This window comes from Notothenia rossii (genome assembly GCF_949606895.1).
Source record: "Notothenia rossii genome assembly, chromosome: 6".
Taxonomy (NCBI): domain Eukaryota; kingdom Metazoa; phylum Chordata; class Actinopteri; order Perciformes; family Nototheniidae; genus Notothenia; species Notothenia rossii.
In genome coordinates this window covers 49379526-49451076 of record NC_136909.1, presented here as the reverse complement: position 1 = coordinate 49451076, position 71551 = coordinate 49379526, and the positions used below count along the sequence as shown (strand labels likewise).

The 71551-nt window shown below is 42.2% G+C and overlaps 4 protein-coding genes across 15 annotated transcripts; 2 read left to right on the top strand and 2 right to left on the bottom strand.

Annotated features, from left to right (window-relative positions):
- The first annotated feature begins 14072 nt into the window (after positions 1-14072).
- LOC307042583 (uncharacterized protein) lies at positions 14073-21268 on the top strand. Of its 9 annotated transcripts, XR_013809172.1 has the most exons (18): positions 14073-14210; positions 14925-15006; positions 15114-15259; positions 15555-15617; positions 15716-16095; positions 16238-16339; positions 16435-16667; positions 16795-16973; positions 17302-17391; positions 17820-17946; positions 18106-18263; positions 18411-18528; positions 18617-18708; positions 18957-19074; positions 19248-19352; positions 19435-19620; positions 19708-20289; positions 20488-21268. XR_013809172.1 is itself a non-coding variant. In XM_079686552.1 (17 exons), exons 10-17 carry the CDS (start codon positions 17835-17837, stop codon positions 19782-19784), a joined length of 966 nt encoding a protein of 321 aa, XP_079542678.1. In that variant the 5' UTR covers positions 14073-14210; positions 14925-15006; positions 15114-15259; positions 15555-15617; positions 16051-16095; positions 16238-16339; positions 16435-16667; positions 16795-16973; positions 17302-17391; positions 17820-17834; the 3' UTR covers positions 19785-21268. The 9 variants fall into 9 exon arrangements, 8 of the variants coding, with proteins under 8 accessions (XP_079542678.1, XP_079542674.1, XP_079542680.1 ...); XM_079686552.1 differs by having other exon boundaries at positions 16051-16095; positions 19708-21268; XM_079686548.1 differs by having other exon boundaries at positions 17827-17946; positions 19708-21268.
- Positions 21269-30872: 9604 nt separating this feature from the next.
- LOC307044094 (uncharacterized protein) lies at positions 30873-32265 on the bottom strand. The gene is made up of 3 exons (XM_079689134.1): positions 32194-32265; positions 31976-32062; positions 30873-31847 (listed from the first exon to the last, which is right to left on the bottom strand). Exons 1-3 carry the CDS (start codon positions 32239-32241, stop codon positions 30990-30992), a joined length of 993 nt encoding a protein of 330 aa, XP_079545260.1. The 5' UTR covers positions 32242-32265; the 3' UTR covers positions 30873-30989.
- Positions 32266-38738: 6473 nt separating this feature from the next.
- On the top strand, positions 38739-49136 carry LOC307043981 (uncharacterized protein). Of its 2 annotated transcripts, none has more exons than XM_079688955.1 (5): positions 38739-38804; positions 44877-45884; positions 46081-46236; positions 47442-47534; positions 47918-49136. In XM_079688955.1, the coding sequence occupies exons 2-5, from the start codon at positions 44883-44885 to the stop codon at positions 48239-48241; spliced, it is 1575 nt and encodes a 524-aa protein (XP_079545081.1). In that variant the 5' UTR covers positions 38739-38804; positions 44877-44882; the 3' UTR covers positions 48242-49136. The 2 variants fall into 2 exon arrangements, with proteins under 2 accessions (XP_079545081.1, XP_079545080.1); XM_079688954.1 differs by lacking the exon at positions 38739-38804 and adding an exon at positions 42178-44663.
- A 13307-nt stretch (positions 49137-62443) lies between these two features.
- Positions 62444-66417, bottom strand: LOC307044528 (uncharacterized protein). Of its 3 annotated transcripts, none has more exons than XM_079689836.1 (4): positions 65070-66417; positions 63802-64021; positions 63589-63648; positions 62444-63055 (listed from the first exon to the last, which is right to left on the bottom strand). In XM_079689836.1, exons 1-4 carry the CDS (start codon positions 65239-65241, stop codon positions 62554-62556), a joined length of 954 nt encoding a protein of 317 aa, XP_079545962.1. In that variant the 5' UTR covers positions 65242-66417; the 3' UTR covers positions 62444-62553. The 3 variants fall into 3 exon arrangements, with proteins under 3 accessions (XP_079545962.1, XP_079545964.1, XP_079545963.1); XM_079689838.1 differs by having other exon boundaries at positions 66066-66417; XM_079689837.1 differs by lacking the exon at positions 63589-63648.
- Between the last annotated feature and the right edge of the window lie 5134 nt (positions 66418-71551).

The following is a 71551-nucleotide window of genomic DNA, read 5'->3' as shown; positions in this document are numbered from 1 at the left end:
TCATACATCATACGGTATTTTTGAACGCCTTGTGGGTACACGGAGAAGTTGTATTTATTTAATGCAACGTTATGGGTTTTGCATGTCCTGTTCAGAATAGGGTAATCATTGCAATATTAATTGAGCATTTTATGCTCAAAGAAGGGAGTGTCATGATTATACAGATATGTTGATTCGGTGACGTTGTAGTTAATAAATAATAAAATGTAGTCAACAATAGGTCTCATAACAACAAGAGGTATGCCGAAGCTTGGGCCTTCTCCAAGGAGGGAGTGGTCCAGTTTTAGATATTAGACAAATAGAAGTGGATGAATATGTCAGAACTCTGAGTAATATTATGCAAGTTTTGTCTACACAGCAGGCTAGGAAAACTACAGAGATACCAGACGAGACACCAGAAGAGACTCCTGTTCGGCCAGGTGATTGGGTGAGGGTGAAAGTTCACAAAAGACAGTGGGCTCATCCCCGGTGGACGGAAGCGTGAAAAGTTGTAACAAACTTCACACGCGCTCCGGTTTAAAGGTAAAGAAAAAGGAGCAAATTGACACCACCTCACACATTGTCACCCTTCACTGGCAACTTCCAGAACATGATTGGGAGTTAGGACTGATTTGGCAGAGCTGGAACAAAACAATAAATAGAAATAAGATAAAGATAGAAACAGCTCAAAAGACAAATTGTCTATAGATTTGTATTGATTGTACATTAATGTGAAAACCTATTTTTTTGTTTTACATCTGAAAAAGAGTCCAATTTTTTGTATGTCATTTTTGGACTCATTGTTTAAATTCTGTAACGGACACAACCAGGGATAACATAGAGATGATGACGAGAACAAAGCCAAACCAATTGTGGGGTCCCCTAGGCATAATAGTCAGAATAGCATTGTTGATTGTGCTCATTACACTTGGCACCTTGTTGGTTGGATGGGGAGTACAATATCAAGTAAAACATGGAACCATTAGTTCACTCATAGAGAATGCCCACATCACTAACAAGACTCCAGCTGTGTTTCACAGACTTACACTTATCCCCAGAGCCAAAAGATCAGCTGAGCAAAAAGAGGAGGAGTTAGAAATACTCGGTCCCAAACAAGAGGCGGTTATAATCAAGATGATTCACCCCCCCTATATGCAGTTCTTGTATCAAATGATGAGATGGGTTTAAGTGATCGGGATATGTAAGTGATGGGGATTTACAGATTAGGGGAATCTCTAAATACACTGGATCCATGTTTTAGTCTGTACCAGAAACACCCCCTGTGAAGTTTATGAACAACCGACCGGTGACCTGAGTAGAATTATTGAAAATGATTACAGTTGAAACAGGCTACTAACCCAAAAGTACAGCTTTGTACGTACAAATTCTATGAACAAAATTTCCCAGCAGATAGTGGCGACATTGCAGATATGTCCAGTCACCAAAGTTACTTATGTTCTAAATAACAGTGAGATTTAAAGTGATGGAGAAAATATGGAGACGTTCCTTTATAGTGTGTGAAATATGTGGTGCTTGAAACATCTAGGTATTTAAATTTATGGAAGAAAGTGGTTTCCTTTAAGAGTTAATTGGAGTAAACATGTTACAGTGGGTGAAAACAATGTTTAGGGATATGGTACAATTATTAGAAAACATAAACTGGGCTTAGATGACATTTAACATCAAAGAAAGATAGTATGGTTAGGAAAATGGAGTGGGAAAGATTGGATTTATTTTACCTCAGTGTGTTAGAATTAACTATAGATAATGCGTCCCGAGATTTCGCTCCCTCTATCTCTCCGCCTGTCAGAACGCTACGACCCCAACTTCCAAGCAGACAAAAGACCTCACCACGGAAGATTCCTCCTCCTCCATCGAACAAACAGAGAAGCATAGCTGAACCAACAATGACAAGACTTTATCCAGAACCATCTCCACCTGAGGAATCCAGAACTACAGGTGACATAAAAAGGCACACTCTCATCGGTCCCCCACAGGACATGAAGTTCCAAGCTGAGCCACAAGATTTGGACACAAGAGCAGAGTGTGGGACATGAGAGCAGAATACGCCCTCCATGCAACAAAGTAGAGACTGTAAAGGAGGAGATGAAAAGGAAAGCAGTTGGGCCACTGAAGAGAGTTACAGTGGAAGGATCCAAGAGCGGATGGACTGAGGAGAAGGTGGACGGAGAAGAGGACAGGACGGAGGAGTTGGCATGGTCCGGCAGAACGTGAGGGGGTCGTGGCTTGACAACCAGAGGGGGAGAGAAGGAAAACGGGAGTGAGTGAGTTTACACATAAACACACTTATTCACCAACGAGAAATACGTAAAGAAAAAGGTTTATTAGCCATGAATTAATCAATTGGTTAATTTATAAAGAAAGAAAGAGGAAACTATTAAATAACCCTAAAAACAGACTGAGGGTAGAACATATTATTCAATCTTTTCATCATATGAACAAATTATTCTTTGAGAGTTTTTTTTATTCATGTGTGAATTTGGGTAAGATTTAATTTGTTACAGTATAGACCTACAGTTTAAAGGGATGGTTTTAGCAACCAATCTATAAAAGGAGACAAATCTTTATTTGTATGGAAAATGTTAAAGGTAGAGCTAGTACCAAGCCAAAGATAGTATTCCAATCTAGAGTATTGATTTCTCCATTGTAGCATGGTTATTACCTCAAGAGGGAAGATTAAGGTGGAAATAACATTTTGTTTTTCGTCCAAGATGTAGAGTTTTAAAAAGACAAAAGAGAGATTGCACATTTTAATTTAAAAAAACTAATATAATTGGGAGTAATACATGCGGGGCCTTGGATCACTCATTGTGATGGTGCATATTTTACAACAAATATCGTTCAGGGAGAAGGGGTCGCTCGACCCACCCTGCAGACGTTTTAAATTGTACTTGCAGCTTCAGAGGGAGCGCACGGCACCAGAGTATGAGTTTTAGAAGACAAGCGCCACCAGCTCCTAATGGTCATCCATTCAATCAGTGATGACCTGACATTTAGAGATGTTATTTAAAGGAGAAACATATCTGCCATTAATGTAAATTCCTGAATGGAACTGCAAACCATTAATGAAATGACTTCTGTTTTAAAGTCCTTGTTAAAGGAGGGAGTAATTATCACATGCTCGGGCACCCAAGGTTCCACACACTGTTAAAGGGGTTAGCATAGCTATTTAAGTAGACAAGAATTGAAAATAAATTAGTATAATGAGTTATTGATATTCCACTGGTTCTCACACCATTTCAGGGACTTTATCACTGCATTAGAACAGACCACCCAAAGGTAATGAGTAGGAACTTTTAAGTGATGAAACTCTACAACTGTTGTCACTGACCAAAATCTTCTCCCAGAAATGACTGTCTAGAATGCCGTACCCCAGAGTAGAACGTACCGATTGATCACGACGGCCCCTTCTAGAGAACATATTACTTTCATACCTTAAATGGTATGAAAGGAGGGAGGGTAAATTTCTCATGAGGAGACGATTACAAATGCTAGCAGAACAAGACGACCAACCCCCGTATACAGATGTTGATGACAATGATGAGTTAGTTTAAATGATATGGATGTTCGGAGATGAGATTGATCAATGAATGTCCAGCTGATGTGATTCTTTACATTAAGAAATCATGTGAAGAAGTGAGCAAAATAAAATGCTAAAATGGAGTGAATCCATTTCAATTTACTTTACACTATTCCAAGATAGTTTATTTTTATTTTTCAATTTACTTTGCCAATCCAAGATATTTATTTTATTCTTTATACTATTCTAATATGGTGGATCTCATGTTGTAAAAATCATTGCTATTCTAAAATGGTTTGTTTCTTTTCACTTTGTAAAAACAAGTGCCTTAACACTGAGCGTGGTATGAGAACGGTTTCTGTGAAAGGAGGGACGAAGAAATGTTCTGATACCAAGCCATTGCTGCTATTTTGAAGAATGATATTGAATGTAAACACTAGAAGTTATGCACAAGGGAAAACTTTTATGTTTGAACACAGACAATAATTTATTTTGTATTTTTGTAAAGCCGGCTGTAAAACCATTCCATTAGATTGTATGTTTGTTAATATGAGATATGTAATATGCAAAGTTCAGATGAAGAGCTCATTGATTTCAGTATTATACACACCTTTTAGGTGTGTAAGGAGGGACTGTTAGAAATTAAAATCAATGTTTTAATGGGGAAATGTAGTTTAAACATGCCGTCAGTTTTAATGCTCTTTTATACTGAAAAAACAGAAATTCTTGTGCACAAGCAGTTAAGCTTTTATTCTGAAAATCCTTCATCTACGGTTAGCATTTAGCATGTGGCTAATATACGATTTCCTAAAGAGGTGAATTTAGAAGCGAAATGATATGGAGTGGTGCAAACCGAAGCCTACTAATTCAACACTACAACTATAGATGTCGAGATACTACCATGCTGATGAGAAAGGCATGCGCAATCTCACTGTCACACTGGACTGGACACAAGCTGCAGAAGCTGCGTTCATTTCTCTCAAACAATCCATGTCCCAGGTCACCTCTCTCGCCTCTGCATCCTATGCATTGCCATTTTTCCTTGATGTTTCTGAAAATGAAAACACAGTAAATGGTGTTCTATTTCAGAAAAAAGGGGGGTTATAGGTCAATACTGATGTACATTAGTGTCACACTGGACAGAGTGGAGAACAGGGAACCTCCATGCACAAGACATGCAGCAGGTACAGCACGTATCTTAAACAAAATTTCCCACATTGTGATGAGACACCCTTTGACAGTACTGACAACACATAGCATTGTCTCTTTTGTGAACTCAAGTGCATTCACAATGACTTCCACAAGACAGACCAGGTTAGAGAAAACTCTGACGCAAGCACACATCACCTACACACATGAAGGAGTTAACAGCGCAGACACCATTGGCAGCGGAGAACCCCATAGGTGTGAGGAAAGAATCATCCAGGATGTGAAGCTAAGAATAGATCTCAGAGACGAGCCTATGCCACATGCAGAAAACCTGTTCACAGACGGCTGTTGTTTTAGACACCCCACCAAAGGGCTCCAAGCGGCCTACGCAGTCGTGAGTCAAACAGCTGAGGGAGAGTTTGAGGAAAGATCAACAGGAGAAGTAACAGGGAAAGTCTCAGCACAGTTGGCAGACGTAATGGGAGTCATTGCAGCATTAGAGCTATCAAAGGGAAAATATGTAAACATCTATACAGATTCAGCATATGTTCATGGTGTCATACATGTGGAAATGCGCCAATGGATGCGAGCAGGATTTGTAACATCCACCAATACTCCCATCAAACACGAAAAAGAGATCAAAAGGCTTGCAGAAGCAGTAATGTTACCCAACAAACTAGCTTTACTTAAATGTAAAGGTCACAGCACGGTAGACAACTATTTGGCTTGGGGTAACAATGCAGCAGACAAGGCAGCCAAAGCCAAAGCAGGGTATATGCCCCAGTTTCAAATGCTGGTCTCAAAATCTGCTGACTTACTGCCCGCAGTAACAGATGATACTCTTAAAGAAGCTCAAGCAACAGGGTCTCCTCAAGACAAGACAGTATGGTTAGACAGAGGAGCTACCAACAAAGACGGGATATGGTACTCCCCAGATGGGAGACCAGTGATACCCCCCGGGTGGGTAAGATCAATGCTTAAAGAAGCACACGGTCCAACACATTGCGGCAAAACTCAAATGAACAGACACCTGACTCACTGGTGGCACCCTTACCTACCCGACATGATAGCTAATTACCTAGAGGAATGTGTAATTTGCTTAACCCATAACATCAGAGCCACTGTAAAACCACACCAGGGAAAGTTCCCTTTACCTAAGATGGCAGGAGAAGAAATCATAATTGACTACACTGACATGATTGACAAAGTAAGAGGGTTCAGATACTTACTAGTTGTAGTCGATGGATACACAGGTTAGCCAGAAGCTATGCCATGCAGGAGAGAAGATGCAGACTCAGTGATCAAGTTATTAGTCACTCATTACATTCCACGACATGGGTTTCCTAGGAAAGTGAGGTCAGACAATGGCAGCCATTTCAAGAACCAAGACCTACGCACAGTAGAACAGTCTTTAGGACTAAGACACAGTTTTGGAGCTGTCTATCACCCCCAATCTCAGGGAAAGGTAGAAAGGATGAACCAGAACATCAAACAGAAACTCAGCAAATCATGTGAGGAGACAGGCATGAAATGGTTAGAGGCCTTGCCTCTGGCTCTCATGTCAATTAGGAGCTCTATAAACAAAGGGACAGGCTTCTCCCCATTTGAGCTGACACATGGCCATCAGTTTCCTGGCCCAGGAGCCTTGAGTGTAGGAAAGGAAGTAGAGGTCCTGAGTCCGAAACCTTATTTCCAGCAGCTTAAGGGATTGGTGTCAGGATTTTCCACACAGGTTGCTGATGCCAAAGGGGGACCCGAAAAACACGAGGCCAACACAGCGGAGTTCGTCTGGCTGAAGGTCATCCGGCCCAAGTGGCTCAACCCCAGGTTCACCGGCCCCTACAGAGTGACCCAGCGGACATCCCATGCTGTCCGCCTAGAAGGAAAGGGGGACATCTGGTACCACTGAAGCCAGTGTGCAGCGGGGAAATCACCTGGAAGGACCCTCGACGACATCCGGACGGACTTGGCTATCATCAACGCGGACATCCCTACAGCAGACGACTCGGAAGCTGGCATCAGCGGACTGGAGGAGAAGGACCTCGCGGACATCCCTACAGCAGACGACTCGGAAGCTGGCATCAGCGGACTGGAGGAGAAGGACCTCGCGGACATCCCTACAGCAGACGACTCGGAAGCTGGCATCAGCGGACTGGTAGAGAAAGACAACGAGGAAATCCCTACAACAGACGGCCCAGAAGTCGCCGTCAGCAGGCCGGAGCACGAAGACACAGGACTTCACGGGAAGACGGAGGAACCTACTCCCCTCTGATCAGGTTGCTATAAGCTACACATGGCACCTCATTTACTAACCCATTTTTTGAGGGAAGTGGTATCTTAACCCACAGTTTAAAGTTCTTTTAATAACTCATTTTTTGAGGGAAGTGGTATCTTAATCCACAGGTTAAAGTCATTTATTAACCTATAAGAAGACCCCATTTATAAACCCAAATTTAGGGATTTGTTTTCTAAAAAACCCATATTTAAGGGATTTTTCTTTCTTTTTACCTTATGTAATACTGACACAGGGACCAAAACATTTCAGAGAAGAATAGAAAATGTCTGAAGGAGCCCTGAATTTCCTGATAACCTGTTGGTCGCTACTAGTGTTAGGAGTAATAACCTACTTGTTCGCCCTGCTGGATGTACATTGTAACCTTTAAAATCATGGTTGAGTTACCCAGTGGTCCACAGCATTTTTAATAACTTGGGTTTTAACACCAGACGTTAGCATAGACGTATACTGACACTAGAAGGGTTGGAGCTAACACTATAACTATGTATGGTAACTGGAAATGTTTAGCAGGATTAGCCCTGGTTTCTACTTTGATTGTTGCCATTATTTTAATCTTATGTGATTCCATTGACCACCCAGACTCCACTCCCCCGCCAAATGAATCCGTAACTAGAGTCAAACAGGGCCATTATGAGACAGTAGTTACCCCGATGTCTCCTAGACAAACCTTCACTCTCCATGCAGGTAGTGATGGAATAATACAACTCGACCTGTGCAAAATTGCCCCCTGCAGAAACCTCGACAGTACCTATTCCTACCTAGCCAAATATGTCTGCTTAGCCCCTGCGGTATGTAACAGAATCACCACGGATACGGTTAAAAATGCTCCTTACATTTACAGAGGCAGTACATACAGGACCAAAGGCGACCCTTATGTGTCCGTCACATACACATACGGTTGCACCTGCGAGCCCTGGTCCGGTGTCCTAGCAAATGCGGGTCCTGATGACTGGGGATACACGCCACCTTACCGATCGGCGGAAATTGTTAGATCCCTCAAACATAGAATGAAAGTGATTAGGGGAAACCCAAACGTCCCTTGCTTTGTCAGGTTTTGTAATCCAGTACGCTGGACTTTATGTCCTCGCGGTACATGCAGGGGGGGGTTCGCCACAAGGCCTCTTCGAAATTAAAGTTAAACCAAAGGTAGAGCGAAACCTTCCTCATGCAGCATCTAATATTAAATACCTGTCTAAAATCACATGTACGGATAAATGCACAGGGGATTATAGCCAACTTCAACCTCTAGACGACATCCAAATGGCCACAGGATACACAGATAACAATCTATGGTTAAAATGGGTTGCCCGAACAGCCCAAGAACAAATGGCAGGGGATTGCCTAGCCTGTGCTACGGCCCACCCGCAATTAGTCACTGACCCTGCGCCCCTGTTTCCCACAGATACCTGGGGGTACAACTGTATGTTACAACTGACTAGGATGGCCAGCCCTCCTAACTGTGCCACCCTAGCCAAAGTTTTCCCTCCAATTGATAATGACACTAGGACAGGCCCATTTACGCCTGACAAAGGCGCCGGTGGGTACACATGTTTTTCCATGGTCCAAAAATCTCCATGTTTTGACCTAGGAAATGTCTCTACGGATTGGTGTAACCTCACCATGTCTAGCACTAATATAGGACATTGGGCCAGAGCTGGGCTCTACTATTATTGTGGGGGCCACCGCCTGTTCACCCATATCCCCGAACTATCTGTAGGATTGTGTGCTATGGTGCGCTTCCAGGCACCCCTAATGTTATTAGGCAAAAAACTGGGGCCCACGGACCCTAAAGCCACCCTTAACACCAACCTAATCACTCGACGTAGGAGACACGCGGTGTCCAAACGCCACGCCCCGGGCTCCTTCGATTTGTCTGTCGACTCTCCCACCTACATCGATTCCATCGGAATCCCACGAGGGGTCCCTAACGAATACAAAATAGCTGACCAAATAGCTGCAGGGTTTGAAAGTTTGCCAATTATCTCTGCCTTCTTCCCTGTGACCCCTATCAAAAATATAGAAAGGATCAACTATGTACATTACAACATACTCCGATTGGCCAATCTCAGTAGGGACGCGGTAGAAGGCCTGGCTGAACAATTGGGTCCAACGTCCCTTATGGCTGTGCAGAATAGGATGACGTTGGATATGCTTCTTGCAGGGTGGAGTTTGTGCAATGTTTGGGGAGATGTGCTGCACATTTATTCCCAACAACACGGCTCCTCACGGTTCCGTCACAAGGGCTTTAGAAGGCCTTCGCACCCTATCTAAAACTATGCATGAACAATCGGGGGTACACAATTTCTTAGAGTGGTTTGTGTCACGGTTTGTGAAACAAGCAGGACCCAAATGCAGATTTAAACTGAAACTTCCTTTATTTCAAGGCTATGATATATATATATATATATATATATGTACAATGACAAACAGAACACTCACCGCAGAACTAGTCAGGGAACAAGACGAACCGACCAAGACAGACAGACAACCCAGAACTTAAATACACACAAGACTCAATCACACAACAAGACACAGGTGAGGAGGGAGGAGAAAACACAGGGGCCCAGGTGTACATAATCAGACCATTAGACACACCAGGGAAACTAATGACAAGAGGAAAACACAGGGAAAAGGACCAGACAATAAACCCAAAGGAAAACATGACATGGAAAACAGCAAAAACACCCAAACCTACAAAACTATAAATGTGACATAACATGAGAATCGTGACATAACCCCCCCCTTAAGGGACGGATTCCAGACGTCCCAAAAAAACAAAAATCCAGCAGGGTGGGTGGAGGGGGTCTGGAGGACGGGTCTCGGGCGAACGGCCCGGGGGCAAGGCAGAGTTCAAAAAAGGGGAATTCGGGCGGACGGCCCGGGGGCAAGGCAGAGTTCAAAAAGGGGAATTCGGGCAGACGACCCGGGGGCAAGGCAGAGTCCATGGAGGGAATCTCGGGCGGACGGCCAGGGGGCAAGGCAGAGTCCGAGGAGGGGTGAAGACCCGACAGCTCCGGAGGCCGGTCAGGAGCCGGTGTCGGCAAGATCCCCCATGGAAGAGGACACAGGACCGGCAGGATCCCCGGCAGGAGAGCAGTCGGCGGAATCCCCAGCGCGACAGGACATGGAGTTGGCAGGACCCCCAGCAGAAGAGTAGTCGGCGGGAACTCCAACGTGGCAAGGCATGGAGTTGGCAGGACCCCCGGCAGAAGGGCAGTCTGCGGGACCTCCAACAGCTCAGGACATGGGGTTGGCAGGACCCCCGGCAGAAGAGTAGTCTGCGGGACCTCCAACGGGACACGACATGGAGTTGGCAGGACCCCCGGCAGAAGAGCAGTCTGCGGGACCTCCAACGGCTCAGAACATGGGGTTGGCAGGACCCCCGGCAGAAGAGTAGTCTGCGGGACCTCCAACGGGACACGACATGGAGTTGGCAGGCCTCCCGGCAGAAGAGTAGTCTGCGGGACCTCCAACAGCACAGGACATGGGGTTGGCAGGACCCCCGGCAGAAGAGCAGTCTGCGGGACCTCCAACGGCGCAGGACATGGGGTTTGCAGGACCTCCGGCAGAAGAGTAGTCTGCGGGACCTCCAACGGGACCAGACATGGAGTTGGCAGGACCCCCGGCAGAACAGTAGTTTGCGGGACCTCCAACGTGACAAGACATGGAGTTGGCGTCGGGCGGACAGCCATCAGGACACGGGGAGCTGGCGTCGGACAGACAGCCATCAGGACACGGGGAGCTGGCGTCGGACGGACAGCCAACCGGAGACGAGGTGCTGGAGTCGGCCGGTACACCGACAGGACTCGGGGAGCTGGCGTCGGACGGACATCCAACCGGAGACGAGGTGCTGGAGTCGGCCGGTACGCCGACAGGACTCGGGGAGCTGGCGTCGGACAGACAGCCAACCGGAGAAGAGGTGCTGGAGTCGGCCGGCACGCCGACAGGACTCGAGGAGCTGGCGTCGGCCGATGAGTCAGCAGGTGACGAGGGGCCGGAGTCGGGAACATGGTTACTGGAGCCGGCACTGAAGCCGGGAACATGGCTGTAAGGTCCGGTTCTGGAGCCGGAACCCTGGCTGCTGGGCGCGGAGCAGAAGCCTGGACCCTGGCTGTGTAAGCCAGCTAATGGAGTATGGAGGGAAAGCTGCATGGGCCGGCACTGGAGCACGGAGCCACGGCTGCTGGGTCTGGCGCTGGAGCCGGAACCATGGCTGTTGGGCGCGGAACCCTGGCCTTGCGTCTCTTAGGAGTTTTTTGGAGGCTTCGTGGACCCCCAAACTCCAGACCAGACCCCAAGAAAGGGTCAGAAAATGAGGACTGGCTCTCAGGGCTACGTGAAAAAATCCTAAGCCACTCGGGCAACAAGCTCCAGAGCCAAGGCTTGCAAGCAACCTCCTGACGTGCCTCCTTCAATGCAGCCTCTCTACCCCGTCTAGATGAGGCGCCTTTCCACGTATAAAAAATATACTCCAGAGAACATCCAAGACTTTCCGCCTGTAGCTTCAAAAGATCTGCTGGGTCCATTTTAAGGTCGGTTCGTACTGTCACGGTGCGTGAAACAAGCAGGACCCAAATGCAGATATAAACTGAAACTTCCTTTATTTCAAGGCTATGATCTATATAGACAATGACAAAACAGAACACTCACCGCAGAACTAGTCAGGGAACAAGACGAACCGACCAAGACAGACAGACAACTCAGAACTTAAATACACACAAGACTCAATCACACAACAAGACACAGGTGAGGAGGGAGGAGAAAACACAGGGGCCCAGGTGAACATAATCAGACCATTAGACACACCAGGGAAACTAATGACAAGAGGAAAACACAGGGAAAAGGACCAGACAATAAACCCAAAGGAAAACATGACATGGAAAACAGCAAAAACACCCAAACCTACTAAACTATAAACGTGACATAACATGAGAATCGTGACAGTTTGCTAACATGTTTGGTCAATGGAAAGGTTTAATAATGTCTCTTTTTATTTCTGTAGCTACTTTTATGGCAGCCGCATAGCTCCTCCTGGGGTTTTTGGATATAAGCCTATGTTTTCTTTAGACCAGTCTCTTCTTTTCTTCAAACTGACCAGATCCGTAAGATTGGAGGAAGAGTAGGAAGTACTTCCTTTGTATTTGTATTGTTACTTTTTATCATTAAAACAAGATTATTGTTTAACTTGCATTCTGGTGTTTCTTAATCCCTTCCTTTTTATGAATTTACCCAGTTTACCAAACGACACGCGGAGACGAGGTTGGTTTTAAACATCCTCCTAATCTCCAACATATTTGTAACAAAAAAGCAATGGAAAAAACCCACAGCAACACAGAAAAGATGGTCTTAACATGACCCAGCGGTCTAGTAGTTCATAAAAAACTATAATATCAAAACAAAATATTACGACTAACTTTATTGTGAAATTCAAACTGAACGGTAAAAGAATAGTTTCCGGTTTATTCTGAGCCCGATCTCTGTTTAGATAAATAAAAATAAAGAACTACGACAGATGTGTAATATATTTAATGCAGCTGAACCATTTATTACAATGCATTCATGTGATGACTTTCAAAGAATAAAGCAAGCACTGCTGAATAAAGTATGATTTTATCTTTTACGAAACGTTTTTTTTCATTTGGAATGCAGTTGGAGGTCAACCAATCACAGAGCTTGAGAACTAATCACGGGGTTTGTCAAACAGAGCATATGGTGTAGTCCTAAACTGGGGATTCTGGGTAGTGTAGTGTCTTCTGTCATCCTTTACACCGAAAAACGCTCACATTGCCTTTAAGGGTAGCCGACACAAACGAATGCCGTGCTTCCATGAGCGTCAAATTCCGCCGCAAATGGGAATACATTGCAATCAGTTGAAAACTATTTGCGTCCCTTTATGAAGCTGAAGGAGCCTAGGAGCGTCACAACTGCACGCCACGGGTGTGTTGCTCAGGAAGCTTCGCTGTCGCCATCGCTGTTTATTCTGAGACTCTGTCGCTGACGAAGAGAAGCCTGCTCATGCCGCCAACGCTCAGGGCCACTACCGAGCGCTGGCTCCTCCGTTTCCCGGAGGCTTGTAGGGAGCGACACACTTCTTCGCGCTGGCCCCGAACCGCTGTGTCTCCACGCAACACATCCTCACTCCCAGGTCGGCCTATGTTGACGTTATGTCAAGTCCCCTGTGTCGGCTTTTTCCAACGCAAGGGGCCCTTAGCGTACATTTTCAACTTTCCGGGATGTCCATAGGCTTCTATATAGCTCCCTAAACGTATGTTGTAGACGACTTGAGATCGCGAGCGAATGCTACCCGCAGATCCATTCTCACAGCGTTTATCAACCTTTTTCTAACTCAATATCAAGACACACTTATTGTTTTTACTTCTTTATTTTAATTGAATCATGTAGGACTTTTGTTGCTGTCAGGTATGGGGAGAGTAGGGGCTCAGAATACTGAAATCTGTATTGTTTCTTCGTTTTTTCCTTCTAATTTTGTATTCTTTTCTAAACCACACACTGTTATTTCAACCCACTCTCTTCAGTCTGCATACAAATGACACGACTTTACACATTGGAAAATGCGTGCAATAGATACGCTAAAGTCCGATTCTGCGTGCCTATCATGCGCCAACTATTCCCATTGAGTTCTCAGTCCGAGTTTTGCGTGCATATGAGACGCAAATGGATACGGTCGTGTCTGAGAAGAACGGAAGCTTTGTGGTCCATAAAAACATGTTATTACTCAATATCAAGCCACGATTATTGATTTTATTTGTAATCGTATAATGTCGGACTTTTTGCCGTCCGTGAGGAAAATAAATGGGGCTCAGAGCCTCAAAATACTGAAATCTGTATTGTTTTTAATCTTTTTTTCCTTCGAATTTGTTATCTTTTTCAAAATAACACACTGTTATTTACTCAACAATAACACACTATTATCCTTGTTTTTATTTATTTGTTTAATTATATAATATTGGGCTTTTTAGCCATCCTTCAGGAACTGATTTTCAAAATAGAGTCACCGGAAACAGACGTAGGCCCGGTTCAAGCTCGATGATGTTGTAGCCGCAATGCACCCTGGGATATGGTGTTTCCCACATAGCACGTTTCGTTAAAGGTCCACTGGACGCAGCGCAGTCCAATTCGAGAAGGCGATTCGCCATTAAAAGAAGAAGAAGAAGAAGAAGAAGAAGAAGAAGAAGAAGAAGAAGAAGACGACATTGAACCCTCCTTGACACAAAGTTCCTCGAGGTAAACCCGTTTTCTATAATGTAATAAAGACATTTACAGTGTTTTTTAAAATGATTTCAGCTTTTGCATCACTTTACAGAGCACCATGTGTCGACATACAAGCTTACGCTTGCAAATTATTTGCTAGTTAAACCGTGAACTGCTCAGTTAGCATCATTGAGTTAGCCTTAGCTAACTTCTGTCGTTTTACGGAGCTGTTGCAGTTTAAAATCAATCGATAGTAACATAGTTGATCATGTTGTAAATAGAATGGGGCTTCTTCAGTTTTTTTACAGTGTTTTGGGTTTTAAAGCTTAAATTCACTCTTCGAGCCGATCTGAGATCTGCTCAGATATTTGTCCCGTTGATATTTAAACAGACATTACTAGCTGCTAGCCGATACATAATCCAGTATATTCTGTGCATTAGCCAAAAATAAACGCATTAGAGGGTACAGGTTACCAAAAAATATGCATCTGAAGATGATATGTTATACATTAGGAATTCATAATAACTGAATTATTGTTAAAGCCAGGGGTGGGGTTTCAAAGGAGATCTACATACTCTTGTTCCTCCATTGCTAATAGAATAACATCAATGCCCTATACCAAAACATTTTAATCATACCTTTCCCTCATAATGCTGATGTTGGTCTAAACTTTAATTCACTTAATATTAGGCTAGTTTAAATTACATTTACACCTATGATCTAAATAACACCTTTTTTTGTTTCAGCACAATGTTGAAATTAACTGAAAAAACAAACAAACTAGAAGCTCTTCTTCTGCTTGGGGATGCATATGTTGAGGACACAAAGGCAAGTTTCTTGTTTTTTTTATACCCAAAGTGTCATTATTTAAATCCAGTTAGTTAATGCCCATTTTTTTCTCCCTCTCTGTTTCATTACATTCCATGTCCATAAAGAAACTCAACGAGGAGACTCAACAAGGAGACTCAACAAGGAGATGCAAAAAGAAGACGAACCACGACCGAAGTGACCTGGTGGAAGAGAGACCAAGATGGGCAACGTGTGGCCAGCAGCAAACGAAGGAAAAAAAGTTATTCTAATGGTTAGTCTACATTTGATGAATTTAATCAAAGTCATTATATGTGATTTAAAGTAGCCACTGGTTTAATAATGCTGTTGATACTTCATATATCTATATATTTGCACATCGGTTTTGTCAGAGGACTAAGGACTAAAACCAATAAGCGGATGTAAATGACATGATAATGCAAAAATACATTGAGCTTTGATATTTTTCATGTTTGCTGAAGGTTGGTGTTTTTGTAACAGTTCTTTGTATCTGTCAATTAGCTAAAATAATCAGTTTAATGGGTTTGAATAATTTTCCCCCCAAACAGATGGTAGTCATCCATGCAGTAGTTCCACCATAACCACACCATGTCTAAGCTACCAAGATCCTGGTAAGAAAAAAGCTACTTTTGAAGACTTTTTCTAGATAAGGTATGTTTCATATAAAATGTTTTCCTCATGGTATGTATTTATATTTCTGTATTTAAAGATTTTAATATGCAGAGACTTGAAGACCTTCTATGGGACTCTGAGACCATTAAGGCGATGTGCCACCATTGTCATCTTGGACTCAAAGGCAAAAAGAGTTTCAACAGTGTTGGCAACAGGCGAGGCCACAGAACGTTGACAACTTATTAATAACTAAGAATATCGTCAAGATGACCTGCAATCACTTTCTCCTGGATGAAGCTGTCATCCGTTGTGAGGAATTTATGCCATCAGAGTGGTTTTGTGCAGAGTGTGATATCTTGGTTCATACAAAAAAAACTCTGCACAGTAGGCAAACCACCTTTAATGGATTTTACAAGTACATTCCTCCAACAGAGTCTGTGAAACTCCAGGATGGCAAATACATCATTTCTAAACAAGGTTAGTGTCCCATTTTTTTTAATTGATCAGCCTTTTTTCCCCTCACAAAAAAACTCATTTTAATCTCAAATTGCATTCTGTTATCATAATGCTTGCTTACAACATTGTTAAATCTCATCCTGATTGTACTTTGACCTTGCAGACCGTTTGCTTCCAACATCCGTTCCTTCAAAGATATGTTCTTGTGAAGTTTTCAATGTTGCAGTCTCTGTTGGTAGACCTATCATATTGGTGTGCATAAATGGTAGGTTTTGGTGAATCTTTTTTTTTTTAAAGTATTTTTTAACTAATACATTACTCTAATTCATTGTTATTGTTTTTTTCTTTATGTGTTCTTAGGCCGTTACGATCTTAATGTTCCAGAGCTAACATGTAAACATTGCAATAATAAATGGGGTCTAGAATTCAATGACTTGGTTAGGAGTGGATGCTGGCCAGTTACCATGCAAGCACAGACCCTGTTCCACCCAGATCTGTTCCATTCCTTTGAGGCTATGAAGACGGCAGCTCCAGGAATGTCTAGACAAGCCTTTACTGCAATGTTGGACCAGAGAACAAAGCAGTCTGGAAGAGTAAGTACAAATGTGAAGCTGAAAGACAAATACATGTATTTTCATAATAAATATATTTATGGCCAAATATGGATGAGCGAGATATGATACAAAATATGATAACATATATAAAGTATTTTTATTTCAGACTGGCAAGGTGAATGCAGATGCTTTTCAGAGAAGCTTTCTGCAGTATGTGTACTGCACATTTGAAGAGAATAAACTTCTGGGTAAAGAGCCATTTGTCTGTCCAGCCTGTAGCCCTGAAATGGTGGCTGTTTCAGTCGATGGCAATAGGAAACTTTACAGGTTCCATAAAACAAACCAGTAAGTGTTTTACATTGACACAGCACTTGTCCTTACTCCTTGTATTTTAATTTGACATTGGGATTGCTATTTTTATTTATTTTTTACATTACATGTAATTTGTTAGACGCTTTTATCCAAAGTGACAGTACAGTGGACAATCCCCACAGGAGCAGTTAGTAGCTTTAGTTATTTCCTGTTATATAGCTGTTAAAACTACAGCTGTTGAATCTAAAATATTTCTGTTAGCCTTGTTTTGAAAGATGTGCTTTAAATATAATTATTATTATTATTATTACTATGTTCAATTTGTAACTAGAGTGGTTATCTATAATTCCTTTTCTTATAGGAGTGAAGAGCCAGGCTTTTTTGAGTGTTTTTAGCCCAAGACTCTGAGGTTTCCACTTTTGTGGAGGATGTTCGAGGGGCTGTCAAAAGTGTGAGTTTTAAATTAAGCAGAGCAAAATGTATCTCACCTTTTTTAATAACTAATTGAAGTTAAAATAGTAGTAACACAGTTGCCTTCATATTTTTTTGGAGATGGGATAGAAATGTTGAGACCAGATGACAGGGTGATGAGGTTAGCAATGTGGTCAAACTGTCACAAAAATTATTGCTGTAAAACTGGATTGAAAAAACAGCTAAATTCTAATCTAGAATATATTACACATTTGGAGCCTTCCAATTATCCAAAAACGTGTTTGTTATATTCCAGGGAGTTGCATATCCAGGTGAATCTCGCAGTCGAGCACAAAACACTTGTGTGTAATAGTTTATATGTTTGATAATACCGTCAGTTGGTCCCACTATCCAGTGTTTTGAAATAACTTCTTATAATGATTCTCTAAAAACGATTTACTTTGGAAGACTGCAGGAAAAGCAATGTGTGGGGAATCTCACTGGACAGCAGCAAGGGAGACTTCTAAGCGAGCCAACAAGTTGGATGAAGAAGGTGTTGAAATTGCTGTGTGTAGGCATGGATTTCTTCTCAAAGGTTGGTAGTTGTCTTGATCATTTTCAATTAAAAATATTTGTAGATAATCTGAAGCCTTACCTTCAATCTGCTTTGTACTCACTATTTTTTTTTTTTTTTTAAAAGCTTTAAATATGTATAGATGAGAAATCTTTGCCTATCCGATGTTTCTCCAAAAAGAGTTCAAGAGTGCCTCATTTTTGGCAATGGACGTGACGTGTCGGTATGTACCATATCTTGACAAAGTGTCAGAAGCCTTGCCTCATCTTCAGCCCCTAAAGGAAATGAGACATTGCTTGTCTGTGTTGCATGCCAAAGCCCACAACACCAAATGCGAGGTGAGGATTTGAATTACTTAAACAACAATTAATGTTAAATCTGATCATTGAGATTGACATGAGTCTGAACTGATCCAAGAGAATGTTTTTAAGTTATGAGTTGTTGACCTTGAGATTTGCATCAACATTGATTATCTCATGCTTTAGATTATTTGGAATGCACGGAACCAGGAGGGTGCCGGCACCACTCTTGGTGAAGAAGTGGAACAAGTAAACAGCTTCTTATCCAGATGTGGCCTAACAACTAAATACATGGCCAAGTCAGGTTTGTGAACTTGTTTGGGCCCTGCCTTCCTGTAAATGTATACATTTATATTGTATAACATTGTAATGAGATGTATTCTTCTTCACAGCAAGAACTGACATGCTCACAGTCCATGTTATGGGCTGGAATCATAACAAAGAGAATGGCCTCCACATTGCCATGTTCTCTAGATTCCAAAAAGTATGTTTGTGTATTGAAATGGAGATAACTATTTCAAGCTGTAAAATTTGACATTTAAGTCCACCCAATATATACAGTATACAAATGACACCCCCATATAGACATTGCAGTGGTGCAGGACTAGAGCTACGAAATTCATTAAATATGTTATTGTGTTAATTTCCTCCTATCCTTAAAATGCATACTTTTGGTTTATTTTCATTGCATTATTTTATAAAATGGCATGATTCTGTTTTGCTATTTTGCAGACAGCAGAAAAGACAGAGGGTGTAACTGAGAGCCTGAAGAAAATGCAGGACCAGTTGAATTGCTCTGATGACATGCTAGAACTGTGGGTTGATGATGTCAAACAGTGGGCCAGTAAAGGTAAGAACAATGCTGTTTTGACGTATACATAGATGGAGTCGGTTCATAAAAACTAAATAATGCTGTCCAAATTAAACTTTGTCCTTTAGTGTGCCAGTTAGTGTGCGATGTGCAAATAACAGACCTTGATTGTGTTTGAAACTTGTTTTCTTCTTTTTATCTTATTCATTTAGGAAGTGCATCAGCTAGTCCTGCAGATGCTGGTTGTTTGCAGATCTCAATAGAAGCACTCTTTGTGAGCATTTGCCAGAAAAAGCACTACCTTTACAGACAAAATGGTAAGCATTTTGGGACATTTATTGGTTGGGTTGATTAAATCCCGTCAGCTCTTTTGTAATCTATGTGTTACTCTCATTACAGATCGTAACAAAAGGTGTCAAAAGATCGTCCAAAAGGTTGCCCAAGAAAAGAAAAGGTTGCTAGAGGACATCCACAAGTACAACCAGCAACCTGATGGTGACCCTATTGACACCAACATGGTTGTGGAGAAACTCTCAACCAAATCTGCAGAGAGCATGATCTGGCCTTGGCAGGAACCCAACAGAGGTGCTGTATAAAGATTTTACTTATAATCTACAAAACTGTAGTAATACAATGTGTTCATTAATGTGAAATGTTTATATTCATTCTCAGACGGTGTGGACATTCTCACTAAGAAGGGGCTGTTTGACCAAAAAATGCTTCTGTCACGAGTGACAGAAGCAAAGTAGATCTTTGTGAAGGAGATGATGCAGCACTGTCAGTGCCTCAAGGACTCTGTATCAAAGGTCCAGACACTGATGGTGTCACGATTCTCATGTTATGTCACGTTTATAGTTTATTAGGTTTGGGTGTTTTTGCTGTTTTCCATGTCATGTTTTCCTCCTGTTTATTGTCGGGTCCTTTTCCCCTGTGTTTTCCTCCTGTCATTAGTTTCCCTGGTGTGTCTAATTGTCTGATTATGTTCACCTGGGCCCCTGTGTTTTCTCCTCCCTCCTCACCTGTGTCTTGTTGTGTGATTGAGTCTTGTGTGTATTTAAGTTCTGGGTTGTCTGTCTGTCTTGGTCGGTTCGTCTTGTTCCCTGACTAGTTCTGCGGTGAGTGTTCTGTTTGTCATTGTACATATATCTCATAGCCTTGAAATAAAGGAAGTTCAGTTTATATCTGCATTTGGGTCCTGCTTGTTTCACAAACCGTGACAGATGGCCCCAGTTTCATTGATCACACAGACAGGAAGTAAGCGAACAACATGGATTTATTCACTTTAAAATACATAAGTTAATGTTTTTCAAACCAGCAAAGGCAAACACACTTTAAAGAAGATTTTATCCATCTGTTTGTTTTTATTTGAGTGACTGCATTCTAGTCTTTCTTGACCTAAATACGTTTTCTCTGAATAATTTTCACAATTTATGTTTGCTATATAACTTGGAGGCTATCCGAATGGGATCACAGAGGAGGGGTACAAGGGCCTTATGTGTCTTCGAAGGAGAAATCTGCATGACCTCAGACTCAAACAGCAGACAGTAGCAGGCGCCTACAGAGGAATTCTGGAATCCAGTCCTAGGCTGGTGGAGGAGGACGAGGACGAGGACATGGAAGAAGAAAAAGACTGGCAAAGTGACAACAGCTCAGATGATGAAGAAGGGAATTGACTTGTGGAAAGTTACTTGGTGCCCTTATGCAGTTCTATAGTTAAAGCGGGCATATTATGCTTATTTTCAGGTTCATATTGTGTCCATATATCTGCCTTTTTACTGTTCTTCATTTTCACAGCTCCCTTCAGCCATTCTGACTTAATAATCAGATTTCAGCTAGCTGACTGTTTTAAGTGAATAAAAAGGTAGTAAAGTGACACCAAACACAAAGCAGTCTAACAACTAACCCGTGGTGTTTAGTTGGCTGACGGGCACAACACTAGCACGCAATTCAACAATATTAACCACAGCTAGCTAACATGTAGATGTTTGTGTGTGGATTTGATTAAGTGTGCAGTTTTTACTTTAAAGCGGACATATTAATCTTATTTGAGTTTGAAATGAGTGCTTCTACTGTGACATGTTTCCATGCTTTAATGTTGAAAAATTATTTTTTTCTCATATTACCTGTGCTGCAGCACCTCTTTTCTTTACTTTGTCATGTGCATGATCATATATTGTAACCTGTGTTTTGCTACATATGCTCTTTTATCTTACCAAAATAGTAATAAACTTGATTTTGTACATAACTGATGTGTGTAAATATTTACTGATACTGATAGTTGTCTTCACACATCAAATAATTAGCTTGAACTGAGGTTACAGTCATACCATTTATAACAGAGATTGATATTGGATGTGTAAGATAATTCATAACTAACTATAATCTATTTTGAGGATCGGGAGAGGGACAACAGTTCTTCCAAAAAGCACTGGTAGTGTAAGGGACATCTTAAAGGGTCAGATAATAAAGACAGACATTGGCAGTGTAACGTTGTAACGTGTAAAGCCCTAACTCTGAGTAGTACATCAAAGTAACAATTCAACAATATTAACCACATAATCACCACTTGTCATAGGCTACTATCGGATATAAAGTTTAATTCAAAAATTTACCAAAAATGTACCCAATACCCATTCAAACATCCAAGTTGGATCATTATTTTAAAAAGCTTACTAATCTGAGGCCATGCATAGGAAATATCTCCAATAGTAAAAACTCATCCACCAGTGGTAAACAAATTTAAATGTATTAAATCGATGTGTGTGGTTGTGGAATACTGGACGTGACGTTGTGAGATTGCGTTGCCATGTAACAGCTTTGGTTCATGTTAATTTAAAAACTATTCAACTACAACCCTAGTTATATTTAAAACATTTTTAGAAGGCCTCGCAAAATACTTTAATGTAAATTAAAATGTGAAGGAATGTGTGTATAACAAAATACATCCGTCATAAACACAATACCGGAAACAGACAGAGGCAAGATCCTCAGCTGAATGGATGTTTTAGCCGCAAAGCATGTTGGGATATGGTGTTTATGCGATATGAAATCTGAAAACATGTTTTAAAAATAAAATAATACTTTATTCCGAGTGTGCTTGCTTTTCTCTTTGGAAGTCATCACATAAATGCATTGTAATACACGGTTTGGCTGCATTAAATATTAGACATCTGCCGTTGTTCTCTCTTTATAGAGCCCTGATGAGAAGACTTCTGGACAAACTGAAGAACTGCCGCCGAAACATACGTGACATGGATCATAAATATATCAGCAATTAAACAACATCTTCAATTTATTTTCACACAATGCGTCTCCATACAGTATCAACACTAATTCGGCTGACTTTTATATTTGATCCAATTGGTAGATAGGCTGTATTTACACCATAACGGTGCACAGCTGACAGACATGGACTTGTATTTCTTTAATTTTCTTTGAATATAAGAATGTAATTACTGAGTTGAGAGAATATTCAGGGATTTTGGGTGATGGGAGACACATCTATGGAATCAGAATTTCAATATCTTACCGTTAATAATACCTTTCTGTCTGCAAATCAGATATTAATGTGAAATATTATAGCAATATCTTATAAAATTATGTGAACACTTGAATAAAACTACACATATTCAGATGTTATACATACATACATACATGTCCTACACTAATAATACAAATTATGTTATTATGGCATCGTATGCTGTAGTTATTTCACAATAAATTTAATAGTAATATTATGTTTGATATTATGTTTTATTAACTAGACCACATTCTGATTAATGATGTGAAATATAAACAACCCTTAAATCAGACTTCAGTTACACCTGAGTAAAATTCAGGGAATGTGATTGTCAAGTGCCAACAATCAGCCGAGATATTTGATAGTTGGTGCTTGAAAAGACTAAACATTTATCTGCAGATCCATATAAAGTATATTCATTACTTGTTATTCTCTACTAATAGTGAATTAAAGACTGTATATAATGGATGTTTTGCACATCCCTTTCAGGATTTCGGTTTATTGACATACAGTATCATATACACAACTACATAAAAATCGTTATGCAATGAATGAAAAGCTTGGGTTGCAGGTTCCTCAACAATAAACTGTCACATTCTGCACATTCATTATACTATCTACCTACATCTTATAAGAGTAAAATACATATAATAGTGCCATATTAGTTTGTCTGTTTTGCACATCCTCCTATTAATATCTGTGTACATCCGGCACAAAACAGTTTTATTGTAGAGATCACTTACAGCATCTTCTTGATTTTTCAATAGTGTGCTTTAACCACTAGGTTTCATTTTCTATCTACAGTATCTAGCTGTGCACCATTATGGGGTAAATAAAGCCTATCTTCCAAATATATATCAAATATAAAATTCAGCCGAATTAGTATTTATACTGCGTGGAGACATATTTTGTGAAAATAAATGTAAGATGTTGTTTAATTGTTGATATATTTAGGATCCACGTCACGTATTCAGTTTCGGCGGCAGTTCTTCAGTTTGTCCAGAAGTCTTCTCGTCAGGGCTCTATAAAGAGAGAACAACGGCAGATGTGTAATATTTAATGGAGCCGAACCATGTATTACAATGCATTTAAGTGATTGTAATGGAAACCTCTGTAGCAATGGAGAGTGAGGACTCAGAGAAACATGAGGGGAGCAGGAACTTTGATGTCAAACACTGATGGTTTATTTAGGAGTATCGTCCGGAGAATTAACATCACAAGTCACAGCAGCCAGAGGTTCTGACTGCACGGGAGAGTTGCCACGTCAAATATGAAGAACTCAACCCCAGAGCCATGTATTTAGCTAGTTCAGAGAGAATAATCAACATTGTGAATAACAAGATAGAATCATAACACCCCTATCAGCTGACGCCAACAGGCAGGAACAGGGAGAAAGAACACTGAGAGCACAGCAGCCAAGGTTACAGGTGTGTGTGCTCAGTCAGGACAGTTTGAACTGATAAACTGGGTCAAAGTTATGGACCTTGGAAAATATTTCCCCAACAGTGATGACTTCCAAAGAGAAAAGCAAGCACACTCGGAATAAAGTATTATTTTATTTGCTTGGCACTTCTGGGTATTTCTCCACTGGTTCTCCATGTTCACAATACAGTGTAACTGTCACGTTTGAATGGACGAAATCGTGACATCTTCACGTTTCCCAGCATGGTAAATCGTCACATGTTCACGTCTTGCCCTGATACCGGATTGAATACAGCAGTGTTATGTAATCCTGACCCTCAGTGTATATTTTGGTGTATTTTGTAGTTAAAAAAGGTATAAAGCCCACATCTGAAGGCATAAAATGTTTTTATTAGGGCCGGGACTAGATTAAAAAAATTAATCTAATTAATTAGAGGTTTTGTAATTAATTAATCGAAATTAATCGCATTTTTAATCACATATAAATATTTGACCTGAGAACAGTGAGAAGATGTCAATAAAGTGTGCCGTCACACAGAGGTAATTTGAATTGCTTACCGGGGTCCAATGATCCCCAGTCAGGGCAACACATTCGGCTTTCTCCAATAAATTCTCTTTATCTTCCTTTTCATTGTCATAAAGCTGCTGGATTCTTTTTGTCACTGTCTTTCTGCATGACAGCTCATATGTTGTGCCAGACGATGCAATCTGTAGTACCTTTTGCAGCCCCTTATCTTCTACCACTCCAAGTGGTCTACAGTCGAGTGCAATCCAGTGAGCTGGTTATTTTTTCAGACGTGGACTTAGTTATCCTGGCCCTGAAACCAGTCATCTGATTGAGTGTGGGTTGGGTGTGGGTCATACTTGTCAACCCTCCCGATTTTCGCGGGAGACTCCCGATTTCATTGCCCTCTCCCGGTTTCCTCCCGGGGTCGTATTTCTCCCGCATTTCTCCCGATTTCTGACAAAATCAGATTTACACACGACTGTTTCCACCCGGACTTTAATACAGTTACACCATTGTTTGGTTTCCATGGTAACACGTCTCTTTAGTAGCGCGCGCAACTCAAAGTCTGAGAGGGTGAGGCAGATATTCACAGAAAACAGAACAAGAATCGACAACTACTCTACTCTCTGCTCACTCCTTTCCTGTAAAATGCAGGTCCAGTCCACACATGCTCCATCAAGGACGGTGCTACAGGCCACAAGGCAGTGCACTTACAACTACAATAAGCATGTTAATGTTAATCTAACAGCTCCGGCGATCCACTAGCACCCCTCCCCCCCCAATTTTGCATTTTGAAATGCTCCTGATTTCTGAGGGCAAGTATGGTGTGGGTCCTTGTACTCGGAGTCGGGCTAACGTCCACGCTAGCTTCCACGCTAGCTGCTATCTGTTTTGCATTGAGGTGATACTTGAGGCTTGATGTGCTGCGGTGATATGCAAATTCCTTTTTGCATAATTTGCATACAACCGTGCTCTTATCGACGCTTCCATCCGTCCGTTTTTTAAAACAAAATTTCCCATCCACGGGGCCAACCAAAGCGGTCTCATCAGCTTCTTCGTTCATGTTTGACTATTGTTCACTGTGGTTTGTTGTTGTCTGAAGTCATGAACGTTAGTTGGTGCTCCAGTATAATCGGTACGCCTGAAACTCATCAAGTGAGAAAAGTTCCGCAGGGCAAAAATAAGTGCGATTAAAATGCATACATTTTTTTAACGCGTTAATGTTTGTGTAATGAATTAATCTTAATTAACACGTTAAAGTCCCGGCCCTAGTTGTTATACCTTAAAGATCTCCTACCATCAAACAATCAATTATTCAAAAAACTTGAGGCTGGAGTCCCAAATGGTCTCAAGTAGTATTATTCATCCCGCTTCCATCACATTAGTATGCATAGAAAGTGACAGGTGCTGTGACAGGTCACACCTCTCCCTACTTATGCTAATGAGCTAAGTCCCGCCTCCCCTTTGTTCGAGGTGTGAGATCTCAAGTAGGTGTGATATCCCAAGTAGGTGTGAGATCCGTCGATAGGAGGGGGGTGATGTGTATTCACAGGTGTGAAAAGCCCCCACTGTTGCGCCTTATGGTGTATCATAAAAAATGTTTCAATCACATTAGTATGCATAAAAAGTGACAGGTGGGCCGGCCCCCAAGTCTATGAAAACAAAATGCTGCTTCCATCACATTAGTATGCATAAAAGTGACAGAAGGGCCCGCCCCAATTATGTGATGTCAGAAGACCAAAGGGGTGGAGTGAGATAAAAAAAAAAGAACCCTGTGCAGATAAAAAGCCAGTCATTTCCAATCATCAAGTCATCTTTCCAAAAAGAAAAATGGCCAAGAGACGCCTCGATATGGGTTTAATCAGCGAGACGCCTGTGACAACTTACCGCCATCCGTCCGGAGCGCCAATCAAGAAACGGATGCAGTATCTGTGCCGGGTTCAAACACCTCCGGTCGAAGATATTGAAGAGAAATGGCTTCTGGAAAATGAACATGTTTGGGGATACGTATTCAACTATATGGCGAATGAACTGCATTTCTACAATCTGAAGAATGGAGAAACGTATGGACCTCAACAGATTGGGCTGTGTTAACTCTGGTGTCTTCCAGAGATCTCCACGCAACCATTCTATCGGAAGAAGTAGTGCATCAAGAAAATACTGTGGAACCAGCGGTGTACAAGATATGTGCAACAAAAAGCAAAGAAACGCAAACAAAAAGCGAGATCAAAGAAGAGTTTTCACCGTTACCCCTCAATATGGAGGAAGAAGAAGGAAATATCCCCCCGCCTCCAGAAGTGAAAAGAGTCCTGACAAGCACCGTCTGGGAAACTAAAAGCGGACCATCTGGGCGATGGTATTACCGCGCAAGCCGTTTGCTGACGCAGGGGGGAGGGGTTCTCTCTAAAACACAGTCTCCTGCCATCTCTCTCTGTTTCTGCTGATGTGTAAAATATACAAAATAACGTTTTATATACTTACTCTCTTGTTAAAAGGTGATGAAGTTTGTAGCGTAAGCCAGCCATCAGTGTTCTAGTTTTAAGGATCGAAGGATCCAATGTATTTTTAAATGGAGCAGAAATAGAACTAGTCTCCCAGTGCAAGTATCTTGAACAGAGAGTGTCATATTGGACTCGCACTTGACTTTTTAAGAAACATATCCAGAAAGTATCCAATACCATTAAATTCAACTTGCAACATTTTAAACAAATTAGACCTTTTTCTTAACTGTCAATGCTGCAAAGTCATACCTCCACTGTATGATTCTATCCCACATTGAATACTGTTTTACAAACTGGTCGTTTGCTTGTGCCACACACCTGAAACCCATAGAACAGCTGTTCAAGAGAGTTATCCAGGTGTTTGACAGAAAGCCACAGTCATACCACCACTGTACCATCCTTGAAAATCACAATTTCTTGAATTTTTGACATTTGTATGTCTTTTAAAAGTATGTGTTTTTAAAAAAATATATATTTACATGGGCTGGCCCCCCTCCCCTTGGAGGGAATTCATCCACAGAAAACACACTGGACGCAGCACTAGGTCAGAAACCAGAGGAGACTGTGAAGTCCACCACAGACGGACCACCTTTGGACAAAATGTCCTCTCCATTAAAGGCAGCTCATTGTGGAATAGCCCCCCAACTGAGATACGGGATTGTCCCACTCTCAATAGTTTTAAAGGTCAACTTAAAGAATGGTAGAGCAACAAACAGACGTGTAATCACCGCTAAATAAATGCACTTTAACACAGGGGTATCTCCTCTTGCACTTTACAGATGTAGCACCTCATTTCGGACAGTTTGAAACGCTAGGGCCGTGATTGGTACGTGATCTGCCCTCGCTCAAGGGAAAACCTCCAGCTTGACTTGAGACCGGCCCCGTGATAGATAAATGTAATTATAATGAAGCAAGCTGCAATGGATCATTGATCCACCAGGAGGTGCAGTGGGGTTCCACAATGGAGCTCATGTGAAATAAAGTCAGATACAGTACGCTGGATGTACAGCGGAACTTTGTTAAGATCCATATGTCACGGATATCATACTCTGTGCTAAATAAGAGACATGTAATCATTTACAAAACATCAACATGTTATTATTTAACAAAATAATGTTGTTTAATCGAAAAAAACGAACGGGAGGAAATGCAGCCCGGCTCTCGATTTTTAATCCTAATTTAATCATCATCTTCACCACGATCATTTATGTTTATGTTCGCCGAATTTACATGAAATCACTGACACATATGAATATACTGTATTCAACTTCATTAAAACGTTATTAACGTGCCTAAACTCAGTAATTTACTAAAAATATTTATATTTTAATGGAGCCTCGTCGGCAGATCAGGATCCCAACGCGCAGCGGAGGGATCTTGAGCATGAAGGGTGTTATTTTCCCCATAAGGAACAAGTCGCTGCAAATTATCCCGCTTATTACATGGCCACATTCTCAACAAAGTAACGACATGACTCCCAATATTAATTGAAATGCTTTTATTGATTTAGAAAATGTTTTTATTGATTTAAAAAATAGTTGTAGGTACTGATTTAAATTGACATGCATCCGCTAAGAAAAATAGTCCGTTGTTACCATTTTTTAAACAGTCTGAATGAAACGGCAGCTCTCAGCTGTGTATTTACACAATTCAATTCAATTCAAAACCTTTATTTATTCAGGTGAAAACCCATTGAGATCATTGACCTCTTTTTCAATGGTGACCTGCTGCAAGTAGGTTCCAACATGAATACAAACATGACAGAAAAACAAAGAGGACATCATATGGCATATTTACATTGACTACAGTTTGTATAGCTAGTAGCATTTACAGATACCAACAGTTTCCGATTGGATAGCATCTATCCTTGCTTTAAAAACATGTAATGGAACCAAACCGCTCAACTTCCATTCCTTTTGCAGACTGTTCCAAGTTAGCGGAGCTGCGCATCTAAAAGCTGTATTCCCTAAGACAGTCCTAGCAGTTGGCATTTAATACAACCACAGTATTCGATCTCAAGCAGTAGCCATTTACAATACGCCGTGAGATCAGGGAGCAGATGTAGGATGGAAGTTTCCCTAACATTGCTTTGTGAATAATAAGATACCAGTGATTGAGCCGCCGTACAGTTAGTGAAAGCAAACCTGCCCTTGCATACAGGGTACAATGATGGGTTAATGCTTTACAGTTTGTCACAAATCTCAGTGCACTGTGATAGGCGGCTTCTAACTTGATCAGGTAATTGGCCGGTGCATTCATATAAAACAGATCACCATAGTACAGGTAAAAAGGTCACAGTGACTAGCCTTTTCCTGGCCTCAAGTGAGAAACAGGACTTGTTTCTGTAAAAGAAAACCTAGCCTAACCCTCAGTTTTTTTAGCAGGTTATTGACATGCAGTTTAAAAGAGAGACAGTCATCAAGCCAGATACCAAGGTATTTGTAACAGGTAACCACTTCAAGTTTTATTCCTTGCGTAGTTACAATATCTAAAACAGGCTCTGGTGTCTTTTTAGCTTTTGAAAAGAGCATTACCTTGGTTGTATCCACATTTCAAATAAGCTTTGGTTCAGAGAACTGAGTCTGAACAGTGTTGAAAACAGCCTGTAATTTAACAACCGCCTCCTTAATGGAGGTACCTGCACAATACATCACGGTATCATCCTCATACAAATCTAAAGTAGCTTCATCCACATTTTCACCTAACCTGTTGATATATATGGAGAATAAAAGTGGACCTAAAACAGAACCTTGTGGTACACCATTAGAAATGTTTAACCACTCAGAAGACAGCCCATCAAAGTGAACACATTGGGACCTTTCAGAGAGGTAGTTCACAAACCACACCCCTGCATGGCTGGATATGCCAATACTGAGTAGCCTCTGCTTTAAGATCGATGATCAACGATGTCAAACGCTTTGGAAAGGTCAATAAACAGAGCTGCATAACTCTGCTTATTATCTAAAATACTATTAATGTCATTCACCACTTTCATTGTCGCAGTGATGGTGCTATGTTTCTTTCTGAAGCCTGACTGATGTTTGGACAGGATATCATTTTTACATAAAAACTCCTTTACTTGCTCACTCACTCGTTCGAGCACTTTAGCCAGAACTGACAATTTAGAGATTGGCCTATAGTTATTTAAAATAGTTGCCTCCCCTCCTTTCAGTAAAGGCAAGACATAACTAATGGCCCATCAACCACAGCTCTCTCCCCCCATCCCCCCCTGATCTTTCTTCTCCAGCAGCTAAATCAACTGTAGGTTACTCTGAGTGACAAGCTTACAGTTAGTGACGTAACAACACTATAAAAGCTGGTGTGTTGAAAGCAATACGGGAGGTAAAAACAACTAGAATAATTGTGATTTATTTATTGTGGCTTTTATGTTTTAGGTATAAAATGTTATATAATTCAGGCTTATAATTATTAGGTTTTGTGCGCTGTGATGATTCGGCTGTTCCTTTAGTAATGAATATTAAATGTTGTGAGGAAATCTTTCCACCAATAATTCCAATAAGTAATCCAAAATGTATTCACTTCAGGTTTACGAAAGTAACTGTAATCAGATTAGTCGTTTTTCAAATGTAACGCGAGCTGAATACAGTTAGCCTACTTGATTTTAATATTCTGATTTATGTATTCCGTTACAACCCAACCCTGATTAGGACACATACTGGGGATTTCAGAATGGTACTGGATTTTGATTTATTGTATTGGCTTCATATCGCAATAGCCTATATTCCAGAAGTCTGAAATGCAAAAAATGTCCCACATTAGGGCAATTCACCATACAGTAGCCTACAGAAGAAATAAAAAGAGGAAACAATTGTATATGTCTACCATTTATTTTTACGAGTGTAATATTGTTAAGATATGTCACAGATAGGATCATACATTTACATAACATCTCCATGTTTTTATTTAACAAAATATTATATCGTAAAAAATCTGAATCTTATAATATATACAAACGCATAGGCTATCTGCGGCCTATCTATGCCTATCTGCGGCGGAAACCAGGGCGAGGTGTTTCTGGATCCGTTTTCCGTGGGCTCCTCAGTCTCTCGTTTACCCGGTTCCTAATTGTATGCCACTGGTCCGTGGTCAGGCCTGGGAACCGACGGGAGACACTGGACTCAAGTGTCTGCCTTACATTGAGGGGAAGGGGCATTTTCCCTTTGCTCCCGCTCCAGTTAGTTATTCTGACCATGTTCTCATATGTTTCAAATGGCAACATGGCCATGAACATATCCCCCGCAAATTTCTCAGGGCGACGCTGTCCCTTTTGGAAGCAGTCCTCGAAGAACATGTCCTCGCGATCCGAGGAAACTGCCCTGGTGATGGTGGGCGCATCAGGTGGGCGCGCATCAGATGTGGGCGCATCAGGTGTGGGCGCATCAGGTGTGGCCGACGGTCGTGTTGTTGCTGCGGACCCCGGAGTGACTGCTGGATTGGCCGCTGGCACTGTCCGTATGGGAGCGGCCGGAATTGGCACATCTGGCTGCATAGGCTGTGGGTCTGCGTCTTCCACATCGAACCCAAACAGTCGCCTGGGTTGGTAGGCGCTCGTGTTCAGCTGCTGCAGTTCCAACCTCATGGCAGCCCGCTCTGACTCTGCAGTCTTCTGTGCCAACGTAATGGCAGCCCGCTCCGACTCTGCAGTCTTCTGTGCCAACGTAATGGCAGCCCGCTCCGACTCTGGAGTCTGCTGCATAATCCTCATGGCATCCCGCTCTTGAATCAGGTCGGACACTTGTGCCTCCGTGGCGGTCAACCGGATTTTAAGTGCATGAATTTCTGCGTCACCCAATCTAGCCGTGCACGAAGCAGACGCCGGGAGCAGAGCAAGTGTGATGGCCTGATAGGAAACAGAAAAAACAATATGAATACCAGTGGTCACATGGAAATAAACAATATATTGTATAGCAGAGAAATGGTGTAAGTATTAATGATTGACAATGAGGGCCAATAGTAGGCCCTACGTACCGCTTTCTTTTTAACAAGTCTGACTTTGCTTGTTTTTTTTGGCGCAGGAGACGGCTTCACTTTTTTTGCAGCCACCAGCGGGGCGGACTATAGGAATTAGGAATAAAGAATATAACACAATTAGACATAAGCACAAGTGAAATTAACAAATAATCACACATACAGTAGGTCTAAAGGGCAGAGTATAGGTTAGGCCTATTTACAATCTGTCAGCTCACCTGTGCAAGACGTTTTCTCCGGGTCTGGTAAAAATTGCTGGAATCCATTCTGCAAAAAAAGAGGTTGTGCGTTCTTCCTTGATTCACAAAAAAGACGTTGTGCCAAAAGCAAGTTATGCACTCTATTTATCTGTGAATCATACATGGTGTTCGTGCACCTGGATTGCTATTGGTGCGTCTATAGACGCACCAATAGGATAGCTGTATACAGCCGCACCTACTTTTGTCGGCTACTAATTTGCGTAATTACATATTACTATTACAGCAAGGATGACACGCATCAACCGAGAGAGGTCCCAGGATATTTGTGTCATGCGGGCAAATGGAAAATCAACAAGAGAAATCCAAGAACTTTTTGCAAGCCTTGGCATTGAAGTTTCACAAAGCACTCTGCGAAACCACTTTCAGGAGAAACCACCCCGCCGCTCAGGTCCAAGAAAACTCCAACAGTAAGTAGCCTACCTTATTTAATAGTATAGCACGTATCGTAAACAGCTGATACTGTATGTGACAGTTCTGCATTTCCCTGATGGCTTTTGTCTTTTTCTTTTATAGCAATATCGTGACTGCGATCGAGAATGCGACAAAAGCTGACGACGAGCTCACGGCTCATGGTGTAAAGCGGAAAATTCAGGCGGACTTTGGGGTTTCGCTAGGACTGAGCAGCATACGCAAGGCCAGGAGAAAACTTGGCTGGAAATATGGCAGGACCCGTTTCACTCCAATGATCAGAGATCACAACAAAGAAGCAAGGCTGAGACAAGCCCTCCAGTGGATCGAGTCTCGGGAAACGTGGCATGATGTGCTTTTTACGGATGAATCCACAATAGCTCTGGAACACTTTGCCAAGTTCAGTTTCAACAAGAAGGACCATTCTGTTGCAAAGCCTCAACCAAAACATCCAATAAAGTTGCGTGTCTGGGGATTGATTTCGCGCCACGGTCCAGGCCCTTTGGTTATCATTGAAGGAATCATGGACAGAATCTACTTTGAAAACAGTATCATCAAGGAAGCTGCAGGTCCATACATCAGGGAACATTTTGGGTCAGATCACCGCTTCTTCCAAGACAATGACCCGAAACACAGCGCGGCTGCAGCTGGAATTGCGGCGGAGGGAATAAACTGGGTTAAAACTCCACCCGAATCTCCGGATTTGAATCCCATCGAGTTGGTCTGGCACTTGATGAAAGACTACATTCGGAAGGAGGCTAAACCAGGCTCGAAGCAGGAGCTGATGCAAGCGATAGAGGATTTTTGGAAGACAAGACTGACCCAAGACACCTGTAGTCGACTGATTACAGGCCTCAATAAAGTTCTGCCATTGGTTGTGCAAAATAAAGGTGGACATAATGGAAAGTGAAATTGTCATTGTTCAATAAAAATACAAAATAATGTATCTGTGTACGTGTTTTACTGTACTTATCTGCATGCACTTATCAAGCATTTAATTAAAGAATGGTGATATACACAGTGATAGATGTTAAGAACTAACGTTAATAATAATAAATAGTCTAGTATTTATCCATATTCATAATAATATTTATATCTTCAACTTTTACTTAAAAAGGGCTTCTACTGTACCTAATTACCTTAACACTAGAACCGCCAGAGGTTTTTGTATAGGCCTATCTAAACCCGTCAAATCCCGCTATTAGAATGCAATGTGTAACAACATAGGGTGCTACATAACACACTTTCAGCAAAAGTCACGGACTGGGAGACTTTAATATTTTATTGAAACAAAGTTACATTGGACACACAAAACACACATCACACAAATTGACACGATTGGCGGTTCTAGTTTTAAATAAACTCACTAATTAATGAAACCAGTTCAATACGCATTATTCTTATTCTTATCATTCTTTATGAGCGCAGAAATAGTCTTAAAATCAGATCTGTTTTTTAAATGAAATCTGACGCCAGGCAGTTAGCTCCTTTTCACCTATGATAAATGCACCACACCTAATCGCTGGCCATTCAGCCACAGAGCTCCCTCTATACAAATCAAACTGTAGACGGTGTGAAAGCACCTATTGTTTTAATTAATGGTCGGAATGTGACCTGTGAGCCTTCTGAATTACCGTGGGAGAGCACATTCTAAACTAAAATGTTCAATCAATAAAGTAACATCTTATCTTATCTTAATAATATCTTCATATTAATAATAATAATAAATCATACAGTATGTGTCCGAAAGGGAGAAGGAGGAAGCAAACACAAAAATATACAAAAAATATACTGCATATTAAAGCAAACGATTGTAAAGGTAAAAGTATGAGCATAACAAATAAAGAAGTGTAATGTAAACCTTTACATTATTATTATGATTATTTAATATATAAAGACTATATATTATTGAATTACAAGATTTACAAGATTAGATATACTTTAGTTGATCTAAAATATTGATGTGTTCAAATGCTCTTCAAAACACACCTGAAAGTCCATGAAACTTGTCTTTCTGTATTTGTGAATGAAGCGCCATCTCATGGTTAAAACCTGAAATTGAAAATCTGGCAACGCCCTCTTGGAAAATAGTGGGAGGGCTTAACATTCCTCTATACTGGTCTTTGGCTGGTGGTAGGCAGGAAGCTGTAAACTGGAGTCTGAAATTCAGTGCTCCATCTGTATGTAGCGCTTTTATCTTATCTTGCACTTTATATATCATAGCTGCTACATTGTACTGCCATGTGATAAATGCTTGTATGCTGCTCATGCTCTTTCTGCATATCATGTATTTTATTTTTGCTGTATATATATATATATAAATGTCATGTTCTTATATGCTGTATGTGACAGGGCTACAGATGGAAATTAGCTCAAAGCTAAAATCCGGCTCATTTACACTTGTAAGCATTATTTTTGTTTTAAAGTGTTTATCAATGTGCACTACGGTAGCCCTGAAGAAAATTAAACATTAAAATATGTTATCGATGTCCCCATTCCCAGTTTGTTTTGGGAATAATTGCGATGTTTACTATGTTTTGGTAGCTCTTAACAAAACAGAATTTTTGTAAAAGACTGCGACTCTAAAAGGCAAGTTTTGTGATTTTAACACTGTTTCGATGAAACAATACATTATACAATATTACGACTTTTTGCCATATTTTTAACACAATATACTTGTACCTTTTTTTTTGTTGTGGTTGTAGGGCTTCAAGATATTTTGCATTTCATGCATAAACACGGTGTCATCTTTTCCTTGAAACTGACGTGCTGCCCGTTTTACAAAACAAGTTATTTTTCTGCTTCTTCATCCTCTGAATTTTCCTCCCCCGTCCCTCTTCCTTCAGCCAGCACAACAAGAATCAAGGTGGATCTGTGAAATGAAACACCTCTTCCCAAAGCGTGACTTCCCTATTGAGAGCATGCGTCTAGGGCAGTAGGGTCTAAACCAATTGGCCAGATATACTAACATGCAGAACGTACGGTATGTTTGAAGACTAACCATTTATCCAGTTCAAGCTGTCTTTAAGATGTGACATTGCGCTCTGACTATTTCCCGTAAAATGGTGACAAACTATTACGTATTCCTAAATTTGACCTCTTGCTGCTTGGTTGAAAATGATAGTTGAAAAATAACTTTTTAAAAAAAAGACTCAAACAGCGAGGGACATTATACTGGTGAAAAAAACTCTCAATTCTACAGATGACTCCCCCTCCACTCAACGCAATAAGTCCCTCCCTCCACTCAGCAAAGCATCTAAAACTAAGGACCCCACTAAGACGACAGTTTGAAAACTAGCTATGGATCTGAGAAAAACCAAGTCTCCCCCCCCCCCGTGAGTTGCAGCCAGGAACAAACTCCTGGACTACCATCATCACCACCATTCTGGACACCCGAATCTTGCAGTAATACTTCTGCTTATTTTGCACCTTGGGCCAAGACGTCTCTGTTTATGGTCACAGTGAAATCAGTGTTGGTTGATATTGTGGAGGGGGTGATACATCGGTACAGAGAAGAAATATGCAACGGATGCCGAGTCAGTCACCCCGGCCAGAGGCAACACGATTGTCTGAATGACATGCCCGATTTTTTCTTCAGAAACAATTACAACGCGTTAATGAAAAGACTCTGGCTCACCGACTTCATTACTGAGATCGACCAGACTCTTATTGATAAAGACATTTTCACGGATGATTGGAGGATCCAAGGCGCTTCGGAGGCTTTTCTGCACAATCTCAAAAATTGTAGATGCCTCAAGGATAGACTTGAAAAGATCCATGCCGAGTTGGATGGAGAAGAAGAAGACTAATAACCTGCGGTTGGTTGAAGCCAGGGATTTTTTCTTTTTCGATACATTGACTTTTTCTTTGAAGTAAAATAAAAATGGGGAACTACTATGCAAAACGCTCGGTATATATTGATCAGAATGTAGTCAATACCCTTTTAATAAGTGTGGTGATGAGGACGATTGAAAACAGAGTGAATAGTGATTCGTGTAAACAGAATGGCTGAAGTTTGTAAACTTTTAGAGTCGCAGTCTTTTACAAAAATTCAGTTTTGTTAAGAGCTACCAAAACATAGTAAACATCGCAATTATTCCCAAAACAAACTGGGAATGGGGACATCGATAACATATTTTAATGTTTAATTTTCTTCAGGGCTACCGTAGTGCACATTGATGAACACTTTAAAACAAAAATAATGCTTACATTTACGTAAATGAGCCGGATTTTAGCTTTGAGTTAATTTCCATCTGTATCCCCGTCACATACAGCATATAAGAATATGACATTTAAATATATATATATACAGCAAAAATAAAATACATGATATGCAGAAAGAGCATGAGCAGCATATTCAAGGATGGTACAGTGGTGGTATGACTGTGGCTTTCTGTCAAACACCTGGATAGCTCTCTTGAACAGCTGTTCTATGGGTTTCAGGTGTGTGGCACAAGCATACGACCAGTTTGTAAAACAGTATTCAATGTGGGATAGAATCATACAGTGGAGGTATGACTTTGCAGCATTGACAGTTAAGAAAAAGGTCTAATTTGTTTAAAATGTTGCAAGTTGAATTTAATGGTATTGGATACTTTCTGGATATGTTTCTTAAAAAGTCAAGTGCGAGTCCAATATGACACTCTCTGTTCAAGATACTTGCACTGGGAGACTAGTTCTATTTCTGCTCCATTTAAAAATACATTGGATCCTTCGATCCTTAAAACTAGAACACTGATGGCTGGCTTACGCTACAAACTTCATCACCTTTTAACAAGAGAGTAAGTATATAAAACGTTATTTTGTATATTTTACACATCAGCAGAAACAGAGAGAGATGGCAGGACACTGTGTTTTAGAGAGAACCCCTCCCCCCTGCGTCAGCAAACGGCTTGCACGGTAATACCATCGCCCAGATGGTCCGCTTTTAGTTTCCCAGACGGTGCTTGTCAGGACTCTTTTCACTTCTGGAGGCGGGGGGATATTTCCTTCTTCTTCCTCCATATTGAGGGGTAACGGTGAAAACTCTTCTTTGATCTCGCTTTTTGTTTGCGTTGCTTTGCTTTTTGTTGCACATATCTTGTACACCGCTGGTTCCACAGTATTTTCTTGATGCACTACTTCTTCCGATACAATGGTTGCGTGAAGATCTCTGGAAGACACCAGAGTTAACACAGCCCAATCGGTTGAGGTCAACGTTGCTTTAACAATGTGGGGTCCATACGTTTCTCCATTCTTCAGATTGTAGAAATGCAGTTCATTCGCCATATAGTTGAATACGTATCCCCAAACATGTTCATTTTCCAGAAGCCATTTCTCTTCAAGTTCTTCGACCGGAGGTGTTTGAACCCGGCACAGATACTACATCCGTTTCTTGATTGGCGCTCCGGACGGATGGCGGTAAGTTGTCACAGGCATCTCGCTGATTAAGCCCATATCGAGGCGTCTTTTGGCCATTTTTTCTTTTTGGAAAGATGACTTGATGATTGGAAATGACTGGCTTTTTATCTGCACGGGGTTCTTTTTTTTTTATCTCACTCCACCCCTTCGGTCTTCTGACATCACATAATTGGGGCGGGCCCTTCTGTCACTTTTATGCATACTAATGTGATGGAAGCGGCATTTTGTTTTCATAGACTTGGGGGCGGGCCCACCTGTCACTTTTTATGCATACTGATGTGATTGAAACATTTTTTATGATACACCATAAGGCGCAACAGTGGGGGCTTTTCACACCTGTGAATACACATCACCCCCCTCCTATCGACGGATCTCACACCTACTTGGGATATCACACCTACTTGAGATCTCACACCTCGAACAAAGGGGAGGCGGGACTTAGCTCATTAGCATAAGTACACTCTAAAAAGTATATTTTGGAAAAGTTGAAGTAAAGCACTTTTTTGAATAAATCTGATTCAGATTTCTGCTTTAGCGACGGCACTGTACTTTTGTGTATTATATCAACTTCAAATTGTGCTTTACTACATTGACCTGCTATTCTTATGCAAATGCAAGCGCTTCAATTAGGTTTTCCTGTCTAACGTCATGACGTAGACGTTGAACGTCAACGTCTTTTCCAGCAAGATTTTTCTAGAAGCTGCCATTTTTTCTCCTCGTCAATCTCATCGTCCATGCGGTCAAGGTCACTCTGAAAAACGGTAAGTTTAATGCAGACAAAGTCATGTTTTACACATTTAAATTGTCAGATAACAAATGTTCTGCCTGTATGGGTCAAATGTACGTCTTAAGGGTTAACTTTAGTTAACTAACTGAACCGGGCCAGCTAGTTAAGTCATGCTAACTTTAACATGTTCGATGCATTTAAATGATTTTGTGAAATGTGTTAGCCATATGTTTAAACCACTGGTGTGCTAAAGGTAATGTGGCATTTCATTTAGCATTTTGCTAGAGGACACTACCGGACTGTGAGAGTAAATGCTAGGTGAGTAACTTGTGCAAGTAATTTGCACGCGGGGCTCTCGTGGTGTAATACCGTTACTGAAAGTAGTCTTAAGTTAACGTATGTCATACTGTGTACTGGTTAAGCTGCTTATTTGCACATTAGCACGGATACATTTAAGCGTACATGTGTTTGCAACTGTGCTGCGCGCTCGCAGTTCTGTTACGACGTTTGGGTGTTTTACTGCCGTCTCCGTTAACGTATTTAGTGAGACACAGGCGATGAGAGAGGGTGCACGTCGTTCTCATGAACGCACAGTGGTGAGTCCGGCGCTTATTAAACAACACTGCTCTGCTGCTATTCCTAAAAGGAATTCCTAAAAGGAATAGCAGCAGATATAATAATAGCAGCTTCCTAAAAGGAATAGCAGCAGAGCATGTAAAAAATGTAACTCCGCCAGCCCGTAATCGCGCCCCCGTAATGCTGCCAGTCCGACGTGTTCCCATTCCGACAGTCCTGTGCGCGTATGCTAATTAGCCATGTGCGCCAAACAGAAGAAGGGCCCTATCTTCTGCCCGGCGCAATTTACTTTAGTTATACCATATATATATATATGATATATATATATATATATATATAATAGTTTTACCGTGAGTAAGTGTTTAAAAGAATTAATGAATGCGGGTGATGCTTGGTGCGCGTGTGTGTGCGCCCATCTGTCTAAACACACGCAAATTAAACACGTAAGTGTATGAGAAGGAGATCGAGTCAGTCGACCTGCGATAAGCAGCTGATTCTGAACGAACTCGTCTTCGAGATGGACGTGTTCTAACGCATTTTTAATCGATGAAATGTTAACACAACAGTATATATCTGACCATTTAATTTTCGAAATTAAATGGTCCCCCCCCACCCGCCCCAACAACTCCGCCAGCCGGTAATCGCGCCCCCCCCCCAACAAATCCACCACACATTGCTACCTGGTCTGTGGGAAACACTGCTTAATATTAATGCATTTTTAATTTGCTTTTCATGATTCTTTCCCTAAAAGACAGTGATTTTTTTCTGGCTTTAATGTGACAGCGTGTACAGGACAGTGTTTTGTTAATGTACTCGTAGTTTTGCAAAATGTAGTATTAATGCTCACAAATTAGTAACCCATTGCAGCTTAAATCTGAAAAAACTATTTAAGAAATCCTATCTAGGCCTGAATGTGAACTGACTGTAATGAAAACTGAGCCTCAGAGATAAAAAAATAATAATAATTTTGAAGATATCCACATTGGATTTGATGAATTCAGACCGTTGAAGTCTTGCTTTAGCTTAAGATAAAGTTTTTAACAGTTGATTTATATTTAAATTTATTTGGGAAAGTGAGCACTTTACAACCTGTACTGACAGAAAAAACAATCAAATGGCCACAAATTGCTTCCAATGGGCATGTGTGTATTTCCCTTAAGACAGACTTGATAACTGTAAACCTATCCCTTAAGGCACTGTTCGTCAATCTTTAAAAAAAAAACAATTCAGCATTGTGAATACAGAGATGTTATTGCCAAATAACCATTGAAATATGTTCTGTAATATTTAAACAATACCTGCATGTTATGGCATTTATTCTCAATTATATTAAGGTGAATGGTAGGCTATTACAAACTACATTTACACTGTTGCTGTCTTTGATGCCTCAGTCAGATCGGAATGCAGTTTCATATTTATCATACCATTTACAACAATCACCTTTTATGCAGTCAGTGTGAATAAATATTAATTTGCAGCATTTCAATGACTATTTACGGGCACTATGGCCGTTGCATGAAGTTTGCAAAGGCTGCTACACATTTCGAGTTTATTGTGATTTATAAAATGAAACTGGGGCTACTCCAGGGGCTTCATTTAAAAAAAGGGCTTATGATTCAAGTCAAAAGGTGGAATACGGATGAAACACCAAAGTTCTTGTGCATCAATATATTTCAGATTTATATAACACGTGGACACTCTACGCTGGTTTGACTTTATAAATTACAATCAACTCTAAATGTGTCGCAACCTTTGCAGTTTCATGTAAGGCCCATAAATTGTCAGTGAAACACCCCAAATTAGTATTTGTTTACACTGACTGCAAGGTCAGGATTTGCCATGATCACTCAAGGTGATCGTGGCAAATGCTGTCAGAACAAACTGTGAACGTATAGCCACTTTCAAAACGGTTCGTGCTTTAGAACAAAAGTACACGTTGAAGACGCATATAAAACGAACATGAAGCCATAAAAATGAACACAATATGTGAAAAATATGAAACTGCACACCTATATGCCTGACTGAGGCATCGAAAACTGCATCATTGTAAACGTAATTTGTAATGTGCTGTTCATGTTAATATTAATGAGAATAAATTCCATAACATGCAGGTATGGTTTCAATATTTCAGAACATATTTCAATTGTTCTTTTGCAATAAGATATGTTTGTATTCATGATCGCTGAGTCCTGTTTTTTGGTCATTCCCTGTGAAATGTATTGGGTTTTTATTTATTCATAAGAATGGATTCATCCGTTTTTGCAAAGTAACTTATGTTTGACACATGACGTGATATTTGTATACATTTTACACAAAAACGTAGTTTCTCGCGTTTTCGTCACCATTTGTAATTTCTGTGCGTACGCCTGGATCAGTGTCCGTGGAGAACTGCACATTCTCCCGTCAAGTTTGTTTTTTATAAATCCAAAAGTGCTTAGAGTGGCGTGCGCCATCTTCTATAAATGAGGCCCCTGGTGTGAGAAACTGCCTTAAGGTTTATTCTGAGAGGGCTGGCTACATTAACAGACTGTTGTGTTTAAACAATTGGCTCCACCACCACTATCTCCTTAAAAATTCAACCTACAAAGGAACTCCCAATAAAGCCAGTTTCTTTGTTTTTTTTTCAGTTTTCCGCTTCATGTGGAGATGCAAGGACTGTGGGATTGTGTTAAGAAGAAGATCTGAGCTGCTCAAGCATTACAAACTGAATCATAGGCACTATGGACGGGGCCATTCATATCCATGTACCTATTTAAATTGTACATGTAGATTCAAAACTTGGAATGCCCTACTAAGACATTTATCAAGGAATCACCTTGCCCAACAAACTATCAACAAAGCTGCATCAACGTTCACATGCCATATTTGTGTTCATAATCAACTCTGCACTGAGAGGGAATTTTTTCAACACATCTTTAATCATCTTAAAAATAAGGAGACTGTTACATGCGTGTTCCAAGACTGCGAATATAAAACCAATATATATGAGAACTTCAAAAGCCATAAATACAGGAAACATTCTGGGACGGGGAATATCTTTAAGCCTGGTATTAATTCTGTTACAGAATCCTTTGCCAGTCTTGCCAGTGATATTTCAGATGGGGAACGTATAGAGAGCAATGACAATTTAGATTCTGCTTTTGTCGATGGGGTTTCTGAGAACTTGGAGAAGGATATCGAGCTTAAACTTGCGTCAGTCCTTCTTAAGTTAGAAAACATCTTTCTTGTGTCAAATGCTGCGGTAGATGAACTTCTGCAGGAGTTTAACTATTTGATTGGTTCTCTTTCTCTGCCAATCACTCAAAAGACTATTAACCAAGTATTACAAGATAATGGTTGCCAGTTTGACCAGTCAGTGGTTAAAAAACTAGCCAGTGCACTCTGTGATAGAAACCCTGTTAAAAAAGCAATTGGAGATAAAGGCCCACTTTCCAGTGCTTGGAGGCGAAAGGCTTACTATAAGAGACACTTTAATGTAGTGGAACCAGTGGAATATATACTAGACCAAAAGAATGGAAAGTCATTCCAATATATTCCAATTTTAAAGTCTTTGGTACAAATTCTTGACTGCCAGACAATCTTAGATCAGGCTGTTAATTTGAATACTTTAGATAAAGAATCACAGGGAACTTGTGCACAGATATACAGATCTTTCTTTGATGGTGCCTTGTTCAAAGAAAATGGACTTTTGTCTAAACAGGAAAGCCTTTCCTTGATATTATATATTGACGATTTTGAAATATGTAATCCCCTTGGTACATCCAGAAGGAAGCATAAAATCTGTGGTTTGTATTGGATTCTGGGCAATTTACCACCGGGCTGTAACTCTGCTTTGTCCTCCATCTATTTGGCAGCTTTAATTAAAAGTACTGATCTGAAGTGCTATGGCTATGATAAAGTGTTAGAACCTTTTCTTAACGATCTTGTCATTTTGGAACAGAAAGGGATATTTGTGTCAAAGTTGGGCAGAACAATAAAAGGCACAGTTCAGTGTGTGGTTGCTGACAACCTTGGGGCACACGGTATTGCTGGATTTGTTGAGAATTTCTCAGGGTCATATGTATGCAGATTTTGCACTGCAGAAAAAGCAGACATCCAGACTCAAGAAGTTAGAAGCGGCGTCTTTCCTTTGAGAACCAAAGACATTCATGCCGATCATTTAAGAACAATTGAGGAAAATGGGTTGCCCAATTATTATGGTGTGAAATCAGAGTGTATTTTATCAAAGCACCTCTCCTATTTTGACGTTACCTCTGGGTTTCCTCCCGATATCGTGCATGATCTTTTCGAAGGTATTGTTCCTTTTGAACTTGCACTTTGCCTGAGTGTATTCATTAAAAAAAAGTATACCACATTATCTACATTAAATGATGCAATATCATCTTTCAACTTTAAGTGGGCTGACAAAACTAATCGACCTCATCCTGTGCCTCTCAGTTTTGGGTCCAGAAAAACTGTTGGGGGAAATGCGCATGAGAACTGGAGTCTAATCAGATTTTTGCCTTTGTTGATTGGGCGGAGAGTTCCCTGTGAGGAACCAGCTTGGCAGATCTTAACAGACCTGAAGGACATTGTGGATCTAGTAGTCAGTCCCATTCAATCCCAGGACTCCATTGCATATCTTGATTTTAAGATCTCTGAGCACCGAATTAGATTCCAAGAGGTTTTCCCAGACTGTCCCCTTAAACCAAAACACCATTTCTTAGAACATTACCCATACTTGATCCATCAATTTGGTCCACTAGTTTCCCTATGGACGATGCGTTTTGAAGCAAAGCATAGCTTTTTTAAAAGAGTTGCCAGGAATATCAGGTGCTTCAAAAACGTGCTACTTTCCCTTTCAGAGAGACATCAGTATCAGATTGCCCATCATTTGCATGCATGTAGCTTTACCAGACCTCTATTGGAAGTGACACATGTTTCCACTGTACACATCGATGTTCTTAACAAGGACATTTCAAATGCTCTGAGACGGAAGTCTTCAGATATGGACACAGTGGGCTTGGCCAAAAGCGTGACATATGATGGACTAAACTACAAGTGTGGAATGATCTTGATCCAAGGCTCACTGGGAGGACTGCCAGAGTTTAGTGAAATCATCCAAATGGTGATACTGCAGGACAAGTTGATCTTCATTGTGAAGAAGCTCATTGGATGGTATATTGAACACTATAGAGCTTTTGATCTCAAACCATCCCCAGTCGAGGAAGTGGAACTTATTGAGCCACAAGAACTACATGATACATACCCACTGGCGGACTACAAAATTGGAGGGATGCGTCTTGTCACATTGAAAAGATATATCCATGTTTAAAGGGTGAGCTCTCTCCATGTAATGTTGTTTTATTTTGTTCTCAATACAAGCCAAAGGTGGTCCACTTACAGAAGGTAAATTACAGGACATGAATTATGAGAACCTTTTAACTGCATGTGGGTGTTTTTTGTTTTTTTATTGATTGCCCTTAAGGGATAGTTAAGTATTTTTTAAAGTGATTTGCCTCACCTTATTGTGCTTTTGCTCTCTTTTCAGACTGCCATGGCTCATTCCACGACTGCCAGACTTAAAGTGATTTTGGGGGACAACAACATTGAAAAACTGACACTTCCCAATGGCATACCAGAGTCACTAGATGACCTTATCGGCACGATAAGGAGTACATTCGGATTAAAGTGCAGCTTGAAACTGCAGTACATGGACCAAGATTTTGGCAATGACTTTTTCAATCTGAACTCTACTGCTGAACTTCAGAATTTGGGGACAATCAAGGTGATCCAGCAAACAACCTTGATCAGTGCCACTGCATCCTCTGCTTCTGTTTCACCCGAGTCGGATGACTGTGTCTCACTGGCATCAAACGATACTATACTGCTTTCATCCCCCGAGTCTCTGTCATCTCGAACCAAGCAGTGGCCAGAAGAATTTCCAATTCCTCAATTTTCCTACGACACAGAGTTGCAGTTAGTGAAAGGTAATTCTGAGTGCCAGGTTGGAAACAAGTTGTTGACCTTGAGCTCCAGAATGAAATCAGATATCTTGAATAGAGTAGTTGAAGAAATTTACCAATATAAGGCCTACCCGGAGGATGCACATTTCTGCACAGTTGCAGAGGCCTTAATCAAAAAGCACCCTTGTTTAAAAGAGCCTGGCTCATTCAATGGCTGCTATGGCTGGAAACAGCGACTGAAGTACAAAATGGGGAACTACCGGACTCAACTCAAAGTGCAGGGGTGTCCAGAGCTGTCAGTAAATTCCCTGAAATCGAAATCAACGTCAGATGCTTTCCCTGCTAAAAAGGTGAAGAGGCCAAAACGATCCGAAGCCAACTTCTATCCATCCTTCCCTACTGGAGAAACTGAGGACAGCATGGAAAAAGAGAGAATAGAACTTCTGACGGATGTCAAGATGAGGAACAATGAAAGGGTAATCACGAACAAAATGGCTTGCACGTTTGCCTACAGGCGACAAGAGGTGGTCAACCAAGAACCCAGCATTGAAGACTTTAAAGACAGGTGGCCTGCCCTGTTCCATCAGAAAGAGGTATGGTAACAATGGAACTGAAATGACACAAATTGAACAGTTTATTGACAGAATTTACATATTCAAGTAAACTTTTCGTTGCATTGACATTTTGCCTGTTGTGTATGCAGGCTTCAGTGTTTACGTTGTTAAAACTGAGATTGTATGTGAGGTAATTTGCATGTCCTTTTTATTTATTCATTGTCATCTGTTTTAGATCAATGCAGAGTTCCTGAGGCTCATGGCTGTTCCTCTTGAGGATAAGTTCTTTGCCCAGTTAGACATCCAATCAAGTCAGCTAATCAGAGTCATCCGTGCCAAAGGTGGAGCAACACGCCGAAAGACTGCTGACATCATGGACATTTTGGACCAGGTACATCTAGAGCATCAAAAGTAACAAGTTTCCTTGGTTGCTTAGAGGGTGTCACAGTACCCCTATCTATTAAAGATGCATCATCCGGGTTAGCTTAGCTCCAGCGCCGGTAGCTAAGGGGATCAATAGCGTGCCTCCGCTGGCAGCAAGAAGATGAACTAAACGACTCACTAAACGCTTCTGTTTATTTACCAAGTTATGTTATGCTCGTTATTTCTGGCACGTGTTATTTTATAACCAAATGCATACTGGTAGGAAACCGCATGGGATGTAAACAAGACGTCAGTGACTATAAGGAGCAGAAGAGAGGTTGCTGTGAAGATCCAGAACTGTATAGATTTGAACCAGAATAAGCAGAGGAGCACCTAGATGTTTTGGAAGGGGAGCTGGTGAGGAGAGAGGCTGAGGCTGATGTACTGAGTGGATACGTGGGAAAGTTTCAATAACTGCCGGTTGAGTGACAGATTATTGATAAACAGATTGTTTTAACACAATCTGTTGTACTGTCCTCTCGCCTGATATATCAAACCTTCCAATTGATGGCAGCTCCCGGTGTACTCAAAGGCACTGGTTTGCTGTCGGCAGGTGGACAAGCCCCACATCGACACCGCTAATGACTCTCTCCTCGTCCCCAGGCTGTTAACCAGCCTCTCCTCTCCCGCTCTCCTTCCAAAACATGTAGTTTCTCCTCTGTGGTTCAAATCCATACAGTTCTGTATCTACGCAGCAATCTCTCTTCTGCTCCATATAGTCACCAACATCTTGTTTACAAACTGAAAAGCCCATCTGCGTGAGTTTGTGTATGCCCGCTGTGCTCTTTCCTACCGGTATGTATGTATGTATGTATGTATGTATGTATGTATGTATGTGGTTCTAAAATGACACAACGTGCCAAAAATCACGAGCGCAACATAATGTGGTAAATAAACGAGCACAAGTGTTTGGTGATTGGTTTAGTTTTATCTTCTTGCTGTAAGTGGAGGCAGGCTACATGTTCCCCATAGCTACCAGTGCTAGAGCCAAGATAACCCGGATGAGCGACCTATGCCCCTAACTTCATTAAAAATGCACGCACAGTTAAAGGGAAGGTTTCTGTTGCCTTGCAAAGTGCTAAAAATTAAAAATATTCCTTTAAGTTTTAGGAGTAGGGACACCTGTCTTCAGAGATTTTGAAGATTAAATTAATCAAGATTTTATTGTCCTAGACTGAGGACATTCATCTTCGAAGGGAGTGTGTCCTGAAAGCCCTCATCTTCTTCCTTGGCGAGGATGCAGATGACCTGATCAAGGAATATCGTGTAAGTTTCCACAGCAATTTGCATGTCTGCTCATCTCATATTAATCCTGTAAAACATACAGACATTTTTGTCAACTATAATTACTGAAACCTGGTTGGATTGACTACATGTTGTATTTATAATATATGTAGTGATTCTTGCGTAGAGCTACTGGTGAAAAGGTTAGTCTAGAGTCCTGCAAAACATCAAGACACACTTTGACCCTTTCACGATACCAGGCTTTGCCAATAATGAGATGTGTGGCTGAGCCTTTAAAAGGCTCCAATCCATATAGCACTATTCAGTGAAATGAAGTCGATGTGATTTTGCAGTTGTCTTTTTAATGTGAGGCGTGAATAAAAGTACAAAGTGATGACAGTGATGTTTTGTGTCATGTACTTTAGGACTCTGGACCAGAGGACGTTCAAAGGGACCTGGAGCATCTCACTGTGGCAGTGTTTGTCATTCGAAGGGACGGGGAAGGACCGCAGGAGCCACCTGAAGACATGGGCATCGTCATCGAGGGCGTGAAGGTGTTGCATGGACTGACTTCAGTTGCCTCAGCTTGTGCCCTGCTTCTAGGTTTGCTATATGCACTTAACCTAGCTTATCCCAAACCCCTTCGTTTTACTTTCGAAGTGCTCCAGAAAATCATCATGGAGCTTGATCAACACAAGATGTCCCCCAAAGTCCAAAATCTGTATGGCAGTCTTCAAAGCTCGCAGTAATGACACGCATCACAATTGATTCCCTTTCTGGACCCAAAAATGGCCTAGGGAGGAACAATGTTAAGACTTGAAACTGAAGCCTCTTTGGGTGTTTTTGCCTTTGTGTGGTTAAAGAGACAATCGAGAGACAAATATTCTTCAAACCACAAGATATACTTGATTTTGTTGCAGGTTTTTGGAGGTGCAGGAGTTTTTCTCCAAACATGTTTCCTTCATTTTCTGGGGAAATGTTGAGCTTAGAGCTCAAATACCTTACTGAGGTGTTAATGTGTTATCAATTGTGCACACTGTTGTGTGTCCGATTTTAAATCGTAAATTTAGTGCCTTTCATCTATACTTTTATTTCTTTTTTTTTGAAGTAAAAAAAACGACCTGTAAGTCATATTGTGAAACTAACTTACAGGATTTTCTTTTTTCAAAAACTGGCGGCTGCCAGAAGTACGCTACAAACGCTTTTGTACGGTTGCCGAAACTGAAGAAAGGCCTTTTATTTATTTTATTTTTATATTTTTTTTTTGTTACTACTGTGTCTACGAGCTTATGCTGGTAAAAACTGGTTCTATATGGGAAAGATTTTGCTTGCCCAAACTGTTATGCACTTTTTATGCATTAGTCTTGTGATTGTTAAAATGCATATTTGTTCAAATGTAATTGTCCTTTAAGCTATCCTGGATGAGCAACCTTTGTTGACCGCTACATCAAAAATGCATGCAGTTACAGGAATGGTTAGGCAATTCAAAATGTCTAAAATCTACATTTGTTGTCTAAACTGTAATGCATGTTGTGCATATGTGTTTAAAGAAAAAAGTAAACTGTATGCATTTAATGTGTTGGAAGATGTCGGCATATTGCGTTTTATACTTTCATATAATAAAGTATTCACAAACAGTGAAAATGTGATATTTTTTTGAAAGCCAACTTAAATTTTTAATTGTAAAAAAAGTATTTTATTATGTTGAGCAAACTTACATTTCACATTAAGGTTACTATAAAAATATTCTTAACCTCAAGGCAGAATATTGGGTTCTAAGGAAGCAGTATTTTACTTTAGGATATAGCAGAAAATTTAGTTGGAAAACAAGGACATTTTAATTTGTTGTGCATTCATTTTAAGTTTGATTGATGCAAATTGTTTATTTGAAAACTAACATATTAGTAATTCGATCTGACTTAAAATAATTGGGTCAGTCTAACTTGCTATTTTTATTTGAATAAACTTAATTAATTTATGTGTTACCAATTGAAGTAATTCAATTAAGTTGATCCAACTATTTTCTTTTTACAGTGTAGGGAGAGGTGTGACCTGTCACAGCACCTGTCACTTTCTATGCATACTAATGTGATGGAAGCGGGATGAATAATAATACTTCTCAGAATCTACACCTGAAAGAGGCTTCTGCCGGAAAGAGGTGAGCGATAAACTTTGTCCAATAAGATCTTTCGTTTTTGGAAAGTTCCTGACCCTGACCAGCTATGGGTGTCCCTATAAGTTAATTTCTTAATTGATATCAATAGCAATGAGGAAGAAAAACAGCCTACAAAGTTGGGTTTTTGTCTTCGGGTCAAATCTGACAGATTTACTAGTTGTATCAATCATAACTTGTATCAATCACGACTGTATTGAACTGTATTGGTGAGTGCCTTGCTAACACTGTAAATGATGAAATAGATGTTTATAAACAAATACTTTTATTTTGATTTAAAATATATTTATATATGATTTATTTATGAGATTTTTTAAATGAACTAGTTCGTAAACAGAACTTCATAATTTACAACACAACGACGAACATTTAGGACACTGTCATGTTTATATTCATGTGCGGTTCCCAGGATGGTGGCCAGGTCTTTTTGCTGAAAGAAAAACAAGGCAAAAAAGAAACAGTTAGACATTTGTTTTCAATTTCTGAAATATGTTGAGTATACAAAATCCTTTCAAATGTCTTCTAAACCCTAAGAAGGGCCATACACATAACGGTCTGTTTTCAAATCCTGGATGCTAGTGTCACGGTTTGTGAAACAAGCAGGACCCAAATGCAGATACAAACTGAAACTTCCTTTATTTCAAGGCTATGATATATATAGACAATGACAAAACAGAACACTCACCGCAGAACTAGTCAGGGAACAAGACGAACCGACCAAGACAGACAGAAAACCCAGAACTTAAATACACACAAGACCAATCACACAACAAGACACAGGTGAGGAGGGAGGAGAAAACACAGGGGCACAGGTGAACATAATCAGACAATTAGACACACCAGGGAAACTAATGACAAGAGGAAAACACAGGGAAAAGGACCAGACAATAACCCAAAGGAAAACATGACATGGAAAACAGCAAAAACACCCAAACCTACAAAACTATAAACGTGACATAACATGAGAATCGTGACATAACCCCCCCCTCAAGGGACGGATTCCAGACGTCCCAAAAAAGCAGCCTTGCCCGGGGGCAAGGCAGAGTTCAAAAAGGGGAATTCGGGCGGACGGCCCGGGGGCAAGGCAGAGTCCATGGAGGGAATCTCGGGCGGACGGCCAGGGGGCAAGGCAGAGTCTGAGGAGGGGTGAAGACCCGACAGCTCCGGAGGCCGGTCAGGAGCCGGTGTCGGCAAGATCCCCCATGGAAGAGGACACAGGACCGGTAGGATCCCCGGCAGGAGAGCAGTTGGCGGAATCCCCAACGCGACAGGACTTGGATGTGGCAGGACCCCCGGCAGAAGGTCAGTCTGCGGGACCTTCAACGGCTCAGGACATGGGCTTGGCAGGACCCCTGGCAGAAGAGTAGTCTGCGGGACCTCCAACGGCACAGGACATGGGGTTGGCAGGACCCCCGGCAGAAGAGCAGCGTGCAGGACCTCCAACGGCTCAGGACATGGGGTTGGCAGGACCCCCGGCAGAAGAGTAGTCTGCGGGACCTCCAACGTGGCAAGACATGGAGTTGGCAGGACCCCCGGCAGAAGGGCAGTCTGCGGGACCTCCAACAGCTCAGGACATGGGGTTGGCAGGACCCCCGGCAGAAGAGTAGTCTGTGGGACTTCCAACGGCACAGGACATGGGGTTGGCAGGACCCCCGGCAGAAGAGCAGCGTGCGGGACCTCCAACGGCACAGGACATGGGGTTGGCAGGACCCCCGGCAGAAGAGCAGCGTGCAGGACCTCCAACGGCTCAGGACATGGGGTTGGCAGGACCCCCGGCAGAAGAGTAGTCTGCGGGACCTCCAACGTGGCAAGACATGGAGTTGGCAGGACCCCCGGCAGAAGGGCAGTCTGCGGGACCTCCAACAGCTCAGGACATGGGGTTGGCAGGACCCCCGGCAGAAGAGTAGTCTGTGGGACTTCCAACGGCACAGGACATGGGGTTGGCAGGACCCCCGGCAGAAGAGCAGCGTGCGGGACCTCCAACGGCACAGGACATGGGGTTGGCAGGACCCCCGGCAGAAGAGTAGTCTGCGGGAACTCCAACGGGACCAGACATGGAGTTGGCAGGACCCCCGGCAGAAGAGTAGTCTGCGGGACCTCCAACGGCTCAGGACATGGGGTTGGCAGGACCCTCGGCAGAAGAGCAGTCTGCGGGACCTCCAACGTGACAAGACATGGAGTTGGCAGGACCCCCGGCAGAAGAGTAGTCTGCGGGACCTCCAACGGCACAGGACATGGGGTTGGCAGGACCCTCGGCAGAAGAGCAGTCTGCGGGACCTCTAACTTGACAAGACATGGAGTTGGCAGGACCCCCGGCAGAAGAGTAGTCTGCGGGACCTCCAACGGCACAGGACATGGGGTTGGAAGGACCCTCGGCAGAAGAGCAGTCTGCGGGACCTCCAACGACACTTGAGTGGGTTGGTTCGCCAACAGAACCCGAGGAGCTGGCGTCGGACGGACAGCCAACCGGAGACGAGGTGCTGGAGTCGGCCGGTATTCTGACAGGACATGGGGAGCTGGCGTCGGACGGACAGCCAACAGGAGACGAGGTGCTGGAGTTGGCCGGTATGCTGACAGGACTCGAGGAGCTGGCATCGGCCGATGAGTCAGCAGGTGACGAGGAGCCGGAGTCGGGACCATGGTTACTGGAGCCGGCACTGAAACCGGGAACATGGCTGTAAGGTCCGGTTCTGGAGCCGGAAACATGGCTGTAAGGTCCGGTTCTGGAGCCGGAAACATGGCTGTAAGGTCCGGTTCTGGGGCCGGAACCATGGCTCTTGGGGCTTGAGCTGCTAGCTTGGCCTTGCGACTCCTCCTCTTAGCAGCCGCCTGAATACTCCGTGGACCTCCATAAGCCAGACGAGTTCCAGAATATGACTCCTGGATAGGAGCAGGAACTGGGGCAGAAGCACGGGTTGACTTCAGACGGAACCCACCAAGGCGTATGGTGCCAGGTTGGGAATTGGGAGACATGGAGCTAGCATGCCTGGGGTTAGCAGGCCGGGAATCACACACTGAGAGGAAGTCCAAAATCCAGCCAGGTAAGAATTTAACTAAACCTGGTTTCTCCATTGCCCTCTAGTGTGCTTCAGCCCGAACAGCCTCTCGCTGCTGACCCCTGGACGCTCCCAACCATCGACTATAGCAGACAGCCAAAGCAACGGTTAACTCCAATATCTCCTGCGCGAAAGGATCTGCTGGGCCCATATTTCAGGTCGGTTCGTACTGTCACGGTTTGTGAAACAAGCAGGACCCAAGTGCAGATACAAACTGAAACTTCCTTTATTTCAAGGCTATGATATATATAGACAATGACAAAACAGAACACTCACCGCAGAACTAGTCAGGGAACAAGACGAACCGACCAAGACAGACAGATAACTCAGAACTTAAATACACACAAGACCAATCACACAACAAGACACAGGTGAGGAGGGAGGAGAAAACACAGGGGCCCAGGTGAACATAATCAGACAATTAGACACACCAGGGAAACTAATAACAAGAGGAAAACACAGGGGAAAGGACCAGACAATAACCCAAAGGAAAACATGACATGGAAAACAGCAAAACAACCCAAACCTACAAAACTATAAACGTGACATAACATGAGAATCGTGACAGCTAGGGTGAAAAGAGGTGCAGCGTGCTGCCAGTATGAGAACAATAAAGAGCTTTTTTAACATTTAAGCAGGAAAAACGTAATACTAATGAACCTGGAAATTAACAGACTATGTCCTCTTTAAGTTCTCTTAGTCTATAATTACAAAGCAACCCTGATTTCTCGGATTTCTGAACTTAAAATGGTGTAGGTGCTTATTACATGAACTTAAATAACTCCCAATTCATGGCAAAACTAACTTCTTAAATAGATAGATAGATAGAGATTTATTGTCTCCCTTGGGAGAGATTTGCCTTGGGCAGTCGAGAGAATACACATAAAAACAGGTATACATATAGAACAACCAGTCACAGATACACTACAAAGATCACATGGCATACATAAGGTATACAAACATACAGGTGTACCCGTTACACTCCATTATTAATTAGGCCGAACTGTCAATTTATTGACAATTGAGTTAAAAAAGAAATCTGAACTTACCATGCAGGGCAGGGCAGCCAATGGACCAGCACTTCTTTACAGCCCTTTGAAACCGAAGAGAGGACAAAAACTAAATATTAATTATTTTAATTTATAATTCAATACTTCATTGCATTTCATCCCTGCAGGATTAAGTTGAATTATTTGAAGTATTAAAGTAACGTGGTATGGCAGGAAAGTTAAATCTGGTATATTCATTTTAATGTCACCTTATATATATATATATATATTCATGTGTGTTAGATTTGAAGGGACAAAGTATATTTTCCCTCCCCAATATATTGAGGTGAAGTCTTTGTGTTTAGAGAAGGATGGGAGCAGGGGACATCCTAATTTGGGGATAGCTCCAAGACTCTGGAATGTGCCCCTCGTAAAAGAAGAGGGTGCGTTACACATGCTTGGGGCAAATATGTGTGTTTTCATTGCAGTAAATATATGTGCTACATGATTACTGTTCAACTATACCTCTGTTCTTATTCTTTCATGTGTGGGTACTAAATGGCTACAAACATTGTGGAGAAATTAGCTTAAACATGTTTTATTACTATATATGAAATGGAAGCAGCTTTTATGACAGGGACGAGAGAGCTGGGGGAGGGGACATTCTTCCTAAGATTTTCAGCATGTCAATTATCAGGGAAATCTACTTGTTTTCAATAGATGTGTGTGGTTGGTTACTTTGTATTAATAATAACAGTATGTGTAAAGGAAGCTGGAAATATACAATGTGAAACCTTTTATTTGAAGTAAAGATGTGAACGATAGCTCAAACAAATGGAAAGGCGGTAGGACAAATGAGTGTGTTCTCTATATTAGGCCTGTGTGAAGTTTGACTATTTGAAAAGCATCTCTAATACTGCTTAAGAGCATAGGTAATGTGTTCCTCGTTATTATTGATATGAAAGTAATTAACATGTATTACGTATATTTAGCCAACTATAACAACTATATCTTAAAACATACTTTTAACTTGTGTGTGGCAGCCTGAGGCGGGAAGATGGACTCAGGGACAAAGGGCCATAAAGGGGATGTGTGTGTGCTGGCTACAAGATGTGAAATAAGATAAGGAAACTTGTTGTTGAGAGCAAGTTCGTACCAGACACCAAAAGGTGTCTGGTCTTCGTCAAACTGAAAGACACTTTTTGTTTCCGGGTTTCTTCTGCTGTGTCGCACTGATTGGGTGCGACAGGCCATATGTTGGTCTCTGCCAATAAGATGACCTCTGGGGGAAAGCACGCACACACCTCCTCCTGTGTTTTTAGTATGAAACACTGTGTTTTCCAGGGGTTCGATCTCTTTTTCTTCAGGCTGACCAGGAGAGTAAGACAGGAGAAAGAGCAGGAAGTACTTCCTTTGTATTTGTATTGTTACCTTGTATCATTAAAGCAAGATTATTGTTTAACTTGTATTCTGGTGTTTTCTTAATCCCTTCCTTTTTACGAATTTACCCAGCTTATCAAACGACACGCGGAGACGAGGTTGGTTTTAAACATCCTCCAAATCTCCAACAAGTGGTGACCCGACGTGTCTGAGTGGGGTGTTTTCGGGGAAGAGACCACCAGCAGCAAGCGGACGGAATAGTCTAGGGCTAAACATCTCGGCCTCTTCTGACAACTAAAAACAGAGCTCTGTATCAGGTGAGCAGACACCAGTTTAATTCGAAATCTGTGACCATATATATCTGTGACCATATTCCAAATTTTAGGGTTGTCAGACGAAGTTTACAGTGTTTTTTTTTTGATAACAATACGGATACGTGTTTTAGCTAAAAGGTAGGATATTAAGTTCTTACAGCTGGAAGGGTATTGGAGTCCCTGGCTTAAAAAGTGGAGGTACAGAGTCCCCACAGTTAGCCTGTCTGGAGTAGTCAAATGGTAGTATTAAGTCTCCATATAAGACTGACTCAAAATAACGAATCCACAGCTCGACGGGCCTGGAGATGAGTTATTTTTTATAAGTGATCCAAAGGAGAGTAACGCAAACTTCAGAAAGTCATTCTGAAGTGACCGGGCCTCACTATATCCTTTGGTGTGTTGGGGTTGAATCTATAAAGCCAAACGTCACGATAAAGAGTTCTGTAGGCCTGGGTTACGGCTCCATGTCAGCGTCACATCGTTGAAAGACGGTGTTGAAGCGCGCTGAGAGGCTTGCTAAACTTGTTGAAATAAACATCGGACAATAAAAGCTGAATAGACTGTACGGGGAATTTTTTCTGTGAATATTTACTAGTCAGATAAAGAAGCAAAGTTTAAGCCTGCTGCTTCCAAAATCATTTCTCTCCTCAGTGAGGTGGAGCTCATTCCTGGTCGGGTGGCGCCATCTGGTGGCCAACAGGGTGTGGCACAGAAAAGACAGACTAGCGGTTCGAGTATCGCTTAATAGTATAGTTTGTTAGCTCCATCTGCTGGACGTATTTTGTAGTATCTCTTGCAATATTGCGTTACACCTGGAAGACGCTTTAATCCAAAACAACTCACAATAACTGCGTTTCACCAGGAACATACCATCAAAGAAGACAGGATCATTAAACTATAATCAGGTTTTATAAGTGCCAAAACATTTCAAGTGCTACTCAACTGGCTTTCAATAAGCCAGTCCGCTGCTCCTATATAAGTGCTTTATTGGTACTTTTCTGTTATTACATTTATCACTCAAGGTGGAGTTCAAATACATGTGTTTATACACTCAAACTATTTACACGTCTAGACAAAGGCAGGGCAGTTAAATAAATACAATAACTACATTAGGAGTGACAACGAGCATTGACCTGTATATCACCAATTACTAGTGAACAGATATTAACCTAGTCAGATAAATACACGCAAAGTCAATATGGAAGGGCAGTTCAAAAAAGGTGATTTAGACGTCCCAATTCCCGGAAGTTTCCAAGAACAATGGGGACAGATTGAGGGATTGATTCTAAGTGGAACAAAACAGGGAGACAAGAAGAAGGCTTGTGGTGACCTTAAGTTCCTCCATGATAAAATGATAAAAGAAGATAGAGTGGGAGGAAATGAGACTCTAGGAAATTTAGGCTCAGCTCTGAATCTTTATGAGTGACAGCTTGTAAAGAAACTGGGAAACCTAAACGAGCAGAAACCCGGATTGTTTGGCCGTAAGAAATTAAAGGAAGAGAAAGAGGCGGTGGATAAATTGAGGAGGATTTGCCCCAACGCAGCACTTGTCATGAAGGGGATAATTGCTGTTCTCCCCCCAGTCAAAAATCCCCCAGTCCTGGTAGCAGCCCAAACACAGAGGGGGAAGTTTCAACGCTCTAGTGACGTTGGCACTCTCCTGATCCCCGAGGACATTCAGGAAACTTGCGTGCTGACACCACCACCCACAGATGACGACATACATCAATATGTTGCAAAACGTATCAAATTTTATAGGGATATGACTCAAGAGGACACCTCTGCCTCAGACAGGGGGAAACAAACTCTCAGCAGTGCTGTAAATGACGTGTGCACTGTAAGAAGGGCTGGTTCAGGAGAGAGGTCTCATACAGGAAATGTAGAGGATCAGTTTGTCCCAATTACCTCCCCCCTGATTTATCCGGATTTATCCGGTTTATCTACACAACCGCCTGCATACTCTTCCCCTGTCCTTATCGCACCCCCCAGGTATAATCTACAAATGCCACTGAAACAAGTGGGCTCTGGGTCAGCCCAAGAACAAGCAGGTGTAAGGGGGGGTAACTTTAAAATAGTGGGTAATGTTTCGCTAACTCCTTTAAGGAAGACCTCCATTAAAAAGGGCGATAGCAGCCCCACACCGGAAGAATTGATCGCCATTGTAGAACAATGTGACGAGAGGGAGAGACAGGAGAAAGCACGGGCCGGCGATTACAGACAGCAACGGGAAGAGAGAGCAAATGATGAGAAAAGCAGAGAGGATGGTAGTAAGGACAGTCAGGATAGTAAGGGGAACTATCACCAGGAAGCGGAAGAATTACTGAGACGGGAGAAGGAAGAAATAGACAGAGAAAGTCAGATCAGAATGAATGGAGAGCAAAATGGCGGTGGCCCACAACAAACAGGTGGGGAATGGTATGGTGACAGTTCTCCCAATAATGAGGGCGGTTTGTGTGACATGCCGTTCCAAGAGCGGCAGGCACAAACAGGCCGTTTCTCCACCAGCAGGGGAGGGGCATCGAGGAATGACAGTGGTGAGTGTTCCTCTAGAGCAGAACAGGGAGAGGTCAACGGCAGGATGGGCAAGAGCAAGGTTAAGCACATAAATATGACAGGAACAATCACTGAACTGACTGCTACACAGGTTCTTGCACTTCCCCGTATGAATTTGAGATCCCAACTAACCTCAGAAAACCCCACACCTCTTGCCTTTATTGCTCCAGTATTACAAGCTCCTTTGGTGGCACTCCCCAATGGGAATACCGCTTACCACCCTTTCTCACTAGGAGATGTGCATGCACTGGTTGACAAAATGCCGCTATCTACTGAGGGAGGGAGACATTGGATGAGGAAGTTTGCTGATATGTCAGTAGGACAAACAATCTGCCTTGGAGATTTCAGGAGGATATTAGCACAACAGACTTCCTGCCATGACGTAAAGAAGGTTGAGGAAAGATCAGGAACAGTAAGGATGAACGATAACCAGCCTATCTCTTCCAACAACATACACAGCTTGCTGAGCTTGGCAATGAGAGAACATTTCCCACAGACGGGAGGAGGTTACGGCTCACTGTCTTTCACGTTCACACCTGGGGAGGCCGCAGCAACCATGTTGCTCAGGTCACGCCAACAATACATAATGTCTACTGACAGTAGTCCAGAAAGTAGTGACCAACATGCAGATGTTCCGTAAAGCAATATTGGCAGCAGTACCTGCCGTGATTAAAGCTCTTATGGAGGACAACCCAGAAGTGGATCTACTAACCACGCATACATGGGAGCGTCATTTGGGCCATCATTTAGGCAAATTTAACAAACAACACACAAAGAATAAAACCGAGGAGGAAGAGTTGAGAGTGCAACTACTCCGTACTCAGCTAGAAATAGCACGTAAAACAGTTCAAAGTGAGAAGAAAAGTGCCAAACAGCTGATTGTTCATCCTGTGGCACCAGCAGAGCAGGCACCGGGGCCGCAAGACCCAAAAGGGGTTTTTCCCAACCAAGGTCCATTCTATAACCAGCCCCGATATGGCTACAATAATGGTGTTCAGCAACAGAGGGGCGGGTTCAGAGGCAGAGCTAGAGGTAGAGGAGGGTTCCAAACAGCTTCAGGAGTGTACCAATATCAACAGAGGGCGTGCTTCGTCTGTGGACAGGCCGGCCACTGGTACAAGCAGTGCCCAAAGGGAACCCCTCCACAGGAAGGGCGGGGACAAGGGGGACAGAGAGGGCATGTACAAGAGCACAGAGCAGACATGCAGTATTTCCAGGAACCCCAAGAGGCAGCCCCACAGGCCCAACACCAAGACCAGGGTCACGTTGCACCAAATGCAGTAGCTGCTCCCTATGGCCAGTTTCCCCAGTACGAACAAGACTGTTACCCACCACAATGAGGTCGCCCAGGGAACCCTGAATGTACGGGCCTGGCGGATCCTTACATGGACATGACTGTAAAAAATGCGAAATTACCATTCCTTGTTGATTCAGGAGCTAGATATTCAACTATCAACTCCCCCGTTTTCAACACATCCAAGTCCGGTAATACAGTGTCAGTCATAGGGTTTTGGGGAGAAATAGAGCAAGTACCGCTCTCTACGCCATTAACCACCAGAATGGCGGGCCAGCTATTTTTACATCAGTACATTCTGGCACCCCAAAGTCTGGCTAACCTCATGGGGCGGGATGTTCTTATCAAAGCTAATGCCTCCATCCTCTGTTCCCCCGACGGACTAATACTATCATTCCCAGATGGCACTCGCCTCAATTGTTCGCTATCAACCATAAAGTCAGCTTCTCAAATGATGTTGGCCCAATCCACTGCAGCAGAAGCAACTCAGTATGCCACTATATACTGGGGGTTGCTCGACCGGCCCCAAGACAAGACACCGGGACTATTTTCCATGTTTCAACAATGGAAGCCGTGGATTAACCTCCTCAGGCCTTATGGTTCCCCCCCAGATCCTCCCCATCTGACGCTGAATTATGATAGAATGGACGACCAAAGTTATGCATATGCGTATGACGCAGAGGTGGCTATGTCCATTTGGGATGTCAAGCGGGGGTGGCTGCATCTGTTGAACTCACTGATGAGCAACTCTATTGGTACCGTATGTCAGCTGAAGCCACACCACACATTTCATTAGCTATCGGGAAGGGCTATGAAGCTAGGGAACTTGGTCCTATGGTAAAGACACTGCTAGAAGTCGAGGATTGGGAACCAACACAAATAGCAGCACTCACATACTCTCCCTCACACAAGGCTTACGCTCTAAAAATATGCACACAGGAATGCATCTCCATGGAAAGACACGAAGTGGAGAGACATCACGGTAGAGAAAAAACTGACCATTCATTCACTTTTGACATGAAGCGTGACCTCCCACCTGACCTGTGGGCATCTGACTCTCATGACGTAGGTTTCTGCTCAAAGGCTGCACCGATAACATTTGAAGTGAGTAGCACTATGCCTGTATATCAACCACAGTACCCTGTTAAACCACAGGCAAAAGGGGGTATCAGCAAGGCAGTTGAGGGTCTGAAGAGAGCAGGGGTGTTGGAACCCTCACAAAGCGAGTGGAACACTCCAATACTCCCGGTATCAAAACCTAGCGGGGAGTACAGAATGGCTCATGATTTAAGGACCATTAATGCTATTACAACTACAGCTCTGGTACCAGTTCCTAACCCATACACGGCTATTTGTAATATCACACCTGAACATACCTGGTTCACCTGTATTGACCTGGCCAACGCTTTCTTCTGCATACCTCTGGCGGAGAAGATGAGGCCTATTTTTTCATTTACAATGGGAGGGGAGAAACTACAGTACAAGATATTGCCCCAAGGCTTCAGTCTGTCTCCAGGAATATTTAACAAAATACTCAGGGAACAGCTAGATGGCGTTTCATTACCAGAGGGGGTGGTGTTGATCCAGTATGTAGATGACCTTCTCATTGCAGCACCCTCCGCAGCCTCTTGTTTAGAGGCCACCAGGAACCTACTGGTTCGCCTCCGTGCAACAGGGTTCAAGGTCTCCAAGAAAAAGCTACAATGCACCCGTAAAGAGGTGACATTTTTGGGCAGAGATATCTCTCCAGCAGGTACGGGCATGTCATCAACACATCAGGAGGTTATATTGCATCACCCAAAACCCAGGACAGTCAAAGACATGTTATCTTTTCTGGGTCTCACAGGCTACAGCAGACACTATATCCCAGAGTATAACCCAAGAACAGCTGTACTGAGGACACTGATCAATGAGAAAGGCATGCGCAATCTCACTGTCACACTGGACTGGACACAAGCTGCAGAAGCTGCGTTCATTTCTCTCAAACAATCCATGTCCCAGGTCACCTCTCTCGCCTCTGCATCCTATGCATTGCCATTTTTCCTTGATGTTTCTGAAAATGAGAACACAGTAAATTGTGTTCTATTTCAGAAAAAGGGGGGTTGTAGGTCAATACTGATGTACATTAGTGTCACACTGGACAGAGTGGAGAACAGGGAACCTCCATGCACAAGACATGCAGCAGGTACAGCACGTATCTTAAACAAAATTTCCCACATTGTGATGAGACACCCTTTGACAGTACTGACAACACATAGCATTGTCTCTTTTGTGAACTCAAGTGCATTCACAATGACTTCCACAAGACAGACCAGGTTAGAGAAAACTCTGACGCAAGCACACATCACCTACACACATGAAGGAGTTAACAGCGCAGACACCATTGGCAGCGGAGAACCCCATAGGTGTGAGGAAAGAATCATCCAGGATGCCCTGGTGAAATAGACCATGGTTGACCATGGTTGACCATGGTCAACCATGCTCTCCGAACCATGGTTGTACCATGATCAACCATGGTCAACCATGGTTGGGAAGTGGCATCACGGTTTGAGACCATGGTAAAATGGAAACCATGGTTAACCATGGTATCAAACCATGATTCTTGACCATGGTTAGGAAGGAGAATTTGGTTGATCAAACCATGGTAGACCATGGTCAAACCATGGTCAAGCCATGGTCGACCATGGTCAAACCATGGTCGACCATGGTTAAACAATGGTATGGTTGACCATGAAAACAATGGTCAAGCCATGGTAGACCATGGTCAAACCATGGTCGACCATGGTTAAAATGGTATGGTTGACCATGAAAACAATGGTTGACCATGGAACAATGGTGGACTGTCGGTACAAAATGTCAAAGAACAATGGTTGACCACAAATAATAAAACAATAGATTGATGCAGACATAATGGTGTTGTTTATGAATGACACATGGTTTACAAAGATGTACATTTGAACTTCAAATTAGAAAAGTCTGGTTAATACAAGTTCATAATTCTCCAATATATTTGCCCAGCTGGGGCCAGACTTTTTTATTTTGTGTTTTATTGATCCACTGACATTAAAACAGACAATTTGGGCAATTGCGACAAATTGTTAAGCAAAGAATTTTTCCTTTTCTATTCCCTCTCTCCATTCAGAAAAAAATACCAATGTTCACACCCCCCCCCCCCCCCCACCCCCGTCTGACCATTGAAGTGAGGTTATCCCCCCCCCCTTCCAAAAATCTAAAAAGTTGAAGAAAATATGTAAAACACAAAATAAAAAAGTCTGTCTTGAAGAGCATGATCACCTACTTGTTCATGTTGTACTCTTGGTCAAGCATTTCTGTACAGCATGAACAAGTGGGGTGATCATGCTCCTCTTCAGCTGGGGAAATTTCCCCATCACAACCGACAGCATTCTGCCAAAAAGTCGCAGATCAAAGGGTGGCTTGGCAGTTGTTTTGCTGTTTGAAGCCTTCCCCGAGACGCTGTGGCTTAAAATGTAAGCCCGGGGGAACAGCTGGCACAAAACAATTTTGACAGCCAGGAATGGTTTGTCCTCGTGCCGAATCAACTCATGAAGGGCCTCCTCCGAAGGTGATGGTGACGGTGATTTTGGCGACGGTGATTTTGGCGACGGCGATGTTGGCGACGGTGATTTTGGCGACGGTGATGCGACCTCCAATGTTGGCAGTGATGGTGATGGTAGAGAGCTGCCATGTTCGGCAGGGTTGCAGTGGCGCCTAATTCTCTTGATCTGCGCCTTCAGCTTCCTCACCTCCTCTTCCATTTCCTTAAACTCTTTACGAGTTACAAAGCTGGAAAACAAAATGCGTATTTTTTAGGAATCATTTTGTATTATTTTTAGGAGGAATAATTAAGTACACATTTTTCATGAAAATTAATTAACATATAATGTCAGTAATTTTGTAGTTCTTTTTTTAAATTATGAGAACTGTACCTTAATCCTAAAAAGGTATTCAAGTGTAGCATAGGGCCTACTTGTTTTAGCTTAATTTTCCTTTTGGCTAAACATCAACTCATTAGACTCCTGAGAAATAGTTCTCATCTTTCGGGCTACTCGTCTTCTTGCCTGAAATCGGACTCGTTTCATGTTGTTTGGTGTCACCATAGCTGTACAAAATGCATGATTTTTTTACAAGGAATACTAACAGATCAAATGTTTGTAACCATGGTAGTATTGTCAGTATTTTTCTAAATTGTTAGAACTGTTACCTTAATCCTAAATAGTATTCAAATGGTCCAAAATTAAACATACTTGTTTTAGTTTAGTTTTCATTAGACATAAGACTCCTGAGAATAAGCAATTAAGCATGATATAAGTTCTTACTCGTCTTTGGGTCTACTTGTCTCCGTTGAACTCGTTTGAGGCTGTTTGGCGTCACCATTGCTGTACAGAAAAATAATATTTAACTGAATAAAATATAAACAGAAGAACAAGACACTAAAGTACAGGAGTGCCCGGTAACATGTTTAATTAAATATTTTTTTAAATACAAAATTAACATATTTCATGATTTACAGTATTTATCTTGAAACCTACCCATTGGTCTTCTCTGCAATTCTTTGGGCCATGTCGGCCACCACAGGGACATTCACTGGTGTCTTCTTTGTTGGCTTTTGGCCTTGGGCTGGCTTTGGTTGATCAGTGTCACAGACCCTGGTGACCTCCTTCGGCTTTGGTTCCACCTCCTCCTGCATGACCAGGGCCTTTTCCAAAAAATTTGGATCCTTGGAAAGAATATCCAAGTCTTTCTTTTGCCCTGTAAATAAATTAGATCAACAAATATAAATGTTAGCACTGGTTAGAGTGTAATTTTTAGACCAGTGAAATTACAGACAGATTTACAGTAGAAATGGTTATGCCATATGGCCTGTCTAAAAAAATAATGCTCCACAAGTGTGACGGAGGGGTAAAAAATAAAAAGTTGTATAAATTGTTTTTTGGTGTGAATACTATGAAAGTTGATATATTAAATATTTGAAAAATCACATATAATATTGCCAGTTTCTTCCGAATTATGTGTAATGTGTATGTTTCTATTGTGTTTCGCGGTTTTCTAGAAACACACCTTAATTGGTATAAAGTGTCAACACAGCAAGTCATATTAATTACATACACATTTTTATCTCTCAAATTACCTTAACCAATACATGTATCTAACAGTTATAAAGGTAAAATTTGTATAAAGCCATGATTATAAAAAATATATTTACTGCAAAAATTGTATACATTGTAATTCAAATAGATAAGGAGGGTAGACTACCTTGCACTTAGCATCTTTAAAAAAGGTACTAAAATTTAATATTTTCTGAAGAGAAACTATCAAAATTCTTCACAATATACTAAGGCCCTAGCCTAGAATAGTTGAAAATGTATCAATCTCATTTGTATAATATGAGTGTCAAATTAGTTATGAGATCACAAAGTCAGAATTTGTATTTATCCACTGATGCATAATGTGGCAATACATTCACGCAAAGGTAGCTTATATACTCAAATAATGAGATTTTTGCATTTAAAATGGTTTCAAATAATTCTCAAGATCAAGCTCTTATGATTTAAAGGTTAAACAGCTCCAAGGAGACTGGAAATGAAAAAGATATAGGCCTACTGTCACACAAAAAGCGTAGCGTATGTTATAGGTCTAACACTCCTGACATTTTGACGTGCATAAAAATCATTTATTTCGCACAAAATTGTACATATATGTATTATATATATATTCTACATATATCCTCTAGGCTAGTCTAGGCCTATAATAATAATCATTGTCAACATATACACAGTGATAGTCATAGTTTACATACCTATACTGTACACTATGGCCCGGTGCAACCCAGGGTAGCCAGGGCACTGAGCTTGTACTTCTTCCCCAACGTGGTACTCTGACAGCTCTTTCCTAGGTCTTTTTATCAAGTTCAGGCTCACGACCGTCCCCTGTCGGTCTGCAGGCCACCACATCAGTGCGTGTGTCGTCATCTTGAGTATCTTGGCTGAGTTACACTTTAATAAATGACTTGCAGATGTAGAATTAAAATCTAGGCAATTTGGCCGATCGTGACGCTAACTGGCAAGATCGGAAAAGGTTGCCTTCGCGCCAACGGTTATGGAACAGCGAATGGCATCATCTGGATCATCTGGGATTTCTGGAGACCAATCAAAACACTTGACATTCGGCCAGTCTGAGGAAATTTCCGCGGGAGACTGCTCCATAGACTCCAATCGCCCGCCGAGAAAATACGAGATTTCGAATGAGACTTCGAGAGCAAGACAAGATGGCGTACTGTGCACGCAACACGAGTTCATATTTACTTTTAGGCTGAACTCGTACTCCTAAATGAACAAACTGGACTCATTCAGCAAACTACAAAGATGTCAAAGGAAGACTGCTACTCGATCCAGACTGACACTGATGGAAACACAAGGTTTAAGTGTTCTGAATGCGGGAGGATTCTATCACGGAAAGAACGCATCCTGTCTCATCTCGTCAGTGCTCACAACAAAAGTAAGTCTGCCAGATGAAATTCGATTTTTGCGAGATAAGCTTAGTCTACAGGGCTCGACATTAAGGATTGCCCGATGGCCCGGGGCCATCTAGTATTTAGCGCGGGCCATGAAGCCTCACCTGCTGGTTGCCCGATCGGGCAATCTATTATACCAGTATCATGCAGCTCGCGGATCCAGTAATGAGTGACCCGACAGTAAAACTAAACATATCTATAACTAGTTTAGGTAGTTTGAGAGGTAATTAAAATAGCTACGTGTGATATTCTAACCTGAAGTGTGTGTTTTGTTCCGCTCACCGCTGCATGTGATCATGCAGAGCTGCGTGTCGACTCGTCAGCAGCAGCTGATCTCTCTCTCCCGTCAGATTAGACTTCACTCGCGTTTATGTCCATATCGATCGGATCCAGCTAGTTTTAGCTAATGATATGACTACCTGCTTATTAAAAGACACCGTGACCTAAACAATAAGTGTCGCTATGCAACTGGGTGAGGCCACAAAGTATAGCGCAGCATTATGCATTTGTTTGCATGCCCACCGGAACCCCGAGGCATTAGCAACAGATCAACGCACAATCAACCCATAAAGCACATCTCTTCCTCCACATTAAGTGTTACACATTAGAATTGACTACTCTTGTCTGTCACATACTCTTCTTGTCTGTTACATAAGTGGCGCAACTGAAGCGGTATTGCGCTAAAGGGAAATTATTTTGACCGGACATTTTGACCGAAGAGATTTAGATTTGCTTGCTTGTGTGTGTGTGTGTGTGTGTGTGTGTGTGTGTGTGTGTGTGTGTGTGTGTGTGTGTGTGTGTGTGTGTGTGTGTGTGTGTGTGTGTGTGTGTGTGTGTGTGTGTGTGTGTGTGCCATCGAAGCTAATTTAATTTATTTAATTTATTAATTATTTAATTTAATTTAATTTAATTTATTATTTATTTATTTAATTTAATTTACACAAGCTAATCATTTAATTTTCTTTCTTCAATTTGTTGTTTATATTTGTGACCCCATTTAAGGCAGGTTTAGAACAAGGGTACATGTAGACCATGGTTGACCATGGTTTCTAGAAACAAAAGTACGATGTACAAATGTAGGCCATGGTCTACCATGGCTGACCATGGTTTCTTGAAACATAGATTTAGATCATGTTCTACCATGATTGACCATGGTTTCTTGGAACAAGGTACATGTAGACCATGGTCTACCATGGTCTAACCATGGTTGAAGGAAACCATGGTTAGACCATGGTTATAAAAACATGGTAGACCATGGTTGACCATGGTAGAATTTGGTTACCATGGTCAGGCACCATGGTATTTCATGGCCGACCATGGTTTTACCATGGTTGGCCATGAAATACCATGCTGACCATGGTCAACCATGGTCAGATTTCACCAGGGAGTGAAGCTAAGAATAGATCTCAGAGACGAGCCTATGCCACATGCAGAAAACCTGTTCACAGACGGCTGTTGTTTTAGACACCCCACCAAAGGGCTCCAAGCGGCCTACGCAGTCGTGAGTCAAACAGCTGAGGGAGAGTTTGAGGAAAGATCAACAGGAGAAGTAACAGGGAAAGTCTCAGCACAGTTGGCAGACGTAATGGGAGTCATTGCAGCATTAGAGCTATCAAAGGGAAAATATGTAAACATCTATACAGATTCAGCATATGTTCATGGTGTCATACATGTGGAGATGCGCCAATGGATGCGAGCAGGATTTGTAACATCCACCAATACTCCCATCAAACACGAAAAACAGATCAAAAGGCTTGCAGAAGCAGTAATGTTACCCAACAAACTAGCTTTACTTAAATGTAAAGGTCACAGCACGGCAGACAACTATTTGGCTTGGGGTAACAATGCAGTAGACAAGGCAGCTAAAGCCAAAGCAGGGTATATGCCCCAGTTTCAAATGCTGGTCTTAAAATCTGCTGACTTACTGCCCGCAGTAACAGATGATACTCTTAAAGAAGCTCAAGCAACAGGGTCTCCTCAAGACAAGACAGTATGGTTAGACAGAGGAGCTACCAACAAAGACGGGATATGGTACTCCCCAGATGGGAGACCAGTGATACCCCCAGGATGGATAAGATCAATGCTTAAAGAAGCACACGGCCCAACACATTGCGGCAAAACTCAAATGAACAGACACCTGACTCACTGGTGGCACCCTTACCTACCTGACATGATAGCTAATTACCTAGAGGAATGTGTAATTTGCTTAACCCATAACATCAGAGCCACTGTAAAACCGCACCAGGGAAAGTTTCCTTTACCTAAGATGGCAGGAGAAGAAATCATAATTGACTACACTGACATGATTGACAAAGTAAGAGGGTTCAGATACTTACTAGTTGTAGTCGATGCATACACAGGTTGGCCAGAAGCTATGCCATGCAGGAGAGAAGATGCAGACTCAGTGATCAAGTTCTTAGTCACTCATTACATTCCACTACATGGGTTTCCTAGGAAAGTGAGGTCAGACAATGGCAGCCATTTCAAGAACCAAGACCTACGCACAGTAGAACAGTCTTTAGGACTCAGACACAGTTTTGGAGCTGTCTATCACCCCCAATCTCAGGGAAAGGTAGAAAGGATGAACCAGAACATCAAACAGAAACTCAGCAAGGCATGTGAGGAGACAGGCATGAAATGGTTGGAAGCCTTGCCTCTGGCTCTCATGTCAATTAGGAGCTCTATAAACAGAGGGACAGGCTTCTCCCCATTTGAGCTGACACATGGCCATCAATTTCCTGGCCCAGGGGCCTTGAGTGTAGGAAAGGAAGTAGAGGTCCTGAGTCCGAAACCTTATTTCCAGCAGCTTAAGGGATTGGTGTCAGGATTTTCCACTCAGGTTGCTGATGCCAAAGGGGGACCCGAAAAAACACGAGGCCAACACAGCGGAGTTCGTCTGGCTGAAGGTCATCCGGCCCAAGTGGCTCAACCCCAGGTTCACCGGCCCCTACAGAGTGACCCAGCGGACATCCCATGCTGTCCGCTTAGAAGGAAAGGGGGACATCTGGTACCACTGGAGCCAGTGTGCAGCGGGGAAATCACCTGGAAGGACCCTCGACGACATCCGGACGGACCTGGCTATCATCAACGCGGACATCCCTACAGCAGACGACTTGGAAGCAGGCATCAGCGGACTGGAGGAGAAGGACCTCGCGGACATCCCTACAGCAGACGACTTGGAAGCAGGCATCAGCGGACTGGAGGAGAAGGACCTCGCGGACATCCCTACAGCAGACGACTTGGAAGCAGGCATCAGTGGACTGGAGGAGAAGGACCTCGCGGACATCCCTACAGCAGACGACTTGGAAGCAGGCATCAGCGGACTGGAGGAGAAGGACCTCGCGGACATCCCTACAGCAGACAACTTGGAAGCAGGCATCAGCAGGCCGGAGCACGAAGACACAGGACTTCACGGGAAGACAGAGGAACCTACTCCCCTCTGATCAGGTTGCTATAAGCTACACATAGCACCTCATTTACTAACCCATTTTTTGAGGGAAGTGGTATCTTAATCCACAGTTTAGAGTCATCTATTAACCTATAAGAAGACCCCATTTATAAACCCAAATTTAGGGAGTTGTTTTCTAAAAAAACCCATATTTAAGGGATTTGTCTTTCTTTTTACCTCATGTAATACTGACACAGGGACCAAAACCTCTCAGAGAAGAATAGAAAATGTCTGAAGGAGCCCTGAATTTCCTGATAACCTGTTGGTCGCTACTAGTGTTAGGAGTAATAATCTACTTGTTTGCCCTGCTGTATGTACATTGTAACCTTTAAAATCATGGTTGAGTGACCCAGTGGTTCACAGCATTTTTTATAACTTGGGTGTTAACACCAGACGTTAGAATAGACGTATACTGACACTAGAAGGGTTGGAGCTCACAGTATAACTATGTATGGTAACTGGAAATGTTTAGCGGGATTAGCCCTGGTTTCTACTGTGATTGTTGCCATTATTTTAATCTTATGTGATTCCATTGACCACCCAGACTCCACTCCTCCGCCAAATGAATCCGTAACTAGAGTCAAACGGGGCCATTATGAGACAGTAGTTACCCCAATGTCTCCTAGACAAATCTTCACTCTCCATGCAGGTAGTGATGGAATAATACAACTCGACCTGTGCAAAATTGCCCCCTGCAGAAGCCTCGACAGTACCTATTCCTACCTAGCCAAATATGTCTGCTTAGCCCCTGCGGTATGTAACAGAATCACCACAGATACGGTTAAAGGTGCTCCTTGCATTTACAGAGGCAGTACATACAGGACCAAAGGCGACCCTTATGTGTCCGTCACATACACATACGGGTGCACCTGCGAGTCCTGGTCCGGTGTCCTAGCAAATTCGGGCCCTGATGACTGGGGATACACGCCACCTTACCGATCGGCGGAAATTGTTAGATCTCTCAAACATAGAATGAAAGTGATTCGGAGAAACCCAAACGTCCCATGCGTTGTCAGGTTTTGTAATCCAGTATGCATAACGCTAAAAAATGTAGTGCTCTCCGACGCTGGACTTTATGTCCTCGCGGTACATGCAGGGGGGGGTTCGCCACAAGGCCTCTTCGAAATTAAAGTTAAACCAAAGGTGGAACGAAACCTTCCTCATGCAGCATCTAATATTAAATACCTGTCTAAAATTACATGTACGGATAAATGCACGGGGGATTATAGCCAACTTCAACCTCTAGACGTCATCAAAATGGCCACAGGATACACAGATGACAACCTATGGTTAAAATGGGTTGCCCAAACAGCCCAAGAACAAATGGCAGGGGATTGCCTAGCCTGTGCTACGGCCCGCCCACAATTAGTCACTGACCCTGCGCCCCTGTTTCCCACAGATACCTGGGGGTACAACTGTATGTTACAACTGACTAGGATGGCCAGCCCTCCTAACTGTGCCACCCTAGCCAAAGTGTTCCCTCCAATTGATAATGACACTAGGACAGGCCCATTTACGCCTGACAAAGGCGCCGGTGGGTACACATGTTTTTCCCTGGTTCAAAAATCCCCACGTTTTGACCTAGGAAATGTCTCTACGGATTGGTGTAACCTCACCATGTCTAGCACTAATATAGGACATTGGGCCAGAGCTGGGCTCTACTATTATTGTGGGGGTCACCGCCTGTTCACCCGTATTCCCAAACTATCTGTAGGATTGTGTGCTATGGTGCGCCTCCAGGCACCCCTAATGTTATTAGGCAAAAAACTGGGGCTCACGGACCCTAAAGAGACACTTAATACCAACCTAATCACTCGACGTAGGAGACACGCGCTGTCCAAACGCCACGCCCCGGGCTCCTTCGATTTGTCTGTCGACTCTCCCACCTACATCGATTCCATCGGAATCCCACGAGGGGTCCCTAACGAATACGAACTAGCTGACCAAATAGCTGCAGGGTTTGAAAGTTTGCCAATTATCTCTGCCTTCTTCCCTGTGACCCCTATCAAAAATGTAGAAAGGATCAACTATGTACATTACAACATACTCCGATTGGCCAATCTCACTAGGGACGCGGTAGAGGGCCTGGCTGAACAATTGGGTCCAACGTCCCTTATGGCTGTGCAAAATAGGATGGCGTTGGATATGCTTCTTGCAGAGAAGGGTGGAGTTTGTGTAATGTTTGGGGAGATGTGCTGCACATTTATTCCCAATAACACGGCTCCAGACGGTTCCGTCACAAGGGCTTTAGAAGGACTTCGCACCCTATCTAAAACTATGCATGAACAATCAGGGGTACAACATTTCTTAGAGGAGTGGT

Coding starts and splice junctions, on each gene's coding strand:
- LOC307042583 (XM_079686552.1), top strand. CDS start 17,835: ATGTGTGGGGAATCTCACTGGACAGCAGCAAGGGAGACTTCTAAGCGA. Junction 18,529..18,616: donor TAAATACATGGCCAAGTCAG/GTTTGTGAACTT, acceptor TCTTCTTCACAG/CAAGAACTGACATGCTCACA. Junction 19,075..19,247: donor CAAACAGTGGGCCAGTAAAG/GTAAGAACAATG, acceptor TTATTCATTTAG/GAAGTGCATCAGCTAGTCCT.
- LOC307044094 (XM_079689134.1), bottom strand. CDS start 32,241: ATGGATTCCAGCAATTTTTACCAGACCCGGAGAAAACGTCTTGCACAG. Junction 32,063..32,193: donor GGAGAAAACGTCTTGCACAG/GTGAGCTGACAG, acceptor TAATTCCTATAG/TCCGCCCCGCTGGTGGCTGC. Junction 31,848..31,975: donor GACTTGTTAAAAAGAAAGCG/GTACGTAGGGCC, acceptor GTTTCCTATCAG/GCCATCACACTTGCTCTGCT.
- LOC307043981 (XM_079688955.1), top strand. CDS start 44,883: ATGGCTCATTCCACGACTGCCAGACTTAAAGTGATTTTGGGGGACAAC. Junction 46,237..47,441: donor TCATGGACATTTTGGACCAG/GTACATCTAGAG, acceptor TTATTGTCCTAG/ACTGAGGACATTCATCTTCG. Junction 47,535..47,917: donor ACCTGATCAAGGAATATCGT/GTAAGTTTCCAC, acceptor CATGTACTTTAG/GACTCTGGACCAGAGGACGT.
- LOC307044528 (XM_079689836.1), bottom strand. CDS start 65,241: ATGACGACACACGCACTGATGTGGTGGCCTGCAGACCGACAGGGGACG. Junction 64,022..65,069: donor GGCCATAGTGTACAGTATAG/GTATGTAAACTA, acceptor ATTTATTTACAG/GGCAAAAGAAAGACTTGGAT. Junction 63,056..63,588: donor ACAAGTAGACCCAAAGACGA/GTAAGAACTTAT, acceptor TTTGTTTTCCAG/CTTTGTAACTCGTAAAGAGT.